Source organism: Rosa rugosa, chromosome 3 (assembly GCF_958449725.1).
Source record: "Rosa rugosa chromosome 3, drRosRugo1.1, whole genome shotgun sequence".
NCBI lineage: Eukaryota > Viridiplantae > Streptophyta > Magnoliopsida > Rosales > Rosaceae > Rosa > Rosa rugosa.
In genome coordinates this window covers 38,820,018-38,889,721 of record NC_084822.1, presented here as the reverse complement: position 1 = coordinate 38,889,721, position 69,704 = coordinate 38,820,018, and the positions used below count along the sequence as shown (strand labels likewise).

At 42.8% G+C, this 69,704-nt stretch overlaps 3 protein-coding genes, 1 long non-coding RNA gene and 1 pseudogene across 5 annotated transcripts; 1 reads left to right on the top strand and 4 right to left on the bottom strand.

The window, feature by feature from the left end:
* Nucleotides 1-24,376: 24,376 nt before the first annotated feature.
* Nucleotides 24,377-27,510, bottom strand: LOC133740453 (uncharacterized). 2 transcript variants are annotated; one of them, XM_062168410.1, is made up of 4 exons: nucleotides 27,372-27,510; nucleotides 26,403-26,459; nucleotides 26,046-26,173; nucleotides 24,377-25,714 (listed from the first exon to the last, which is right to left on the bottom strand). In XM_062168410.1, the coding sequence occupies exons 2-4, from the start codon at nucleotides 26,443-26,445 to the stop codon at nucleotides 24,710-24,712; spliced, it is 1,176 nt and encodes a 391-aa protein (XP_062024394.1). In that variant the 5' UTR covers nucleotides 26,446-26,459; nucleotides 27,372-27,510; the 3' UTR covers nucleotides 24,377-24,709. The 2 variants fall into 2 exon arrangements, with proteins under 2 accessions (XP_062024394.1, XP_062024395.1); XM_062168411.1 differs by having other exon boundaries at nucleotides 26,046-26,164.
* A 9,550-nt stretch (nucleotides 27,511-37,060) lies between these two features.
* On the bottom strand, nucleotides 37,061-37,521 carry LOC133736162 (protein RALF-like 10). Its single transcript, XM_062163602.1, has one exon. The coding sequence runs from the start codon at nucleotides 37,506-37,508 to the stop codon at nucleotides 37,266-37,268; it is 243 nt and encodes an 80-aa protein (XP_062019586.1). The 5' UTR covers nucleotides 37,509-37,521; the 3' UTR covers nucleotides 37,061-37,265.
* A 16,261-nt stretch (nucleotides 37,522-53,782) lies between these two features.
* Nucleotides 53,783-55,500, top strand: LOC133735446 (cysteine-rich receptor-like protein kinase 44; annotated as a pseudogene).
* A 202-nt stretch (nucleotides 55,501-55,702) lies between these two features.
* On the bottom strand, nucleotides 55,703-66,481 carry LOC133735445 (uncharacterized). The gene is made up of 5 exons (XM_062162851.1): nucleotides 66,428-66,481; nucleotides 58,549-58,655; nucleotides 58,172-58,299; nucleotides 56,914-57,054; nucleotides 55,703-56,824 (listed from the first exon to the last, which is right to left on the bottom strand). Exons 2-5 carry the CDS (start codon nucleotides 58,607-58,609, stop codon nucleotides 55,904-55,906), a joined length of 1,251 nt encoding a protein of 416 aa, XP_062018835.1. The 5' UTR covers nucleotides 58,610-58,655; nucleotides 66,428-66,481; the 3' UTR covers nucleotides 55,703-55,903.
* LOC133740771 (uncharacterized) lies at nucleotides 62,991-64,350 on the bottom strand. Its single transcript, XR_009861399.1, has 2 exons — nucleotides 64,215-64,350; nucleotides 62,991-63,671 (listed from the first exon to the last, which is right to left on the bottom strand). It is a non-coding gene; the product is annotated as an uncharacterized LOC133740771 (long non-coding RNA).
* Nucleotides 66,482-69,704: the final 3,223 nt, after the last annotated feature.

The window sequence follows — 69,704 nt, the reverse complement described above, 5'->3', positions numbered from 1 at the left end:
CGTCCATAGCATGACCGCCAGCCATGTTACCGCCGCCGGCGCCGTCCAAGGTGTCCGACATCCTCCTCATTCCCTCCATCAAAATGACAATGATGTTTTGATGGGTTTTGCTGATGCAGGGTCTCTCTGACCCTCACAAAGGTTGCTCCCAAATGGGTTATGTCTTTACCATGGGAAGCACTGCGATATCTTGGAGGTCTACAAAACAGACCCTTGTTGCTACTTCCTCAAATCATGCAGAGATTATTCCCCTACATGAAGCCGTGCGTGAATGTATATGGCTAAGGTCTGTAATTAGACATATTCGAGGAAACTGTGGTTTGAAGTCTACCACGGATGAACCTACATGTATTTATGAGGATAATGCAGCTTGTATTGAGCAAATGAAGTTAGGTTTCATCAAGGGCGACAACACCAATCATATATCTCCTAAATTCTTTTATAATCAGCAACAACAATCACTTCTAAAGATTGAAGTGAATCAAATCCAATCAGAGGACAATGTAGCAGACTTATTCACTAAGTCGTTACCTAAATCCACCTTCGAGAAACATGTGAAAAGTATAGGATTGAGAAAGTTATCCAAACTCCCATGATTGTAGTAATCAGGGGGAAATATCGACATCAGGGGGAGGTATGATGTCTACATGTTCGATCTCGAAGAGTGAAGGACGTGTTGTACTCTTTTTCTCATCCTCGAGCTTGTTTTTGTCCCACAGGGTTTTTCACTCGAGCAAGGTTTTTAATGAGACAACGGATGAAGCGTCACCACCAAGTTTGAGCGGCACAAGGAGGAGTGTTGAAGGAAATCGTCTTTGTGTGCCTTATCAAACTAGGATTAGTTCTATGATTGTAATAGGAGAGAAGTTTCTAGAATTCCTAGTCCTATTCGGAATAGTTTTCCTTGTATCATTAGAGTATGTACTTTGTAATCCCTATATATAGGGCTCCTATTATCAATAGTGGAATATATAATTCTCTCATCAATCTCTCTCGAATCCTTTATTCGTAAACATCCCATACCTCGTTGCTACCATTAGAACTATGCCCTGCTTCACAACCACGCTGCCTAACTTGTAAATCTCTAGCAACCCTATATCCGAACTTCACACTATAGATCCCATTTTTGGTAAAATGCCATACAAGCTTTTCAGCACACTTCTAAGGCCAAGAGGCATACCCAAGATCAACTCCGCTTCATGGGATAGAAATATGGATTTAGTCAAGGGTACATTCCATGCTCCAGATTCTGTAAATAGAGATTCAACCTTCTGGTGCACATTAAGATTTACAGGACTCACCACTAGAGGTGGCAAACGGGCCAGCCCGGCCCATTTTAAGCGGGCCTAGTCGTACTTCGTGTCGTGCTTGGGCCGGCCCATTTATTATCGTGCCGGGCTCGTGCCGACCCATTTACTTAAACATTAAGCCCCGTCCGGCCCATGGCTCAAGCTCATATCGTGCCGGGCCGTGCTCGTGCCGGGCCAATAAACGGGCCGTGCTCGTGCCTACCCACTATAAGACACGATTTTAAAATCTTAATTTAAATAAATAAAAAATAATTTTATTTAACTATTTAGAAAATTCAAATAAATTAAGTTCTACAATATTTTTCTCAATCTTAGCTTTTTAAGATTAGTTTTCTAATAATTTTTTATATTTCACTACAAGAAAGAAAAAATAACTCAAAATATATTGCTTTTTTAGTATATTATTGTGAGATTAATCTTTATTAATATAATTAAGATTTATATAATGAAGATTTAGTATCATATTATTCTTTCCTTCATTCTATAGTTGTATTATTATGAGATTAGTCTTTATTCATAAACATATATTTAATATTTAGAAAAAATACTTTATGTCAAAACAAGGATATAATGTTTTTTTTTTCACTATTTTGACAACATAAAAGAAATAGCATTGGTGGAATTGTCATGAGATTTTAAATAAGGAGGTCTAATATTCAAATCTCATCATTGTGGTTTTTTAATATTTTTAAAAACAAAATGAAATTTTGTGTTTGAAATGGGCCGGCCCAAATATGTCGTGCTCGGGCCGTGCCGGGCCCATTACGGGCTTGGACCGGGCCGGGCCAATGGGCTAATATTCCTAGGCCCAACCCGGCCCGTTATTCTAACGTGCTCGGGTCGTAACGGGCCACTAACGGGCTTGGGCCGTGCCGGGTCGCTTTTAAGCGTGCCGGGCCCGTGCCGTGCTCGTGCTTAGCGGCCCGTTTGCCACCTCTACTCACCACTTTAAAACTTACCGGACAAGTTAACCAACGATCTGTCAAGACACTCACCCTTCTTCCATCACCAATCCTCCATCTTGTCCCCATGTCAATCACCTGTTTGCCCCACATCAGCCCTCTCCAAATTGCAGAAGGGGTGCGCCCTAGGCTTGCATTTAGAAAGCACGTATCAGGGAAATACTTGGCCTGAAGTAATGCACTTAATTACAAGAGTGTGTTTGCCCCAGAAGATTCTCCACACTGTCTTTGCCAACATAGCTTGGTTAAAAGCTCTTAAATACCGAAATCCAAGACCTCCCTATTCTTTTCTCTTACATAGTTTATTCCAATTACACCTGTACCTACATGTGCATTTGCAAGCATAATTAGCTATAATGAGCCACACTCATAGTACCGCCAGCGGTACCGACTCCCGCCAAAGGAGTGACCTACGGAAACACAGCCAGGCGGGCTACCGCTGGAGCCTCGGATTGCCCCCAGATCACAGCTGACGCGCCGCCACGCGCCACGCCAAGATAGCATCAGAAGCTCCAGACGCTGGGAATTGAAGCACATCAATCCCACATCGAAAACAAGGAGAAGATCAGCTCTCTCCTCACCTATAAAAGGTTCTCTCATCTCTCCTCATTAATTACACATTTACTACTCATTTATTGTTATGCTGTCTATATGCATTGACTGACTTAGACATCGGAGAAGAAGACCGCCCAACGCGGTCTCCCTCTGTTAACGTTAGTGACCGAGGGGTCGCTAGTTAGCTTCAGTGAGAGAGAGAGAGAGAGAGAATGACACAAGCGAAGTATAGTGGTTCACCTCCCGCCTTAGCGGGAGACTACGTCCATTTGAAAGCTTATACTAGTGTGTTGAGCCTTGCGGCCCAAGAGGGATTACAAAGCATGTAATGGAATGAATGGTGTTTAAGTGGGAGGAGAGTTCCTTTTATAGGTGAAGGAGTGCTCTTCCTTTACATTGTTTTCGATGTGGGACAAGTAACAACTATTCTAGTATAGAAATGCCTAGTTGTGAGGGCATGTTGGCAAGGCCGGAAAGGTGGCTTCCCGGCGGCAGATTTGCGACTTCCGGATACCGTAGCGTAGCTTGAACATAGGGCTACAAGATGCAAGTAGCGGTTGGGCCTCACCATGGCTTGTAGGTGTCCCAAAGAGGGTGTTATTTATGCTTGGTGAGATAGCAAGTACTCCATATTGTTGGAGGTATGTACAAGTCCCCGAAGTCCCAAAGTAAGAGGAGCTTCTTGGTTGGGGAGTTATACACATGATGTCACCAAGCATAAGTAACCGGGCGGTACGGAGCCCCTACAAGTCCCCGAACTCCGTAAGCAAGGAGGGACTCGTTAACCTCCACAACAAAGACACAAAACAGGCATACGTAGAATGCTCGTTGCATTGGACAACAAATGTGAGTTGTATGGATATGCGTTGGCATATATAAACGTATGAGGTACGTGATACATGTTGATGCATATACGCGAATGGTGCTGAGTACGATCGATTATGGCGTACAAACTCGAGAACGCGTATGGTCGTGTGAGCGTATGGATTGCATATGATAAATGTAAGTTGCATGAGCGGTGCGAAGGTAAGCGCTTGTGACTCATGAACGATGACCGCGCGTACGGTTGTGTCTGTTTGGTTTTCGCTCGTATTAATGGAACGCGAAAAGAATTTGATTTGTCGCGGTCGCTAAACGACAAATGGTAGAAAAATTCAATGTTCCATTAACGTGTGGTGTGTCGAGTAGACATGAGCGTAAAGCTCGAGGATTGCCGGGAAGGCATGAGCGGAAAGCTCGTGATCGGGAAACTCGGGGTTGCCGGGAAGGCATGAGCGGGGAGCTCGTGGGTTGCCGGGAAGGCATGAGCGGGAAGCTCAAGGGTTGCCGGGAAGGCATGAGCGGAAGCTCGGGGTGCCGGGAAGGCATGAGCGGGAAGCTCAAGGGTTGCCGGGAAGGCATGAGCGGGAAGCTCGTGGGTTGCCGGGAAGGCATGAGCGGAAGCTCGGGGTGCCGGGGAGGCATGAGCGGGGAGCTCGTGGGTTGCCAGGGAGGCATGAGCGGAAGCTCGGGGTGCCGCGAAGGCATGAGCGGTAAGCTTATGAGCGGAAGCTCGTGGTGCCGGGAAGGCATGAGCGGAAGCTCGGGGTGCCGCTGAGGTACGAGCCCGAAAGCTCGGCGGAGCGCGAAAAGATTGCGGTGCCGCTGAGGCACGAGCGCGAAAAGTTCGGCGGTGCTAAAAGCTCGGCGGTTGCTGCTGAGGCGAGAGCGAAAAGTTCGGCGGTGCCGCTGAGGCACGAGCGTGAAGAGGACGACGTTATCAAGCATACTTGCGAACGCTCTTGCCCTTTCGGGTGGGCCCCTGCTAGGCCCTGCGAGGAGTCCCCCACTCCTGGCTATAGACCTCCGGATGGTCAGAAAATTGTTTGATGAGGGGAGCTGCGCGGAGCAGAGGGTGTTGGGTAGCGAGCCCAATCTTTGGTACCCAAGCGTCGGGGTTAACTGCCGGATCAATGGCTGCCGTGGGCTATGTTAACTAGTCCCTTTGCTATTTCTCAGAGGAGAAACTTGACTGCAACGCCGCGTAGCGGTCATTGTCATTATGAGGCGTTGCCTTACCGCTTGGCGGTTGAATGAAAAATGAAGAACACATAGAGCAAGTAATAATATTTTGTATGAGCGTCCCATGTTTATTTAATTTGGTTGCAATTAAATAGAAACATGGCATATGTGTATAGCATGTACTTGTAATGGGGATGCTAATATCATTTTTGCATTATTGTAAACATGCCTAGAGATCGTTTGAGATCGGTATGTGAAGCATGGCATATCTAGTATGTGAGACCTAGAAAGTGTTGCCAAATCTACGAAATGTTTTAGGCATGCTCAAAAGTTTATGGAAGCATGTAAAAGCATATCAAGTGTGATATATTGTAGTCATGCTTAGAAGTAGTAAAAGCATGTGATTGGCATGGCATTAGCTCAATTTGAAAGAGCGTAAAAGATAAGATATAGTTACTTATCTTATGCTGATTTGGAGGCTAGCGGAGTTGGCCGAGCGTGACGGTCCATTGCTTGTGGCGGATAAAGTACTCCGATAATGTCCGTCAACTCGTAGTTGAGGTTGAATGCTCGATAGAAATAATTGAATTTCCTTAGAACAAAATAGGTGATTAATTAGTACATGAGTATGTAGAATCACTAGTAATAGTTTGCATATGTACTTTGAAAAAAATTATAAGCAAAGTGTATCGGTTGACATGTTTGATTGCCTCATATAAATTTTAAATTTTGGCAATAAAATTTGAAGAAGAATTTTTGATGAAGTTATCATGTAATTCGTTTGCTAATTAACATGTCAAATGTGTATGTCTAATAGATATTAAGATATGTCCGTAGGAGCATATATATATGTGAGATACAATGGACATGAATTAAACATTCTCAATTTTAATCAATTGGAGCCCATGGATATATACATATCACGCATGTCAAATGACAAGATAGTGGCAGCGGTGCCTTGTGTCTTTTTTGAAAACTATAGACGTGTGCACAAATGAGCTGTCTAGCTAAGACTTTATGCATGTGGCGTGAAATGAGCATATATCTGCAGTGTAATTATGAAGGTGTGCATGAGTATTTGATGTTCAGCATGGGAGACTAAGTCTCTGTCCCTGCAGCATGTATATGTGTATGAGAATGCCTATACGTGGCACTTGAACGTAGGAGTAGAGCATAGCATGCATTCGAGGGAAATATGACGTAGTTTTTGCAGGTGCTGCCTGTGCTAGTAAGGAGAGAAGTATATATCGGAGGAAACTTAGCTTTGCCATAAAGACTCGAAGGTTGTTTCTTGGCACACATCGCTTGGTGCTGCAGTTTTTTATGCAGGCGTTTAGCGCTCCGGCGATCGCTGCTGGTGTTGGGGGGTGTGTCTTCAAGAATTTGCAGCGGAGGATTGCAAGGCCCAGCGGAGGAGATTGGCGGTTGCCCGGAGAAAGGTTTGGCTAGCGGAGATGCTCGGCAGAGCAGTGGGCAGCTAGCGGACGGGGACGTGCAGCGGGGCAGTGCAGCGGAACCTGCAGCGGGGCAGCGCAGCGGAGAAGTGTGGCTGGCCTGGGGCTCTGACTCTGCTGTGCTCGCAGCTTGCCTTTGACGCTCCGCCAGCCTTGATTGGCTTTGGACCTTGGCAGATGGGTGTCCAGAGCGGTTGCAAGGTCGCTGAAGGTGACGAAGCATGCTGGAAAATCAACCATGGAGGCTGGGTGTACTTAGTAGAACTCTGGGTGTCCAGAGAGTTGGAATTTGCTTTGCCAGCGTTGACTTTTGCTTGTCTGGCGGTGCGACAAGGAGAAGTAGAACTGCAGTTCTTGTTGGCGGTGCGTAGAATGGTGCACAATCCATGTGAATCCATATCTTGGCGGTGTGACAAGACAAGAAGCAAAGCTGGACAAATTGTTGGAGTTCGGCGGAGCTTTGCACGATGGCACAAAGGTGCGGGCTTGGATCGAGTTCAGCGGAGTTTTGGAACTCAGCGGAGGTCGTTGCCCAGCTAAGGGTCGGCCTGCTAGCGGTTGGCAGTTGGTGCTCCGGCGGAGGTAGGCTATCAGAAGAGTTCAGCGGAGGAGAAAACTCGGCGCTGATGCCCAGCAGAGGAGGTTTTGCTCAGCGGAGGAGATTGGCCGAGCGGAGCTCAGCGGTGGAGGCTAGCGGTGCACAGTGTGGCGGAAGATTTTCAGTCGGAGGTTAGCTAGCGATCCGTTTCCGGAGGATGGCCTACTGGCGGTAGTGGTCAAGCGTGCCGGCGGTGCCTAGCGGAGCGGAGGTGAAGCTTTGGCTAGCGAAGCTCGCTCGGCGGTAGGCCTGGTAGCGGTCAAGCTTGCTGGCGGAGCAGAGCTGGCATCGAGCCCGGTGAAGGGTTGCTGCAGTTCTCTAGGCTGAGCAGTGGAGCACCGGGCGGAGAAGAAGAGCTGGCGGAGGTGGCTGGGTGCCCAGAGCAAATCTCTGGGTGTCCAGAGAAGTTTGCCGCCAATTTTTCAATTTTTTTTTTTTTTTTTGAAGTTCAGCGTTGACTAACCATGGTCAGCGTTGACCAAGCCAGCCCGGCGTTGACCAGCCCTAATGGGTGTTGACCGACCCCGCCGGGCGTTGACCAAGCTAGCCTGGCGTTGACCGACCTCGCCGGGCATTGACCGAGCTCTAATTTGATGTTTACCGAAGTTCATGGTACGTGACGAAGCCATTGTGTTGGCTTCCCACAGACGACGCCAATGTTAACGTTAGTGACCGAGGGGTCGCTAGTTAGCTTCAGTGAGAGAGAGAGAGAGAGAGAGAATGACACAAGCGAAGTATAGTGGTTCACCTCCCGCCTTAGCTGGAGACTACGTCCACTTGAAAGCTTATACTAGTGTGTTGAGCCATGCGGCCCAAGAGGGATTACAAAGCATGTAATGGGATGAATGGTGTTTAAGTGGGAGGAGAGTTCCTTTTATAGGTGAAGGAGTGCTCTTCCTTTACATTGTTTTCGATGTGGGACAAGTAACAACTATTCTAGTATAGAAATGCCTAGTTCTGAGGGCATGTTGGCAAGGCCGGAAAGGTGGCTTCCCGGCGGCGGATTTGCTACTTCCGGATACCGTAGCGTAGCTTGAACATAGGGCTACAAGATGCAAGTAGCGGTTGGGCCTCACCATGGCTTGTAGGTGTCCCAAAAAGGGTGTTATTTATGCTTGGTGAGATAGCAAATACTCCATATTGTTGGAGGTATGTACACCCTCTGACGCCCTGTCTTTCGTTTGATAGCTAGCGAAGATTACCAAGCCCTCAGAGTAGCGGTCCGCCCACCGGACCCGCGTTAAACGAAGGTTCGGCTACCGCCGAACTTTGAGAATTAACATTGGCGCCGTCTGTGGGAAACCTTGAATAAAAGGTCATCCCACCACAATTACCATGACTAACGGTAGTGGGGGAAACGCTGAAGAGCAGGCGGACCAGTCCGCCATTCCCCAACCCACCAACCCAGCGGTAGGCATTAACCGCGCACTATTCAACACCCCGGCCAACCCCGGCGGTGAGGTAAATCCAAGTAGCAGCCGCCCACCGGGCCAAGATCTCACCGCTCTGTATGAGCTGGCACTGGCGGACCTTCACAAGGCAAACAAAGAGCGCGAACAAGAGCGCAAAGAAAAGGTCGAGGCCCAAAAGCAGGTGGCCACATTGATGTCACGGTTCGATGAACTAAAAAGGACGCTGGAGGCAAACGCCAACCCAGCGCAGAGCGAACAATCAAGGAGCACCAGGCACAGCCGGCCTAATACCGGCACCAATCGTGCAGATGCAGGTCCCGCTGAACCCACCAGAGCTATTGGGAATGGGGCCGCCCCCCGTGCCCCAGCTAGTGATGGAGCAGGAGGCAGAATCATTGCCGCACACCTACCGCTCGGGGACTAGGGCTAGGACTGAGGGAAATCCACCTGCCCCTAGGCGAGGACCAGTCCAGCGGAATATCTGGCCAGACCTCGCTAGCGACGCAACCGCCCAAATACTGGAAAGGATGCAACAGTTGGAGCAAAGGTTAATCCGGGCGGAGTCGGGCGCCCCAGCGCCAATTTCAAATCCGCTTTTCGAGTCCAGGCCAGGACCATTCACCGCTACGATCTTGCAGGCTGTCAGGCCGGCGCATGCAAAGACTCCAAAAATGTCACATTATAGCGGTAGGTCTGATCCCTTCGTCCATATGGACACCTTCAAGAAGGTCACCAACAACAAGGGATTTGATGACGCCACTCTGTGCCACTTATTCAGCGAAACGCTGGACAGTGAGGCAATGAGCTAGTTCTTTGAATGTCCGCCTGGATCCATCGACTCATTCCACGCATTATCACACGCCTTCCTTTCTCGGTTCATCCTACTGTCCGCCGGACACCACAACACAAGTCAGTTGTTCAACGTCAAGCAGGGTACGGAAGAGAAACTGAAGGCATTTGTCACAAGGTGGCGGGCGGCAGCATCTCATTGCCGCGATCTTGATAAAACAATGGCTTCGGCGGCCTTCAAGCAGGGACTCCTCAAAGGGCCATTCCTCTATCACCTCAATTACAATCATCCAAATGCCGTGAACGACCACGTCATGAGTAAGGCGGTCATTCATGCCCAGGCAGAATTCATCACATATGGAGAAACCCCACCGCCACCACCAACACAAGCAAAGCCAACACAGCCCTCCTCCAGTCATCAGGAAACCGCTAGCAAGACCCCTGTTGTGCTGCCAACTGATAAGAAGAGAGAGTGGCAACAGGGCCACTGCTAGAACAAGCGGCAGAAGGACCAACATTATGATAAGGGCAACCGCCCACCACACGGGGATAACCGTAATAAACAGACGGAGTCCTCTCAGCAGTATGCAGTGTTTACAGTTCTCACGGCCTCGTATGAGGAAATATACGATCAGTGCAAGGATCAGATCCCACCGCCACCCCCAGGAAGGTACCCAAAGACGGGAAAACCTAGAAACACCGGAAGGTGGTGCAAATACCACGAGGACAGCAGTCACAACACCAACAACTGCAATGCTCTCAAAACGGCCATTGAGACCTTGTACCGTGACGGCAAGATGGAGCAATTCAAGGTGCGCCAACCGCCACCTGTGATCGCCAACATTGAGCCCTTGGGCCGTATCAACACCATCGACGGCGGTGCTCCAATCACCAACATGTCTCATAGGGCAAGAAAGCTCTATACCCGCGCTAACCACCCCAAGGAAATCTGCAACATCTGCTATGAGAGATCTGCTAAACTCCCAAAATCTGGCTGGGAGCCTATTACCTTCTCGGAGGAGGAGGGTCGCGGAGTGCATCTACCCTACGACGATCCATTCTTGATCGACGCAATTCTCGATAAATGGTCAGTGGGAAGAATCCTGGTGGATAGTGGATCCGCTGTCAACGTCATATTCAACGGTTGCTACAACCACCTCAAGCGGAACAGAAAACTGCTCCAAGATCATGAGCCACTGCTCAACTTCTCCGGTGACGTCACGCAACCGCTGGGTTCTGACTACATGCGGCTAGCTATCGGCGCTAGTCCATGTATGGCGGAAATACATACAGAGTTCATAGTTGTTGATTGTTTCAGCTCGTATAACGCCATCATTGGCCGACCGACACTCAACAAACTCAAATGCATCATCGCCGGGTACATGCTTCTCATGAAGTTCCCCACACCCAACGGCATGGGCTGTGTGAAGGGAAGTCAACAATTGGCACGAGAATGTTATTCAACGACTATAGCACGCTCAACGCGCCGCCATGAAATCCTCACGGTGGGAAACCATGCACCGCCACCAAATATCTTCGAGGATCCTAGGGATGACGAGAAGAAGTATGTAAAGAAGGAGCCAATCAACCCAGAAACGTCGTTGAAGGTTGTCTGCATCTCGAACGAGCACCCTGAGCGGACAGTCCGCATAGGCGCTCAATTAGACCCAGAGGTGGCGGCGGAACTCACTCAGTTCCTACGTGACAACGCTGCCGTCTTTGCATGGTCATACGCAGACATGCCGGGTATCTCCCCTGAAATCATCACACACAAATTGAGCATCAAACCATCCTTCTATCCTATCAAGCAGAAGCGAAGGGCCTTTGATGAAGAAAAGTACCGTGCAATAGGGGAAGAGGTTACCAAGCTCCAGGGCATTGGGTTCATCCGCCAAATCATCTATCCCCAGTGGATTTCCAACCTGGTTATGGTCAAAAAGCCCAGCGGAAAGTGGCGGATGTGTGTCGACTTCAAAAATCTTAACAAGGCATGCCCAAAGGACAATTTCCCACTACCCTGTTGTTAATGCTCAAAGTCTGGCTGTAGCCAAACCTCCGTTTAACGCAGGTCCGGTGGGCGGACCACTATTCTATATACTTGGTGATCTTCGCTGGCTGTCAAATGAGAGACAGGGCGTCAGAGGGAGACCGCGTTGGGCGGTCTTCACTTCTCCGATGCCTAAGTCAGTTCATGCATATAGGCAACATAACAATAAATGAGTAGTAGAATGCGTAATTAATGAAGAGAGAAGACAGGACCTATTTATAGGTGAGGAGAGGTCTGATCTTCTCTCTGTTTTCGATGTGGGACTGATGTGCTTCAGTTCTTAGTTTCAGTAGCTTCTGACACCGTCTTGGAGCAGCGCGTGGCGGTGCGTCGGCGGTGATATGGGGACAACCCTGCGCTCAGGCCGTAGCCCGCCTGGCGGTCTATCAGTAGGACATTACTTTGGTGGGAGTTGATACTTCTGGCTGTATAATGAGCGTAGCTCATTATAGCTAATTATGCTTGCAAATGTACATGTAGGTACACCCGCATTGATCAACTGGTTGATGCAACCGCCGGACATTAGCTCCTCAGCATGATGGACGCTTTCTCCGGCTATAATCAGATCAAGATGCATCCCGGCGACCAGGAGTGCACCACTTTCACCACCGATAAGGGCCTATAGTGCTATAATGTTATGCCTTTCGGTCTGAAGAACGTCGGTGCAACTTATCAGCGACTGATGAATGCCATGTTCGCAGAACATCTCGGCAAGATAATCGAGGTCTACGTGGACGACATGTTGGTCAAAAGCGTAAGGGCCAGCGGGCATGTGGCAAACCTCAAAATCATAGTAATCATTCTCTTGGCCTATAGTATGCGCCTCAACCCAGAAAAATGTTTCTTTGGCGTCACCGCCAGCAAGTTTCTGGGTTATATCGTCAGCGAGCGAGGCATAGAGGCTAACCCGGACAAGGTATAAGCCATCCTCAACTTGAAGGACCCTGAGTGGAAGGTGCATGTCCAGAGCCTCCAGGGCAAGCTAACCGCCCTTTCTCGATTCAACTCCAGACTCACTGAAAAATGTGCCCCATTCTTCAAAGTCCTAAAAACGACTCATAAGAAAGTCATCAACTGGAACCCAAAGTGCCAAGTAGCGTTCCAGAGCCTGAAAGAGTACCTGGCAGCAGTCCCACTTCTTTCCATTCCTGTGCAAGGAGAAACACTGTACATATACCTAGCGGTATCAGAGTCAGCGGTAAGCTGCGCCATTGTCCGGCGGGAAAGCCAGGAGGAGCTGCCAGTGTTCTACGCCGGCAGAGGCATGAACGGAGCAGAAACAAGATATCATCCCTTAGAGCAACTCGCTCTCGCACTCATCGTTGCCGCCAGACGCCTCGGCCAGTATTTTCAGGCCCACACAATCCATGTGTTAACCAATCAACCACTGAGACAAGTAATGCAGAACCCTGAGCATTCGGGGTGCCTCAGCAAGTGGGCCATTGAGCTCAGCGAGTTCGACATCGATTACAAACCAAGAACCGCCATGAAGGGCCAGGCGGTGGCAGACTTCATTGCTGAACTCACCGAGCGTCAACCCAGCACAGGGACAGAACCTGGAACGGAAATGGTTACCGCTGAGGAGCCAGTTCCCCAGCAGTCAGACTGGAACCTGCACGTGGACGGCTCCGCTAGCGCCAAGGCCAGCGGCGCCGGAGTCATCTTAACAGGACCTGGGGGGATGAACATGGAATACGCGTTGAAGTTCAATTTCAAAGCCTCTAACAACATGGCGGAGTATGAAGCACTCATTGTCGGCCTACTCCTCGCCATCGACTCAGGGGCTGACAGTGTCAACATCTTCAGCGACTCTTAGTTAGTCGTTAACCAGGTCAACGACAGTTTCCAGGCCAAGGACTAACAGTTAGCGGCATACTTGGGGTACGTCAAGACATTGCTCAAAAAATTCAAATTTCACACCATCACACAAATCCCTAGGGAAAAGAACACCAAGGCTGATTCTCTGGCGAGACTGGCAACCGCTCAGCCACACCAGAGCCCAGCGGACACAAGGGTGGAATGTCTTGACAAGCCAAGTATCACAAAAACCCTAGCAGAGATCTTCAACATTGAGGTCAACCCCAGTTGGATGGACGAGATCATCGAATACAAGCGCAATGGCACATTGCCAGAGGACAAAGTCAAGGCGCGACAGCTCAAGCGGAGAGCAACCCGCTACAACATCCAGAATGGCATGATTTACCGCCAGGGATTCACCCACCCCAACCTCTGTTGTCTAACCCCAGAGGAGGGAAAGGTCGTGCTGGAGATGGTACACAGCGGAGAATGTGGAAACCACTTGGGCGCCAGATCCTTGGCCAATCGCACAATGTGACAAGGTTACTTTTGGCCTACACTCGGCGATGACGCCAGGAGAGTTTCGAGATCTTGCCACAAATGTCAACAATATGCTGATCTCCCACATGCCCCGGCGGAACCACTGTCGATCATCATCGGTCCATGGATTCACTCAACGTGGGGCCTGGACTTGATGGGAAAATTCCAAACCGCCAAAGGCCAGTTCAAATACATCATTGTCGCTATCGACTACAACAACAAGTGGATAGAGGCAGAGCCACTGACAGCAATAACTACCGCCAAAGTAATTCACTTCCTATGGAAGAACATCTACTGCCGCTATGGTGTCCCACATGCAATCATCACAGACAACGGCACACAGTTCAATAACAATGAGCTCATCTCTTTCACCGCTAACCTGGGTACCAAGATGAGTTTTGCATCTGTCGCTTACCCCCAAACCAACGGCCAGGTCGAAGCAGCAAACAAGATAATCAAGAAGCTGCTAAAAAAGAAACTCGACAACGCCAAGGGTTTATGGGTGGAGAAGCTTCCAGAAGTTCTATGGGCCATCAGGACGACCACAACTTCTGCCACTGGTGAAACACCATTTTGTATGATGTTCGGAACTGAAGCCGTCCTACCTATTGAGGTAACTCAACCTACCGCTAGGGTCGAAGGCTACTGCCGAGAGACCAACGGCGACGGCGTCAACCTTGACAAGGACCTCCTAAAGGAAAAACGACACAAGGCCCATTTGCACAATCTGCAAAACAAGCAGCGGGTATCGCGTTTCTACAACGCTAGGGTCAAGGCCCGGAACCTCTAACTGGGGGACTGGGTAATGAAGGAAGTCATTCCACCGCCAACAAAACTCCACCCAACTTGGGAAGGTCCATAAAAAATTGTGGAAGTCGTTAGCCCCGGCACCTTCTACTAAATGGACAAGGATGGCGTCACAACGACCCACCCTTGGAATACCGAGCACCTTCGGTACTGCTACAAATAGTCATGCTGCTACCCAAGAGCATCTTGACTTAGCTAAATTTTTGTTCAATATTTAGCTAAGGGAAGCTACCCAACGGGTACTACCCCGCTTTTGTAAACGCTGATCAGTCAGCTATCAATGAAACGAGGAATTATTCAAACCATTGTTACCAAGTCTAGCACAGAGGGCAACTGGCAACGCCAGCAAAAGTCAGCGGACAACGTCCACTACACTGTGCACTTGGACCAATTTTAATTCCTTTAATGTTTCATTGATTGGCAAAAGAAAACTCTAAGTCAAAACTCTAGCGGTATAGACATATCATGACAAACACAAAACAAATTTCGAAATTCCACTTCATATATTCAGGGCTGGGACTCCCCACCCAAAAGTATTCAATACACAATTTTTTACGCCTCAGTGGCTACAAAAAAAAAAAGGGTTCAGCACCATCAACTTCAGGGATTGGCACGACTGCCATCAGCATCCTCTCCTTCAGCATGCGGCGGCGGATGTAGGTGACTTGTCTGGTCAGACCCTCGAGCAGTGGGACTTGGGGTCTCTACAGTACCATCCGCCCGGGTATGTGCTGCCAGAAATCCAGCACGAGACACCTCTGACTGAGTAGGAGGTGGTGTCCGCTGAGAGTCATCCGCCGGACGCGCGCCGCTTTCTCCGCTACCCGAGCGAGCACTTTCAGCCTGAGCGGGAGCCACACCCTTCGCTGGCGGGGCGTTCTTAGCTGGCGGTACGGCGGGCTGGGACGCCTTCACCCAGTTGATGGCGCCCTTTTGCTTCAGCATCTCCACGTTGGCAACGGCACCGGCCTTCTTATATTCCGCCTACTGCTTGAATGCCTCCACAGCGGCGGTCGCAGCACGGCTTCCCTCAGCTCCCAGGTGAGCGGCCTCACCCTCCAGCCTCTTCACCTCGGCTAATCCAGCGGCAGACTCCCGCTGAAGGATCTCAACTTTCTTATCCTTAGCAGCCACCCGATCCTGCAGCAGAGATATATCTTGCTCCAGCTTGGAGACATGATTATTCCACTCCAGGTCCCGCTCAACTGTGACGGCCAACTTGCCGCGAGCATCCGCGACATCACAGTCTGCCTTGGTCAGGCGCCGCTCCACGTCCGCCAGCCTGTCCTTGGCCTCCCCCAGCTCCCTCTGAAGACCTTTCACCTCCTCCTTGAGCTGCCGCTCGACCCGAGGCTTTTTCGACGCCGCTAGGAACATCTCGTGCAGACCAACCGAGAGATGTCCAAAGGCCGTACTGAAGGGCGATTGGTCAACGACAGTTGAGCGCACAATCCTCTCTAGGCCGCCAAACCCGAGCCTCTCGCAGAGAGGGTAAAGAAATTCCCGCTCATCGGCATTCAGGAACTCTGCGTATGCAGCGAACGAGTCCAGGTCGCTCGCGGGCACCTCTCTCCCGGGCATCTCTCTCTCTCAGCGACCACAGGCACCTTGAGCGGAGCCTGTCTTGCCCTCTTCTGTTGGCGGGCCCCAATGGTCTCCACATCATCCCCTTCCTCTTCCCCGCCGGAGTCATTTTGGCGGCGCCTTCGCTGAAGCACCCGTGTGCTTCCAGCGGGAGCAGGCCTCGATCCCTTCAGCGGCGGCTCCAACCCCGCAATGGTGACAGTCTCCGTCGACGACACCACTCTCTCCTTATGTACCCCACGCCGAGTGGCAGGCACTCTCTCTTTCTGTGGCACGGTTACAGAAGGGCCCTTGCTCCCGCCGACAGCCCCACTACCCATGCCAGTCCCCGCCTGAACGACGGGTGAGCCGTCGCTACCAAGATGAGAGTGGTGCGGCATAGGTAGCACCACGGGAATCTCGGATTGGCTTAGCGCCAGTGTTTCCGGATTAACAACCGTCTGCTGAGCCGCCAGCCCGGAGGCGTACATGCTCTCCAAAAAATTATCGATCTCAGCACGATCCATATCCTTAGCAAAAGCGTCGCAGCTCGCTTTGTTACCTGGCGGAGATTCTAAAAAAAAAAAAAAAAAACTACTTAGCCTGAAACAAACTTAACTAAGGCACCAGATAGCGGAGGTTCCTTACCAACGGCACGAGTCAATTGTTGATCGACCAACAACTCCCAACCAGTACGGAGACGAAGGTCCAGTAGGTTGTGATTATGCCAGCAGCCTCTGATACGTGCCACGCGACACTCTTCTTCACTAGTCAGGTTATAGCGCAGGCCCGCTACAAAAAAGAAGTAACCGTTAGTACAAACTACAAGGATTATCACAAGAAAAATCGCAAACTTTGGTCAGCGGAGACCGACAAACAACCTCGAATAGGCTGAAACTCCGACTTAATCCTAAACGTCGGCTCCCCCTCATTGGACCCCGCTTGGTATTCCCACCCCGCCGTGGCAATACAGAAGGTACCCCGCCAGTAGGACATGGAATCCTTCAGGTTCTCAACCAGCTTGGGTGCCCCCTGGCGGCGACTCAAGTTCACCTGCCCTCGGCAACCTTGACGCTTCATGTACACCAACTCGTAGAAGTGTAGCACCTTCGCCACAGTTGGCCCCTCACAACTGGACAAGCGCCATAACGAGTTCAGGGCCATCATCAACCGCCACATGTTGGGACAAATCTGCCCAAAGGCAAGGCCAAACTCGCACACCAGGATTTGGAGATTTGGCAGTAGCGGGAACGACACTCCTTGGCGGAAGATCGCCTCGTGCACGGCGGCATACCCCGCTGGCAGGATCGAAGCCTTTTCATCCGTCGTCGGCGGGCACAACTTCAGTACGCCTGGCAACCGAAACATCCGCTTCAACCGGTTGACGACAGCAATGGTCATCGGCCCTCCCACTTCGTCAACAGGGGTGCCGTCACGGAGGACCCACGCTGACTAAGTATCCTCCCCATCCACCTCTCCCCCATCAGCGGAGCCGCTAGCAGCACTATTACTTGCCAACCGCTCCTCACGCCTATGTCGGGCAGCGGCAGCCTCCCCCGCCCTAGAACTCTCTGGACGCGAAGCACGACCCATAGCTACTTCCCAGGGTATGGTTTGTAGCGGCTCGATCTCTAGCGGTTCTGGCAGTGAGGTTCCTGCACGGGCAGACGGACGCAACGAGTCAATAAAAATTCTATCCGCCACGCTGAACGACACGTCAGACTCGGAGTCCTCTCTGCTTGAAATTTCTACGACGTTAGCCATCCCAAACGCTAAAACCCAAATCAGTCAGTTCACACAATATCTAACCTATCCCTATATCAGTTGCATCAAAGAACATCAAGAACAATTACCCATAAAATGCCAAAACAAGAACAAAACGCACACTTAACCCAGATTCGACCATCTAGCAAATCCCTAAACACCAACTCTCTGCTAAGCACCAGAACCCACCCCCAAAGTTCACTCTGCACCCTCAGAACACACTGGGGGAGAACAGATCATACCCCAAAACAAAAACAACAAAACCCAGAAACTGGCAGTAGACAACACAAATCCAATGAAACAGGAATGGGATTCGAGATACCAACCTCAAAGCAAACTCTGGTGTGATCGAGAGCACTTGTCTTCACCACTGAAGATTTCGTCCCCCCAGGTTCAATAACTCCACAGAATCGTAGTAGTATTCTTCACAAATCGCAGACGAACAGAGCTTGAAGATGACGACTCAGGTTTGAAGTTTTCGCAGAAGTGTCAAATCTCGCTAGGTTCCCCTCCTCTTATGTCAACGTCAAAGAATTCTAAGCCATCCGCTGAAAAACGACATCACGCACCAGCCGTACACGTGTCCCACGTCTGCACTTACTCTCCAGATTAACCGAGGCGTCGCCTCGGTTACAAAATCCATAATTACTCGCATTAATGGCGAGAAGAAGGGCAGGCTGAGGAGGCACGCCTCCACACGCTAACCCTTTAGAAGTCGGCCACGTGTCGACCACCATCAGACGAAGCGTCTAATGGAAGTAACCACTTAGGAAGAGACCACTAATCATCGGAAGTCTCCGCTAAGTGAAACTTCGCTAGCGGAACTTCTCCCTTGTCACATTTCAAGTGACGAAGTCTCCGCTAAGCGAAACTTCTCCCTTGTCACCTTCCAAGTGACGAAGTCTCCGCTAAGCGAAACTCCGCTAGCGGAACTTCTCCCTTGTCACATTTCAAGTGACGAAGTCTCCGCTAAGCGAAACTCCGCTAGCGGAACTTCTCCGTTGTCACATTCCAAGTGGCGAAGTCTCCGCTAAGCGAATCTCCACTAGCGGAACTTCTCCCTTGTCACCTTCCAAGTGACGAAGTCTCCGCTAAGCGAAACTCCGCTAGCGAAACTTCTCCCTTGTCACATTCCTGCTTACTACCAGCGGATGGACTTCCGCCAGCGGCGGCTCCCGAGGCAACGCCTCATTCTCACGACGACCGCCACGCGGCATTGGGGTCAGATTACGTCCCTCCGGGACACGGGGACTAGTCAACAGTACGACGGCCCTGATCAGGCACGTTGATCCCCGTCACTTGGGTACCAAAGATTGGGCTCGATACCCAACACCCTCTGCTCCGCGCAGCTCCCCTCAACAAACAATATGCCGACCATCCGGAGGTCTATCTTAGCCGGGGAGTGGGGGACTCCCTGGGGGGCCTAGCAGGGGCCCACTCGAAAGGGTACAAAGCGTTCGCTCAGTAAATCCATGGTTGTCAACACACTGATGCTAATTATGCTGTTGCAAGTCTAGCGGAGGCAACGCTTCAAACCGCTGAGCAACTCCCCAACCAAGATTGCCCTCCTTGACTGGGGACTTGGGGGACTTGTACCTACATGTGCATTTGCAAGCATAATTAGCTATAATGAACCACACTCATAGTACCGCTAGCGGTACCGACTCCCGCCAAAGGAGTGACCTACGGAAACACAGCCAGGCGGGCTACCGCCTGAGCCTCGGATTGCCCCCAGATCACCGTTGACGCTCCGCGCCAAGATAGCATCAGAAGCTCCAGACGCTAGGAATTGAAGCACATCAATCCCACATCGAAAACAAGGAGAAGATCAGCTCTCTCCTCACCTATAAAAGGTTCTCTCATCTCTCCTCATTAATTACACATTTACTACTCATTTATTGTTATGCTGTCTATATGCATTGACTGACTTAGGCATCGGAGAAGAGAAGACCGCCCAATGCGGTCTCCCTCTGACGCCCTGACTTTCGTTTGACAGCTAGCAAAGATTACCAAGCCCTCAGAGTAGCGGTCCGCCCACCGGACCCGGGTTAAACGAAGGTTCGGCTACCGCCGAACTTTGAGCATTAACAACACCAATGAATGCCTCTTATGTCACCACCCTTGCCCCACCAAAATCTGCTTACTTTAGACTGGAAATTTTTACACACCCCAACAGGTAGTTGGAAAACACTCATAGAATAAGTGGGAATCGCTTGGGCTACCGCTTTGATAAGCACCAGCTTTCCCGCTTTTGAGAGGAACTTTCCTTGCCACCCTTGTAAATGCACATCCAATCTTTCATTTAACTTCTTGAAGACATCCTTCTTATTTCTCTCAATTGTTTTCGGTAATCCACGGTATTTTTCATGGAAATCCACTACCGGTACATCCAAAATAGCCTTAACATCATTCTTTACCTGTTCAGGGACATTCGGACCAAAAGACAAGGCTGATTTCTGAAAATTTATTCGTTGTCCAGTCGCACACTCATACAGAAGGAGGCACTGCTTCAACGAGACACATTCCTGTACAGTGGCATTAACAAATAAAAGGCTATCATCCGCGAACAATAAATGTGAAATTGAAGGTGCTGTGGGAGCAACACGAACTCCATGAATCATCTCCGTAGAGTCAGCGTGGTGGAGTAGCCCGGTCAATCCCTCAGTAACAAAAAGAAATAGATACGGAGAAAATGGGTCTCCTTGCCTTATACCCCTAGTTGGCCTGAAATGTCCAACTGGTCTCCCTTTCCACAAAACCGAAAAGGATATAGAATGACACACCTCATAAGTAAGGCTACCCAATCCTCCATGAATCCTAATTTCAGCATGACTTTTTCCAGAAAACCCCACTCCACCCTATCATACGCTTTGCTGACGTCTAACTTGAGCACCATCTTCGGTTGGGCCGTGTTCTTTTGTACTCTAATAGTATGAATCGTTTCAAAAGCTGCAATCACATTATCCTAGATGTTCCTACCAAGTACAAAAGCACTTTGAGTACACGAAATAATCTCAGGTAGGTATTTCTTGAGCCGGTTTGCCACTGTTTTCGAAATCAGCTTGTAAACTATAGAGCATAAGCTAATTGGTCTAAATTCTGTCACATTCTTGGGACTTAAACACTTCGGAATCAGGGATATGAGAGTATGATTAAAATCGTCAATGTTTCTCCCTTCATTTAACACCCCAAGACAAAAATCACACACCGAATCCCCCACAATAGGCCAATAAGTTTTGAAAAAGAGTGCAGGCATACCGCCAAAGCCAGGTGATTTTTGTGCTGCCATATGCTTCAAAGAAACCTCAATCTCCCATCTTTCAAACTTCTTCAAAAGCTTAACATTCACATCATCAGAAACTCGACGGGGTATTTTATCCAAGATGAGATCTGTTTAAGTAAAATAGATTCGAGAGAGATTGATGAGAGAGATGTGTATTATTATTGAGAATAGGAGCCCTATATATAGGGATTACAAAGTACTAGTTCTAATGTTACAAGGAATACCAATCCGTGTAGGATTGGGAAATCTAGAACCTTCTCTCCTATTGCTACTCCTAGTTTGATAAGGCACACTAAATCGATATTCCTTCAACACTCCCCCTTGTGCCGCTTCAAACTTGGTAGTGACGCTTCATCCGTTGCCTCGTTAAAAACCTTGCCAGGTAACAAAAACCCTGTGGGATAAAAATAACCCTGGTCGAAGGACAAAAAGAGCACAACACGTCCTTCACTCTTCGAGATTGAACATGTAGACATCATAACTCCCCCTGATGTCGATATCTCCCCCTGATTGCTACAATTGTGGGAGTTCGGATAACTTTCTCAATCCGATGCTCTTCACATGTTTCTCGAAGGTGGATTTAGGTAACGACTTAGTGAATAAGTCCGCTACATTATCCTCTGATCGGATTTGATTCACTTCAATCTTTAGAAGTGATTGTTGTTACTGATTATAAAAGAACTTAGGCGATATATGCTTGGTGTTGTCACCCTTGATGAAACCTAACTTCATTTGTTCAATACAAGCTGCATTATCCTCATAAATGCATGTAGGTTCATCTGTGGTAGACTTCAAACCACAACTTCCTTGAATATGTCGAATCACAGACCTTAGCCATATACATTCACGAACGGCTTCATGTAGAGCAATAATCTCTGCATGATTCGAGGAAGTAGCAACAAGGGTCTGTTTCGTAGACCTCCAAGATATCACAGTGCTTCCCATGGTAAAGACATAACCTGTTTGGGAGCGACCTTTGTGAGGGTCAGAGAGGTACCCTGCATCAGCAAATCCCATCAAAACATCATTGTCATTTTGATGGAGGGAGATAGGAGGACGCCGGCCACCAAGAGCGCCGGCGGCGGCAACATGGCCGGCGGCCATTCTATGGACGGGGGCGTTTTGCCTTTTGGGGTCCGATCCCAACTTTCCGTCATTCCTTTTCTCTCTGTAGGGATAAAATAGGCCCATATCAATCGTACCTCCTAGGTATCGAAAGATTGTCTTTACACCATTCCAATGGCGGCGTGTTGGCGCAGAGCTATGTCGAGCTAACAAGTTCACTGCGAATGAGATATCCGGTCTTGTGCATTGAGCTAAGTATAATAATGCGCCTATTGCACTCAAATAGGGCACTTCGGCCTCTAACGGTTCTTCGTCCTCATCCTTAATTTGGACGAAACAGATCTTTTCCGGGCTCAAGACTACGACCAATCATGGGAGTACTCACAGGCTTTGCTTTATCTTCATTAAAGCGCCTTAGGATTTTCTGAGTATATGCAGACTGATGGATCAAAATCCCATCACTACGGTGCTCGAGTTCTAAACCGAGACAAAACCGTGTTTTCCCAAGATCTTTCATCTCAAATTCGGATTTCAAGTATTTAGCAGTTTCCTTCAACTCATCTAGAGTTCCAATTAGGTTCATGTCATCGACATAAACTGCTACGATTGCAAATCCGGAACTTGTTCCTTTAATGAACACGCATGGGCATATTTCATTGTTAATATATCCCTTCCCAATCAAGTAGTCACTTAGACGGTTATACCACATCCGTCCGGATTGTTTTAATCCATATAGTGAGCGTTTTAATCTTATTGAAAACGCGCTCCGTGGTTTAGAGCCACTTGATTTGGGTAATTGAAGTCCATCTGGAACCTTCATATATATCTCTGAATCTAGATCCCCATAGAGATATGTTGTAACCACATCCATAAGCTGCATGTCAAGTTTTTCGGAAACTACCAAACTGACAAGGTAGCGGAACGTTATAACGTCCATTAAGGGAGAATATGTCTCCTCGTAGTCGATTCCAGGGTGTTGTGAGAAACCTTGCGCCACAAGGCGGGCTTTCTATCTTACCACCTCATTTTTCTCATTACGCTTTCTAACAAAGACCCATTTATGGCCAACAGGCTTTACACTTGGGGGTGTCTGCGTTACAAGCCCAAATACCTGTCTCTTTGTTAGTGAATCCAATTCAACCTGGATCGCATCTTTCCATTTAGGCCAATCTGCTATTCGTTGACATTCTTCAACAAAGCGAGGTTCGATATCATCATATTCTATAATTCCTTTTGCAATATGATATGCAAATGCATCATCAATCGCCATAGAATTTCTATCCATCATCTCATGTACACTAGTGTAATTTATGGAGATCTCTCTATTCTCTGGAGTTGGTTCTGACATTGGAGCGTCCCCCAATGATGTCTCTTGGACATAACCATAATCCGGAATATTCTCATGAGATGGATTATTCACATCGATGATTAATGGATTATTTTGTGCCAAACTCGCTTTCTTTCTTGGGCGAGAATCCATCGAACCTATGGGCCTCCCGCGCTTCCTGGCAGGAGCCATGGGCCTAGCCAAAACGTCACCATCACTGTGAGAGGGGACGTTGGCGCCATGCTCATATCCTCTTGAGTTGGCGTCATGTCCTCTAGTTTTTAGGGACATCAATCCTTTCAGGCACGTTTGCAGCAGGTATATGTGATCTCGTCACTTTAGCGATATCAGAAAACGCATCAGGCATCGATTCTGCTACGTTCTGAAGATCGAGAATTCTCCGCACTTCAATTTCGGACTGTGCGGTTCGGGGATCAAGATAAGACAGAGTGGGGACAGACCACGACAATTCCTGTCGTTCCTGTTGAACATTGATGTTCTTATCTCCCCCTAACGACGGGAAGACTGTCTTCATCGAAGTGACAATCCGCAAATCTAGCGGTAAAGAGATCGCCTGTCAAGGGTTCTATGTAGCGGATAATCGTTGGAGAATCATATCCAACATAAATGCCTAATCGTCGTAGAATACAAGTTGGAGAAAAAAGCGATAAACTTGAGTTTGTTGTTTTTATTGAAATATCATTCATGTCAACTTGGTGTTTCCTTCAATAGCTTCCCTGCCAACCTAGGTCACCGTCCTTGCACATTCAAACTGGATCTGATTAATTATGTTCAAAATGACTTGGTTTGAAGTTCAAGGGTTAAGCGTTTAGGCTTTTCGATATAGCACTTCAGATTGAGACTTAAGGACAAGAAGAACATAAAAGAATCAGATTGTTGGTCAATTCATCATCTTGTTAATTGCAGCAGATTTTCAGAATGAAGAATCTCCATACAATTTCCTTTTAAAGTGTCACTATCACCAAAATGTTTATAGAAACAAACTCTTGCTATTGCTGGAAGGAGTGCTATCATCATTAACGTAATTAGCAATATTTTATGAACAAAGTAAATTATTTGGCACTTCATTGTTGTTGTACCTAATATCATTTCTCGATCTCTACTGTAATAAACCTTCATATGGATCCAATTTGGAGGAAGCACAATGCATCCGGTTTACAAAATTCTCTCCAAGTAATGTTGTCACAGATTAATAGACAAGTAGATCCCACTATTATAAACAAAAAGGGCTTTACTTGGATAGGACTATAGGAGGGTTAAATAGGACAAGAAAAGAAAGTTTCCCAAAGTTTTCTGTCCTCTCTTCTTTTGATTAATCTAATAATACCTTCTATTATCTATGCTTAATCTCTTACTCCTTTTAGCCTTTTGGAGCTCAATCAGGAACAGTCCCCAGGAACCTCCCTTTGCTTCTTCAAGAGCTCATCTTCGGATCTGTCAGGAAGGAGTAGCAACTTTTCAGCTCAGAGATCAGAGAAGCAATATATTTCCTCTTTTTCCTCATCTCGATTTCATTTTGCTCTTCAAGCTTGTCCTTCTCAGCTTTGAGGGTAGAAGTTTCAGCTTTGGCCATGTCCACAGCCACCCTGCTAAGCTCTACATCTCTGCATAGCTTCTCACAAGCCACCATTGCAGCTTCAGTCTCAGACTTTTGCAGTATCTTCTTGTCCTTTAGTTTTTCCACCATGGTTTTCAAGATGTCAATCTTGTTCTTCATTTCTTCATTTTTCTCTTCAACCTCATCCTTCTCAGCTTTGATGGCAGCAGCTTGAGCTTTGGCCATGTCCACAGCCACCCTGTCGAGCTCAACAACATATCTGCGCAGCTTCTCTGTTTCCACCTTTGCAGCGTCCAGCTCAGCCTTTTGCAGTCCCTTCTTCTCCTTTAGCTTATTCACCCAATCTTCCGAGATGTCAATCTTATTCTTCGCTTCTTCATTCCCCAATGTATCAGTGCCCTCGTCATCCACATTCTGGTCTTCACCTTCTAGCCAAATATTTTCCAAAGACTGGACATAGGACTTATCCAGGAGACAGTAATCCCACGAGAAGGCATGATTATTGTCTTCAGCCTCTTTCAACTCTTTTTGGCAGGTCTTGTTCAGCTCGGTCGTTAGCTTGCTCTCATTTTCCTTCTTCTTGTGGAGCAGATCCAGTTCCTCCAGGTAGAAGTCAGAGTTTGTCCTTGGTTTCTTCACTATCTTCTCAAGTTCATCTTTGGTAACCTCTGACACCTTCGGGGACTTCTTTTCCAGCACTTTTTTCCATCGACGCACCGGTTTTTTCAAGTCAACCTGATAATTTTTAGGTGACTCGATGACCTCAGTTTCAGTAATCTTCATCAACTCATCAATCTTCCTCATTTTCCTCTTGGCACTGTTTAGTACTGAAACTGTCTCGGTCTCTTTGGGTAAGTTCAGCTGCAAACCATACGTGCATCCTGTCTTTAGCTCGAGAACAAATTCTTTTAAAATAAAGAAAGTTTTGCCATTTCCTTTTCTATTTCTTATTGGGATGTTGGTGAATATAGGACCAGCTACTTCCAAGTCACCCTTCTTCATGCTTTTTCAGGTATTTATCATATAACTGCTCTAAAAAAATACAAATCTTAAACTGTTTTGGACAAAATCAGGAGGTGTCCTCACAAGTGAATTCAACAAATTGATAAAACATTCATGGAACTATGGAAGCAGTAGTACATCTGACACATGATGCATGCGATACAATATTATGCACTGAATCATTTCTTACCTCCTCTGGTTCATCTTCATCGTTCAAAGGCATGGGATGCACACAATCAAGTTTTGCATGAGTGTCAATTTCGCTGTCAGTGAACCCAGGAAGTGGAGCTAGAACATAACTACTTCCAGCTGCAAGGACTACAATTTGGTAAACAATATTTTACAAACAAGGAAACATGTATTGAACTCAGATTCTTGGTCACTAAAACTAAAAGTTTATTTCAAAGGGCATGCAGGAGGAAACTACTTGACCATACAATTTTAAACTCATATGGACAGGCAAGCTAAATACTAAGAGCAGCACAACAATAAAGGGATATGCACATTTTTTTTGACAGAAGGTGTATGCACTTTCAATTAACATTACCAGGGGATAGGCTTGAGCGTTTGTGTCTTCTTAAGCTCACCATTGTTCATTCCAAACCTGATACAGATAGCTCAGGTTACTCGTTTGATACAAGCAGACATAATGAAGTAAAAATAAAAAATAAATTTGACTTCAAGTGGGAAACACATGTTTATTAGAACAGTTGAGAGTGGAGACTATTATACAATGCTGGACTTCAAGAACAGTTTGTGTTTACCGTTCATTAACTGAATTTGTAAGTAGTATGCTGAAGGTTAAAGGATCATCTGATGAAAGTAGCCACCAGGAGAAAAGACCACCAACTAGTCATTTAATGTAAAAGTGTATTTCTATTTCATTTCATACCCCATAAGATTATCTAAGTGAGAGCTGAAAAATGAGCTATTAGGAACTCTAAATTAGAAGAATATGCGGTTATGAGAAGCCATACTGACAATATAAGTGACTCAGAACTCTCACATCAGTAGGAAGAAAACTATAGGAAAAAAAATAAAATAAAAATAAAGGAAGCTTACCAACTTCCCCATATAGTTGGTTACTGAAAAGCTTTGTGAGCAATTTTTCATTGCATGACTTCAATGCTCTCAGTTGAAAAGTTCAAGAGTTTATGGAATTGAAGCACAGTGACGATTTGCAAATGCTAAATGCGACTACAGTTGAAACTATCAAAGAAAATAACCTAACTTCATAAGAATCCCCTATTTCTGTTCCCCTAGGAAGGGATGTCAGAACAACCAAAACCCATACCCAGAGTACGAAAAAAAAAAAAAAAATTCATACAAGCCAGATGACAGAAATCAAGAGCAACCCAAAAAGCCAGTATTCAAAAGATGATACCTTTTGTGCCTCAAAGTTAATCAAGGAAAAACACACATGACCAGAAACTCAGTAAACAAGCCAACAATGGAGCACCCACTAAGCAAAATAGCAGAACAAGCAATTGAGAAGACAAAGTATTGTTCTTTTTACCTGAGGAAGGAAATAGAGAGAGCCAAAGGAAAGAGCTTGGGATGGTTTGTGGTGAGAGAGGAGATTGGTCTAATAAACGAGCCAGTTTTCATTTCTCCATTTGTCTCTTGAGTGTGCGTCGTTACTCTGGCAGTTTCTTTGTTTAGGGATCTGGACATATATGGTCCATCACTAGGCATTCAGGTTCGATTTGGACCCCCTCATTTTTTTTTTTTTTCAAATTTCAAACATGACCTTGATCCCCGCCACTTTTACTTTTTTTTTTTTTTAAACTCAAACTTTTCCCTCCTAATTTGAAAAATGAGACACAATGAATTGTTCATTGACCTATTCCTGGATCCGAACAAAGGCCATGGATAAAAAAATATAAAAATGGATACAGACGAATTGTTCGTTGACAAAGCCTCCTATAAAAATATAAAAATAAAGATCGATGCACTGAAAATTTGTCATCAAAAGTCTCCCATGAAAAATAATTAAAAAGGTTTAACTCTTATTATCTAGGGTGCAACACTCCAGAGCTAAGCATAGTAGCACAACGTTTTCCCGGTTTACGCTGCTTTGCTCACTACTAAAATGTGAAATTTTATAAATAGAAGAGAGGTTAGAACTTAGAAGCAGCCCTAGTTTCCTTTTTATGTTGCTGGCCAGCACAATGAATTTACGTCATCTTGAGCATTGAATTCTCAAAGCTGGCCCTGTGTGTTCTTGTACCCATTTGCAGGGACGTAGCTAAGTGAAAGGCTGGTTGGGCTATAGCCCAAACCCAAATTTAGGCAGAAAATCTCTCAAGTATACTTATACTCAGCCCTATACCTAGCCAAATTAGATTACTTCAAGAAAAAAAAAATATTCAGCGTGAATCAGCCTTCGTTTTTCGTCTTCGTCCTTCAGACTTTCAATCACTATAACACAGGACAGTGAGAATCGCATGCCTCCTAACGTCCCAAGTACTTGAGTTATTTTATATTTTCATCTTGAAAGATTAAAATCTATCTATTCTGATTTTTGAGTCTGATTAAAGTCCGAAGTCCTAATCATCTGATGACTTCTGCGCTAATTTTGCTCCAAATTTCTCTTGTTATCATATGGAGGCATTGATTTTATGCAAGTTAGGCTATGGAGACAAAAAAAAAAAAAAATTGGTCTTCGCCTAAAAAAAGAGCACCAATAAACTTAACCCACCCCATTTTCAAATCCTAGCTACATCCCTGCCTATTTGGATTCTCAGCCTGATCGATATGCGTGCTTAGCTAGGCTGTTGGCGGTATGGTTAGTGCTCTCATAGCAAATAATGAGCTCTCGGGTAAAATTGATGAGTATATAGATTATTAATGGTGATATATATATGAGAATATGTACGTCTGTGGTACCATTTAAATCATCATAAGCAACCACTTGAAAGCATATATAGAATAATATTCATTCAACATCTTCAAAGCATATAAATCATGATGACTTCAAAAACTTACATAATCCGTTAAACAACTAGATAAATTCATGTATCTGTGAACTAGGAAAAGGAAAACACAGCAAACCGTATACATATATCTATTACTATACAACTCTTGTATTCATGCATGGAGCAGTACTTGAAGCTTCGGTTCTAAGTCGACTTGGGCGTTAACGGTGACATCTATCTCCATGCTTCTCTGCAGAGGCGATACTAGATCAGCTGCAAGGAGGACTTGAAGGGAAGAAACTTTTTCTTTGAGTTGAGCATTGTCATGAAGAATCTCCTGAATTAACGTACCGTATAATTTTTCATATTAATTAACCACTCTAATCTATCAACTCACTTCTCCAGTCTAGTATCCAAAATTCCAAATGATGTACCTATAAAAAGTTTCCTCAGAGGATTCCATCCTTTTAGGAGTTTTAGATTTTTAGCCATCTCTATGGATCACGATGATGCGATCAAAAGAATATTTCATTTGCCTGTCTCAATTTCCTAATACATATCCCTTAAGTTTTTTTGCCACTTTTTTTCCCAAATTTATCCTCCTCTACCTCTCTCTCTCTCTCTCTCTCTCTCTCTCTCTCTCTCTCTCTCTCTCTCTCTCTCTCTCTCTCTCTCTCTCTCTCTCTCTCTCTCTCTCAGACAGCAACTGCCGCAATACCCCATCTCCTCCCTTCTTCTCCTTTCTTGTCTGCAACTTCCTTCTTTCTCTGGCGCTCTCACTTCTCTCTCCATCCCATTTTTCTCTGCCTCTGTCCATCTCTCTGATTAATCACTCTGTAATTAAATACCAATCCAACTACAACCGAATTGCAGATAAATAAAATTAAATCCCCTTTTATTCTAACAAGGAAGACAATCTTTGCCTTAGCAATTGGTTTTTCTTTTTATGAGAGAAATCTCAACTCATTGCATTGATCCGTGAAATTACATATAACGACTCACTCTTATGGGGCTGTCAAAATAGTCACTACCTAAGTAATTCAACCATTTTAAAGATTATAAAGCTCAGTCAAAATCTACCCTAAAATGTCCTAGAAAATCAAGAGGCCAAAACATCCCGAGTATTTTTTGGCGACAAATCTCAGAAATAAACTACAGATCCCTCTCACAAAACAGGAAGAATCCCTATAAACTAAACCCAAAAAAAGAAAACAATAGCCCAAGCCCAAGTTAATAGACTCGAACCCAAGCCCAAATACATTGACCCCCAGCCCATGAACCTAGAGAAAACCCTAGGCCACAAACTAGCCGTCAACAGCTCCACACCATCTACACCACCGCTGATGACCATTCCCCCGCCGCCAACATTGACAGAGCCAGACCCAATCGTCGTCGGTTCATGACCCATCATGCCCCTACAACGCCACATCAAATGGTGGCCAAGCCCATCCAACTCGCTCCGCCAGCCTTCCATCCCGACAGCCCTACGATCAACAGCCCCCCGTTCGGTAACGTCAACGTCGGACGTCCACCCAACCCTGATATTGTCAAATCGGTACCAAACGCCATTATCCTCACCTTGAAAGTTTTTAAGAAGACGATGAGGAAAGGAAAACCCCATCCATGTGAGCCAATATCAGGCCGTCGCCTGATGCCACCACCTCACCTCTCCAGAGAGAGTAACATATTCCTAAATTTAGTAGGTAACGCCTTAGCAATTGGGTTACTTGCTTGCAAATATGTTATCAACAAACAAGCTGAAAATTCATGGAAGTATAATATAGATGCCATAATAAATAACTAAATATATACATTGAACTTCTCAGTTACAACATATGAACGAATGATTAATAAATCATAATATAGTGCAATGAATTGTATTTTGCTCATAGACTTTTTTTTTTTAGTAAGAGATCATCTCATTTAATCATTCAAACTCAGGCCAGAATGATACATTACATATGCTTTTATTGCTAGAGACAATGTAAAGCAGGATAGTACCACTTATTTGAAATGAAAGCACACTTACAAATAAAATAGGTTGTGACCAATAAAATAAAATATCTTGAATCATCCGTCGTCAATACTATTCTAGAAGATTCGTTAGTACCACATGTGTTAAATATAAGTAAAGTTTGTTGGATATATCCTCTGGGATCCCAAGTATGAAACCCCAAGTACCAATCATTTGTCAACCTGATCCACACTTGGGCCCAAATCTAAATCCCAAAATTTTGGGGCATCCATTCAGTTCTGGGCACCCTAACACACCACCTGTGTTATCGGCGGTCATTTCCAAATAAACCGAGCTCCGCCACTGCCCCAGCAAATCAGTGCTCACATGCATTAGCCACCACACCTCGAAGTGCATAGCCTCGCACTGTCCCCTTGCCAAATGGAGTTGGACATCCCTCGCCACCTTGTTCTGGGAATATGAAAGGTGCCACCCGCATCCAGCATGGTCCAATCGTCGCCTGCAAATTGATTCCTGTTGGCCAATCTTCATAGTCCTTAAGCCTTCCTCTTTGTGGTCGGACCCGACTTGAATCGTCAAATTCAATCTTCCTTGCTAGTATGTGCCACGTCGCCTCCTCCACAGCAGCCCAAACAATTCTGCCTAAACCTCCACACCAGGACCACTGAGATTCTGGGAGTTCCTAATCCATCAGTCCTTTGAGTCGTCCCTTACGTGGTTGAATCTGCAAAGTAAGACACCACGCCTGCCTAGCCCCAATTCCACAAGATCTGCCCAGCGATAACAAGTATCTTCACCAAAATCACTATGATGAGGAGGTTAGCTTGATTGGGTGTTCTCTCCAAAAAGTATGTGCTAGAGGGCTGATGATAGACCGCAAAGCATAGAGAAAAAATTCCACTTAAAAGAAAGGCCGGTGTCGGCTGCCATGAAAGAAAACTGAAGCCAGGGCGACTAGGTTTTGGAGAGAGCCAAAGTATCTCGTCTACCATGAAGTATAAGAAAATAACTAATAATTTTCTTTTTCTAATAGACTCTTTTTTTTTTTTTGAAATAAACTTCCAAAAATTTTATTGATCAACCACTAGGGATAGTGGGGTGGTAGAAGGTCCTAATCTGGAACCCCCAGGTCTGGCTTTCGAATCCCCATAAGGCCTTGGTGGCCAGCTAATGGGTGCTTTTTGCCCCGTGGCGTTCAGAAGGGATTAGTCCGGCTCTGCTGGGATACCCCCGGAAGGGTGTGTGTGTTGCTAATTTTCTAACGCTAACCTCCCCCAATCAAAAAAAAAAAAAAAATTATTGATCAATTATGATGATTACAATCGTACATGATGGCATCTAAGATTAAATCTGGAGCATGAACGAACCAATCAAAGTTACCTTCATTTTCAAAGGCATGACTAGCTAGCCTATAAGCAACACAATTTGCAGAACAAGAAGCATGAACAAAAGAGATGGTCCGAAAACCTCTTGTACCAGCCTTGATATCCTCAATAATAGCACTATAAGCAGACATATCAGGCGCCTCTGATGTTATAGCTTGAATGGCAACTAAGCAATCACTTTCAATAATCACTTCCTTAATCATCATAGCTTGACACAAATCCATACCAGCTCGTATAGCTAACAACTCAACTTGTAAAGCTACTGTAACATAACTAACCTTATGCACTATAGCAACAACAAAGTCACCTTGATCATTCCGGATAACACCACCGACTGCACCATACCCTACTGATGGTCAGTGTTCAACTTGAGAATGCCTTCCCTTGGTGCTTTCCAAAACCGATGAACACAAGCTTTCTTCTGCTTAGCATTGGGATACCGATTTATCAAGAAACTTTCATACCAGGTCCTAGTACTCAAAGAAATAGCCATTGCACTTTGAGATTTATCTGACCATAGCTTGTCATTTCAATTCTTCCACAATGCCCAAATAGTCATACGAAGCTTGGCAAAAATATCAGCAGACATTTGAATAGCTTGTTCCAAAATCCACTCTTTGAAAGAAAAAGAATGCGACATGTAAAGCAGCAAATTAAAAGGAGCGACACTCAATATTTCTTTGGCCACCGGACAAGCACAAAAACCATGTCTGCTATCTTCATAAGGGTGACTACACAGCAAACAACCCAATTCCTCTGTGTATCCATTAGTACTTAATCTATCCCTTGTAGGCAATAGATTATTACACGCCCTCCAGAGGCAAATTTGAACCTTCCCTGGAACTTTAGCATTCCATTAAGCCTTCCAAAGAAGTGCAAACGGATCACCCACAGATGTTGAAGCCCTCAAATTAGCTAACACCATATCTGGAGCCACCCATTAATAAGCATTCTTTACAAAATAAAAGCCTTTTTTTTTTTCCAATTTCCATGTTACTCTATCTCTTCTACCATTTCGACTCGAAGGAATACACATGATTTTTTCCACGATATTAGGAGGAAAGAGAGTATGAAGTACCTGTATGGACCACCTCCTTGAATCTCCATCTATCAAATCTGCCACCTTATCGAACTCACAATGTACCGGTCTGGTCAGAGTTCCAGAAGGCACATCCGGTATCCAATTCTCCTTCCATATATCAATTTGCTGCCCTGTACCAATTTGCCACTGAGTCCCAGCCTTTAAAACCGGTCTACTTGTTAGAATAGACTGCCAAGAAAAAGATGGAGACCCCCCACATCTGCCTTCTAAAAAGAACAATTAGGGTAGTATCTAGCTTTAAACAATCTAGCAATCAAAGAAGACGGATTCGAAATCAATCTCCACCCCTGTTTTGCAAGCATAGCCAAATTGTAAGCATACAAATTTTTAAAACCCATTCCACACTCTGCTTTAGTAAGGCACATTCTATCCCATGATCGCCAATGAATCTTCTTTTTATCATCTATAGCACCCCAAAAAAATTGAGCACATAATTGTTGTTCATTGTGTACAAAGGCATGGTTTGTGCTACCACCTTTATCATAATCTCTTTTCTTGCCAAACTCAACATTTTTGTTTTCCAACTAGTCAGCTTCTTTGTAATACTCTCTCTGATATACTCAATATTTTTGTTTTCCAACTAGTCAGCTTTTTTGTAATACTCTCTCTTTCTAATAGACTCTTAAATAAAGTTGATAGGGTGTAATTAATAAACTATATTGACCTAATTCTCTCGAATTATTGTTAAAGAAATTAAATATTAATTGGAATATGAAATCAAGTTTTGCATCAAATCAGGCTCTTCAATTAAACCACAATCAATGTTCTAGGGAGAGAACCACTGCAACTGACCTAGTGGTTCTTGCCTAGTTGGGTGTGCTCCCCAACCTAGGTTCGAACCCCGAAGCTGTCAAAGTGGCTAGGCACTGTGCTGCAATGCACAGTTGGAGCATTTCACATGCGCCGAAGGGGTTTATCTTAGGCCTAGAAAGCCTTTGGGTTCCCCTTGACAAAGTCAAAAAAAAATGTTCTCGGGAGAGAGAGACAGAGACTCCTCGATCTTTCGCTCTATAATTTCATCTCGCTCTGAGTGGCCACTATTGAGAGTCGACAACGGCAAGTCTCAGTCTCTTGTGGCTCCGTCCATCGCTTTAGTGGCTCTATCTATAGTTTTGAGGATTCCGCCTACCTTGGTAGCCCTTGTTTCATTTTGTTTTCGATCTTCTTGTTTTTTGCTCCATTATGGTTTGGATTTGTTTCTATCAAGCCTCGGAATCTTGCATGGCAAGCCTTCTCAGAGCTTAAACTCCTCTTTCATCAACATTCTTAGGTGGCTTCCTAGGATGGATTCTCGAAACCACACATCTACACATTCTTATGCTTGCAGTAATATGGAGGTTCTTACACCTTTCTCTGGTCCCATGGTAGGTTTCCAATGATTGTAGCTTTGTTTACCGATTTGCGGGGGTGAGAGTCTGCGTTGATTTGTGTATAGGAGGTTTGCAATCGGTGTTTGAATTTGCTTGTTGTAGGTAATATAGGGGCTTTTTGTCGTGATCACTATTAGATATGGGTCGAATTTTACCATCGGAGTAAGCTTTACATGCTGTTTCGATGATGAGATAACAGTGGCAATAGTCTTCTTTTCTAAATTGTTGTTTGGTCAACAATAAGGTTTGTTCTTATATGGGCTTGTTTTTTGGTTGAATAGATTAGGTTGTTGGGCTTGCTAGGTTATTTCTTTTGTATTTTGGGTCATGTACCTTTTTTTGTTTTTTTTTTGAATAAATGATGATTTCATTGATACTAGTCTACAATCACATGCTCTGCATGTGTATGAAAAATTTTCGTTGTTAAAAAAAAAAAGTGGGTAGTTATTGCAAAAGAAATAGATTCAGTGGTAGTTATTGCAAAGAGAAAATAGTGGGGGTTGTGGAAGCATTTCTTTTTAATTTTCTTAATAAAAATCTATTTTATAATTGTCTTATTTATCCTTGTGATTTAATTTATTCTCAAAGTTTTTTAATCTTTTAGGGTTAAATCTGTCAAAATTTTCAGTTTTGGCTAACAAAGTATTTTCTCTTAATAATAGTATAGATAAACTCATGCCAAGAAGGCCATTACATACCCTCCTGATGCCTTGCTATGGACAGATCAAAGAATCATGGTGAAGACCATAGTGGTACATAGGGATAGACCAACTATATTCGAACTGAGCGCTCACTTATTTAAAGCAAGTCTGTAACTATGAAAATTTAATACATAGTTTATAGGCGTACCAAAAAAAAAAAAAAAAAACTTCTCCTTGCCCTTAGAACTAGGGCCAGGAGGTTTACAAGGATAAGTTAAAGTGTTAGACTGAATATATTGTCAGCAGCAGTCCTCTTGATTTTAGGCAATCTCTAACAGAATACTTATTTTAAAAAAAATTGAAATTTAACTAATTTTATGCTAAGTTTGATCTCCAGCAGACTAGTTAAACAAAAGGTAAATTAACTTTAGCTAAAAGACCTAGCTATATTTAGATAGAGAGGAGAGAGAATTTAACTAGAAGTTAAATTTAACTTGGGATTTAGGTATTTTGCTGGAGCATAACTCAATATTTAACTAACTATATTTCAGTTTTAGCTACTTTTAGCTATGAAGATAGCTATCACTGTTGGAGATGCTTTAAAGGGTATGGTAAAGAATTTATCAAAAAAAAAAAAGGGTATGGTAAAGAAAGCTCTCCCTAGCTTCCCCTTCTTTAATTGCCGCATAGCAGTCTGCGTTAACCCAAATTCAAGAGCCCAACGCATAAAGGGCTCCTCCAAAATTTGATCTCCACAAGTTGAATCGTTGTAAACCACCTTGGGGAAAAGCATCTACGTCCTCTGGGCTCCAAAAGCCCTCAAGAATCACAGGCTATGGTGGCCGGAATCTCCAGTTCCGACGAAGGCGATTTGCAGCTCCGCCGCGGCCTCTTTCAGTCGATGTAGCTCCTTCCACAGCTCGAATCTTGCTTCAATTCTTCCACAGACTTCTAGAGGAGGATGAGGCGAAGAGAATCCACTTGGAATCATGTCCTATGGTGGCCGGACGGCGGAGAACTCAGCCGGCGAAGGGAGAGGGGCGACGCGGCTTGGGGAGAGAAGAGAGAGAAACTATTTCCAAAAAGGAAAATTCTGATATTTTCCGGAAATTTTCCTATTTAACCAAAATGAAAACTTTTTCCAATGGCCACAGGCCCAAATAGTAGCCACACAATAGACGTATGGGGCCCTAAACATCTAATCCCAAAAACAGTTTTCAACCCAGCTAGAGATCCAAGAGGCAACCCTAGTTACACTGTTGGTAGCCACCGCCCAATCATCAGCCACGATGACGACGATGTTGATGCCTTTGAAGTCACAAAGAAGAGAGGAGGTTTGGAGGTCCAAAAGCTACCTCCACCCTCGCTTTCTTCTCCATATCTAGCTTGTCCCTACCTTTGTGGGATTTAATGAATTCTCATTATTTTGTAAAAAAAAAAATAAAGAAAAAAAAATAAAACCATAATCATAGTTTCCTCTGTAGCTCTCTCTAAGAGCTCTGTTTAGGTATGTACATTTCAACTGAATGTGTGTATTTTATGTGTTAAATTCCTTCATATAAACATTGTTTAATATTTTACATTTTGGTTGATATCCAACACGTACATCTTCCGAAAACGTAATAGATCACAAAACTAGTATTAGATCAATCTGATAATCTTTAAATGGCAAAGTGGCAGCTTTTATGTACTTGGCGAAGTCTAACAAATTTTCAACCCAGAGAATGCAAAGCTAATAGCAAGAATTCAATCAGACAAAGAAAGAATCAAACATACCAACAAATACTTGTAAGATCACATACTACAATCAGCACCAACTGTACATATATATATAGGAAACAAACAAAGAAGTATATAGATTAAGGACATTCCCTTACTCACAAGACTCAAAACTATTACTTATTCATAACTTCTTTCCATCCCTCAAATACCTACAGCACTGAGGTCAGTTTATTGAAATGCGTCGACCTTAATCAATATAACTTAGCACACTCTTAGATAAAAAATTTATAGTCACCATCACTGTGGATCTGATCGACAACGGGTAACTTTTGAGCAACCGCGGCTATAAGGATTAGCAGGCTTTGGCTCACCGTTGTTGTTATTAGGATGACAACCCGGGTGCGGTCCACCTGGTCTTTGGCAAGGATCAAGAACTCCAGGGTCAATAAATTTGTTATTTGCTGTGACTCCATGGTTCAACGCCACCATGTGAATGATGAGCACACAGAGGATCAAGGATTTCATGTTTGATAGCCCCATGATCTTGGCTATAACGTACACAAGTCTATCGTATTCACTTAATGCTATTAGAGACTACGAGCCATTGGTTATTTATATAGAGTTTTGGCTACGGTTTCAAGTTTGAATTGTGGTTAGAAATTTGGGTTTGTTTTGCGGTTAATTTGTTATCTCTTCATGGTTCATTAATTTGGAAATTTATGACTAGATCTAGTCATAAATAATAGATCTAGAATATTTTCTTAATTTAGCAAAAGTACACTATTAAATAATAGAAATTTTGGGATTTACTAAATTCATATAGTAAAAAGCCTGTAATAAACTAACTGCATAAAACATTACTTTGTAATGTTATGCTTGCAACAGTTACGCAATTTAAAAAAAAATATAAAATAAAAATAATTACAGACTGGAAATTTGCATAAAGAAATTGTATACAAATTAACAAGAGTAACCATGAGTCGTTACATGAGAAACAAATTGCAAAATAGTAAAAGGTCATAGGTTTTACTAGGCAATGAGTATTTTCTAGAGGGTTGTTTAGTTTGCATACTCCTTTAATTTTGAATAGTAAACTGTTTAGTACCCTGTGGTATGGACCCAACATCGATTCAGTCCCTCGACTTTCAATTTCATCAAAAACACCCCCGCAATATCATCTTCTCGTCCAATAGGTCTCTCCGTCAGGCAACCGTCAATTTCAGACGTTAACTCGCTGACGTGGCGTTCCAACTCAACAAAAGTAGGGCCTACATGGAAGTCAAATTCCCAAAATGACCCTGGCTCTTTAATATCTTATTCTGATTCCCTTCCCCGAGATCTACTCTCCCTTCTTTTCTTCTCTTCTTCTTCGTTTCTGTTGAAGCTCGGAGACGGCCGCTCAGCCCACCTCCGCCGCTCCCCATCGACAGTCCGCAACGCTACCTCGTCTGCAAAGCCACCCAAATCATCCTCGTCTGCTCTGCCTCCAATCCTCAAATCCCTAAACGCCGAACGCCAACCTCGCCCTCCCGATCATCCTCTAGCCGCCACTCCCCTTCCCTCCCCGCCACGTCACCCCTCTCCGACACCCACTACCGCGACCTCATCTTCCCTACCTTTCGCAAAACCCCCTCAGCTTTCTGCACCCGTGACTCTTCCTCCCACCGCTTCCACCCTGTGATTTCTGACCCGGACCTCTTCGTCAGCGTCCTCGCGCAGATTCTGGTCGAGGCCCAGCTGGAGGTTAAAAGGTCCGATTTTGTCTTTTGTGTCATTCTCGAGATTTTGGCCCACAATGATATGATTAGGTCTGCGTATTGGGTGATGGAGAGAGTGATTAGTGTAGATATGCATCATGGGATTGTGGATGTTTTGATTCATGAGTATGTTTACGCAAAGGTCTCGATTAAACTGCTTGATCTCTTGTTGTAGGTGTGTGCGAAGAAATTTTTAGTGGAGGAATACTTGTCAAATTTTCGATAAGATGATAAGGAATGGGTTGTTGCCGGATGTGAATAACTGTAATAGGCTTCTAAGGCTGCTTAGGGATAGGAACCTTGCAAGTAGAGCTAAAGAGGGGAAGTGAAGCAGGCACTTAACCTTGTGTCAGAGATGCAGAAGGTGGGGTGCTTTCCAAATGATGTGACCTACAATGTGTTGATCAATGGGTTGTCGAAGGAAGGGAAACTGGAGTAGGCCGAGGGACTATTGCAAGATATGTTGAAGTTGGGATTAAGGGTATTGCAAGAGAGGACTGCTTGCGGAGGCATTGAATCTCGGGGAAGGGAGTCAGAATAAGATACTAAATAGCCAGGGTCATTTTGGGAATTTGACTTCCATGTGGGCCCCACTTTTGCTGAGTTGGGACGTCACGTCAGCAAGTTAACGTCTGAAATTGACGGTTGCCTAACGGAGGGACCTATTGGATGTGAAGATGATATTGCAGGGGTGTTTTTGATGAAATTGAAAGTCGAGGGACTGAATCGATGTTGGATCCATACCACATGGTACTAAACAGTATTTAGCCCAAATTGATATCATTAAGATCAATAGCCGGCATTCAGCCAATGGCTAGAGTTCTAGCTGCACTTACAAAAAGATAGCAGGCAATAAAATCCAGAAACCCAAATCTACGCTAAGCAAACTCATTACAAGTCAATGATAAGCTCGCTATAATTAGCGAACTTATAAACAAACAACCTCTATGTATTCTAGGGCAAAATCATTCACTAGCCTCCCATTAGAAAATCACGCAATTGTGGTACCAAAAGAAAGCCACTTCCTAGCCAACAAATAGGAGCAGCTCCTTATCTATAAGTCGCTTGAAATACACCAATCATATCCAAGATAATTACCAACTCTCCAAGAAGTCATGATCTGAATAGATTGGCACTTGAAGAACATAGGTATGCCCCAACATGCCCACGTAGGTCTAAAACTCTTGAGCCGGGTCTGCCCAAGTCACTAAGTAACAAGTGAGGGTGGCAAGGCACCCTCCTTGATAGCCCATGAACTAGGCCCAAGTAGCCCAAGCTCATAATCAGACTCAGAACCCCAGGCCTAACTCTAAGCCCAAGAAACCCCTTTGAGTAACATCACTGCCGCTGCAATTCTGGCGGCTGTCTTCTTCAGAGGATCATAGCTGCCCTTCTGTATCCAAGTAAACTGGACGTCCACATCAAAAGCAACGTCGCCATTAGAAGCCGCACCGCTATCAGAAGCCACGCTGCCTTCACAAAACACCATCAGTTCGTTACTTGCATCCAGATCCCGTCTGTCTCCCCACAAAACCACCGACCTAGCTTGTGATACTAGGGGTGGGTTCGCGAAACCGAAAACCGAAAAAAACCGCACCGATACCCGAAAAAAACCGCACCTAACAAAACCGCACCAAAAAGCGAAAAACCGCACCGCACCGAATCTGGTCGGTTCGGTTTTCGGTTTCAGCCCGGCCGAAACCGAACCGAATCGAAAACCGAGTAGCCTAAAAACGACGTCGTTTTGTATATGCATTATGCGGAAACCCTAAAAACCTAATAGCCTCAATCCGCCTCTCTCAGTCTCAGTATCGACCCTCTCTCTCAGTCTCTCAGTCCCGAAGACCCGAACGCGTTTCGAACTCAGCCCCGACCCCTGACCTAATAGCCTCAATCCGCCTCTCTCAGTCCCAGTATCGACCCTCTCCCTCTCTCTCTGACCCCTGTTAGGCTAACAGCCTCTCTCTCTCGTCACTCGCTGAGTTGCTGCCCGACATTTCCCTTCTCTGCACTTTGGGGCACAATCTCTGCACTTTGGGGCTCGCCGCTACCTCCTGCCAGAACCACTGTCCGCCGTCGCTACTCAGTTTCGAAGATGTGAAGCCTCACGTACTCATCCGCTTTCCTTCTTCAGTCTCTGAAAGGTAAGATCAGATCCAGAGTTCTAGGTTCCAGCTCCGTCTGCAATTTGATTTACAACGATCTGAGATGATGTTAAAAATCTTTGTGTGTGTGTAGCTGCTGGAGCTCCAACCGTCTGCCGCCAATCAATTTCGAAGCAAAGCTCTGGTCGTCGTCTCCCTCGCACCTTCGCCGGAACCGAAGCTTGGAATTGAGTATTTTAGTTTCAGGTACACCTCTTTGATAACCGAAGCTTGCTCTCTGTCTCTTATGGATTCTTGTTTGTTGATTCTTTTTTATTGAATTTGTTTCTTGAAGTTGTGGTGGTTTGTTTCAACATGCAAGTCATTATGCTTATACCTTTGACAAATTTGGGATATGGGTTTCAGGTACTCTGCATTTGTTTTGGCCGAGTAGTTCTAGACTTGAGATTGCTGAAAATGAAGAGGCAAATGGAGAAATCTAAGTCATGTGGTACAAGTTCTGCCTCAGCCCCGAAGAATAAATCATCTTCATCATCTCAGGTAGCATTTTTTTGTTTAAAATCTGTAATCTGTTTGCTGATGTGGTGTGCTTTGAAGTTGTACCTTAAATTATTTGAGATATAGAATATCATGATTTCGTCCTTGCTTACATGTCCAACTTGGAACTGATTGTATAATTCTGTATGCTTCGGTTGTATGATTAATTCAACTTTCTTCCAAGTTTTTTTCTGTTACTTTAAATTGAAATGCTCTTGGATATTCTACTTTTACTAATTGGACAAGAGACTAATTGGACCACTGTTACCGACTTACCGACACGAATAGTTCTTGATTTGTTTCTATATTTGTACATTAATTTCCAAATTCTGTGGGTGGCACTTAAAAACTGCAGTTTCTGTTTTGCTCTTAAAAACTGCAGTTTCTGTTTTTTGTTAATTATTCCAGTTTCCTGTATTTTGTTTTTGTTTGCAGTATGAGTTTTGTGCTTAAAAACTGCAGTTTCTGTTTTTTGTCTCTTATTACAGTTTCTGTATTTTGTTTATGTTTGCAGTTTCTGTTTTTTTTTTTGTTATTGCAGTTTCTGTTTTTTGTTTCTTATTGCTGTTTCTGTTCTGTTTTGCATATCAACACTAGTGTTGGTGAATCTACAACACCAATACCTCCCCACGAAGGAACTTCTACTGCAACTCCGGAAGTTCAAGGAACTCAAGGAAGTCAAGCAACCGAGCTTGAAGATGATGGAAGTGTGGAAAGCATCCTTGAGGAATTGAAACGGAAAGAAAGGTCAGATATTTGGAATCATTTTGAGAGGGATGTGGTGGATGGTAGAATTAAGGGTAAATGTAATTATTGTGGAAAAGATTACTATGCCGATCCTAGGAAGAATGGTACAACCTCCCTTAATAATCATACGGACAAGTGTCTAAAGTATCCCCCTAATATTGAGATGATGAAAGCTAAAAGGCAAAAGATTTTCTCTTTTAAAAAACAAACTACTGAGTTGTGTACTGTAGAATGCACTCAAGAAGAGCTATCTATGTTATGTGTGGAGTACATTATATTAGATGAGCTACCATTTTCTCATGTGGAAGGAGAGGGGTTTAGACGTTTTATGGGTAGAGCTCTTCCTTATTGGAGAATTCCTCCCCGTAAGACAATAGCAAAGGATATCCTTAAGCTTTATTTGGGGGAAAAGAAAAAATTGATGGATCAATTGAGTAGATATAGGTTGTCTCTTACAACCAATACTTGGACTTCTATTCAAAACATTAATTATATGGTCCTCACTGCACATTTTATTGATGATAATTGGGTGTTGCATAAGAGAATTTAAAATTTTTGTGTGATTCCAAGTCATAAGGGAGAGGCTATAGCTAAGCTATTAGAGGATTGTTTGTTGGAATGGGGTATAGAGAAGATTCTCACAGTCACCGTTAATAATGCTTCGTCAAATGATGTTGCATTGAAGGAGTTGAGTAGGAGGATAGGTGATTGGGGTGTCCCTAATGCACTTTTGCATGGAGGGAAGAATTTGCAAATGAGGTGTGTCGCCCATATTCTTAACTTGATTGTCAATGATGGGTTGAGTGTGATGAAGATATTCATTGGTGCCATTCGCAATGCGGTGAGGTATGTTAGATCCTCCCCACAAAGGCTTGATTTTTTTAAGGGATGTGTTGAAAGGGTGAAACTAGAGTGCAAAAGGCTTGTGATTTTGGATGTCCCTACTAGGTGGAATTCCACATTCTTGATGTTGGAACGGGCTTTGACCTTCCAAAAAGCTTTTGATAGAATGGTGGAAGAAGATGCGGGTAATTTTTGGGCATGGCTCCAAGGTGACAAGGGTGAAAAGCCAAAAGAATGGCCACCTATGAGTGTTGATTGGCAATATGGGGAGCAATTTGTGGATTTCTTGAGACCATTTTATGAAATCACTTTGAATGTATGTTGTTCTAATTCTCCTATCGTTCATAGTACTTTTGGTGATATACTCTCTATTTATGGTCTCTTGCAAGAACAAAAGAATCCATGTTTGTCTGAGATTGCATCACCCATGCAAGACAAGTTTCTCAAGTATTGGGGTAGCTTTGATAAGTTGAATCACTATTTATTCATTGCTATTGTTCTTGATCCACGTCATAAACTTGAGAAAGTTATTGACTATTTTGAGATTCTTGATGATGGGGATATGGATGAAAAGGTGGAAGCTAACACAAAGAGTGTGAAGGTGGAAGCTATCACAGTGATACACCACATGAACCTCGCCGCCCTCGCCTTGGGCTCGGCACAGCAATCTCAGTGCCGTGCACGACCCTCAATCTCGGTGTCAATCACCGCTACTCACCTCCAATGACAGCGCTGCTAAAACGCGACTAGGGAGTAAAGTAAGAAAACCCTAGCAGAGTGTTTTCTTTTTTGCTTTAGAGTGCATATGTACTCCTTTAATTTGAATAAACTACTTAATGAATATGGTCATTTCATCCGTTGTGAATATATTTTTCTAAGAACCTCACCATTTATAGTTAGTACTATTCACTTGGGTGACTAAGAAATTCATTGTCACCTAATATTTGATTTAATTTCAATCATTGACATTAATGAGTGTTTAATTAATCTCAATTTCTAAACCCTCAATGGTGAGGAGAGATTCCAACTTGGAAACTTCTATATCAACAATTTATTAGAGAAATATCTTATGTACTAGACCAAATAATGCTAAATAAAATGACATAGGTGATCATAAACTACTCAGGCACACCAGGTGAACAAATATTTAATCATAATTTACTGTAATGAACTGTATTTTGCTAATAGACTCTTAAATTATGTTTATAATATATAATAAACCATTTAACTGATACTCTTAAATATTAATTGGAAATCTAGTTTTGTTGAATAAACCTATATCCAATCAGGCTTTTTAGGCCTCTTCATTTAGCCCGTAGGGCCGAAGCCCGACCCGGCCCTACCCTTTCTCAAATAGGGTAGGGTAAGGGTTATGCAGATGAAGCCCGGCCCGTTTGAGCCCGTTAGGACCAAACCCAGCCCAGCCCTTTAAGCTCGCCCAATTAGGCCCTAATAATTTTCTATTTTTTCTATTTTTTAAATATGTTTCTCTTTAGTCTATAACATACAACTTATCTGTTTTTTGTAATTGATTTCCTAAGCTTTATTTTCTTTAATTTTTGTTTCCTTTGTTAAACAACAATTAATTTTGAGAGATTTAGAGAGATAGTTAATTGAATATAACCATCTTAACTAATATTTATAAATGTTGTAACTTATAGTTAATTCCAATATATATTAAATATGATCAACAAAAAACAATGAATCTTGTATTACCTATATAACCATTGAGCCACATTTTGAGATAAAATATAAAAATAACATATTTCTTTTTGTTAAACAAATTAAGGCCCTTTTAGGCCCATTTCGGAACGCCGGCCCGACCCGGCCCTAGTGGCTCGGGCCTTTCGGGCGGGTAAGGGTTATCATATTTAAGCCCTGACCCGACCCTATCCGGCCCTAAATTTTGTTGACTTTGACTAGGCCTGGCCCGGCCGGACCCTAAGCCCTAAAATTTAGGGTAGGGCCAGGCTAGGATGACCCCTAAGGCTTTTAAGTGCTTCAGCTAGTCAAACTAGACATGTACAGAAGATTAGAGGGACCTCCACTACCTATTGCCAAGATCCTAAGTAAAGAATGAGGATTTCAAAGCACCCTCTGTATAGGCCCAGCTGACAAACTGGTCAAGCCAAAAGAGCCCACAATCTCCTTGTAGTACGTTCCTAGAGCAAAGCCCAAAAGCCCAAGCCCATAGATAGGAAAGGGAGACGCAGCCCATTACCACCACTACCACATCAGGAGGTCTTCCTCCCCAGCAAAGTATCGCTGGCGACGAAAACCTAGAAACCAAGACATCCCAAGTCCAAAAAAGTATATGCCTAGTCATTGAAATCAAACAGAGAATCCAAAAGTTTTAATATACCTCTGGAATATTTCCAATCAGCATCACCAAAACAATTGATCCTGCAACCAAAACCGACTTTGTGAAAATGAAACCTACAAAGCAGAAACACAAAGCTTTAATATGCTTTAAAGGCCAGAAAATGCATGACAAGCCACAGCCCTAAGAATACTGCATTCAGTATAAAACAAAACAAAATAAAATAAAATAAACAATGCAATGCAATTACAGGCTCCTTCAACAGATGCTTTGCATCTAGTTCTGATCAGTAAAGTATTCTCCTACCAATTATGTTACTGACTTAGAAATCCTTGAGAATTACTGCTTAAACTTGTTTCATCATATTTGACATAATATTTTTATATGATTTAAGAAGGAAATGATGAAAGTTATAATAAGTTTAACCATAAAAAAAGGGTCTTTCTAAATAGACCCAACAAAAATCTAAACACACCCAACATTCACTTTTTATCCGTACCTTTTCAAGTCTACCCCTATATTTCAACGCACCCAGCATCCCAGCACCCAACATTCTCTAACTCCGCATCAGATTTCGCCGTCGACCTTATCGTACGACAGTCCCATATGAAGGAAAATAGGGGACTTTTCAAAAGACGCTCTTCGCTGCTTTGTCCTCAGGCCTGTACTTCAATAGCATCTGGAACAGGCTTGTAGCAAGGTTTTTGTCAAGGGTCTTGGTGAACTGATTCAAAGCTGGAGGAAACTTCAACCTCTGCTTGAGGATCATTTTCTTCCTCTGAATCTGAACAGCCTTGGAATTTAATGAATTGGGTCAAATCTCTCTTGGGAGGTAACTCCTTTCCGATCCCAAATTGATTCAGCCGCTTCTTGAACAGTGGGTTCACTGATTAACTATGCTATTGTTTGAATCCTAGCCTCCATATATGTATATTATTGCTTTATCCTTTCTTCTGAACTAGTTGTAAAGGTTTCATTTGGAGTTTGCCCGCTAACTAAAATGTATGATTGGAACTATTAAATGAACTGAAAACATGAATCACAGACCTGCGAGGTATGATTGCATCATTTGCATGCATAAGACAAGAAAGTTGATTAGTTCCCGTGCAGCCTTGCTACCTAACATGGGTTTGCTATCTATATTTATCGCTAATGTTGAAGATTGCAAACGGGGTAGAAGTGGAAGCAGAAAGCCACATCAATGCTGAGTGTGTTTAGAAGAGTCTTTTAAATCAGGAACTTGGGCTCCAGGGTTGGGTTGTTTCTGGGCCCAAAGCAATTGGGTGTCCAGATCAAAAGTGGGTTGTCTTTGGGCCCCAAGCAGAACTCAGTTATTGGGCTTCTCTTCTCCATGGATTTGGATTTGGGACCCAGGAGGTTTGCTAGATGATCTGATTCTTGTTACGGTTGTTACTCCTTTGGGCGTGCGACTTTTAATTTCGGGTAGATTGATCCTCTCTACATTCTATAATGAGTTTCAGTATAATCACTTTGTGAGTACCACAATTGCGTGTCTTGGCGAGCAGTGTGTTGAAAGCGGGGACGAGTTTAGAGTTGATTGGTCTGCCGATTTCTTGCATCCCAAATTACAAATTCTGATGGTTTGATTTACAAATCTCAAGGTGGTGACAATAGTTCTATTGTTGATAATTATCTTGAGGTGACTGAAGATTTACCTTCAGCTTTTGCTAGTTTCTCTATAAGTGTTTTAGAGCAGTGTTTTATCGTATAAGGACAAATTGTTGGTGTAGTACATCATCTGTGTTGTTCTAGCTTAGCTCTAAGGTTTATCACAGCTCCTAAAATTATAGGGGATGTCATTTGGAACGATTGTAATCGTTAACTGATTCAATGAACTCAATTTTATTTTTTTTCAAAAAGAAGGAAATGATGAAACTGTTATTGCTTATACATTAAGTAAGACATTGTATATATATCACCAGCAGATAGAAAATTTGGGCAGAACGTACAGCCCTATTTTCATCTTCAGTACCCTCTAGGCCTCATCCATCAGTAGGATATGGAGAGTATACTAACCCAAATAAAACAAGAATTAAAGTATAAATGTAACTCAATCAAATTGCAAATGATCAGTACAATAACAAATAATTATGAAAAATGAAAGAGAAGACTTAGGCCCCGTTTGGGATTGCTTCGCTTTTAAAAAAAATCAGCTTTTGTTCAAAATTTTAAATTTTATTGTGTTTGGTAAATAAATAAAAAGCAGCTTTAATTGAAAGTTATAGGTCACTGGCAGCAGATTTTAGAAGCAGCCCAGAGGTTGCTTTTAGAAGCTGCTGTGGATCAAAACACACTCTGCAGTTATTTTATGTACTGACAGCACTTTTAAAAATATTATTTACCAAACACGAAACTGTTTTAATTCACAGCTGATTATTCTCACAACACAGCAGCAACAGTTTTTTTTAAAAGTCACAGCAATCCCAAACTAGCCTTAGACTAGACTCACTTGTGAGTCATATAGTTGACTCTTGAAAGCAACACTCGAATCGCTTGTCTTAATTTAACTAGTTAAATAATATTTCCACTCCCAGAAAAAGTTTTCTTTCATCAACTAAACTCTTCCACTCATGGCAGTTAGAAAGAATCTATCTATCCATGCGCTCATAGCAACCCTTGTTCTTCTAATACTACTGTTCAGAACCCAAGCATCAATTACCTGCAACCAGTCATGCCCTAGCTTCAAAAGCCACCTCTCGGTCCCGTTCCCATTTGGATTCTCAACCGGCTGAAAATCAGCCTCAACTGCACCGAAGCTGCCAGAATCTCTATCGGCGAGTTCCCAGTTCACTCCATAGATTCAGAGAGCCTAAATATCATCCTTGTAAGCAGATGTGATCGTCCCTTCCACACCCTTCAGCAACTCTACAGCAACAACAACGGCCCCCCCCCCCCTCCCGGGGTCCCGAAACGCAGTTCTGTTACGAAGCTGCACAGACGATCAGGCCTCAAGCAGTTGCGTGATTCCCAACATTCAGGTCGACGCCAGGTTTCAGGCCCGGTCCGATTGCAGCAAGGATACTAGCCTCAGTTGCTATACATAGAGCAGTGAGAACGCTACGTTTTTGGATTACGAGAGCATAAAGAAGAAGGGCTGTAACTACTAATTGTCATCAATGTCTTTGACGCCATTGGCGGTGCCGATTTTGAAAGACTGGTGCCGCCGACAGTAACGTTGGAGGATGGAGCTAGGGTGGTGGCTGGATGGACCCTGCCAGTGCCATAAGAATGCAAATTATATGCGAGTTACGTCACCAAATGGGAGTGAAGGATGCATGGAAGGCTCCATTGGAGATGGGTTTGCGTTTGGGTCTGGCTGCCGGAATGGTTAGTCATCTATCTCCTAATTGACTAGTAATTATTTCTTATGGTCTAACAATTGACTAGCAATTTTTTTCCAAAGACAAGACTTCAGGAACATGTATATATTAATGGTGAAAAGGATTGGTCTAGCATTATTACGCAACTATATATATATATATACATTGAATATGCAACTATATATTAATACATATTCTAATCCCAAAAAAAAAAAAACTATATATTGATACATAACGTGTTATGTATCGGCACTTACAATTAGGGCTGTTAATCGGTCGTGTTGGGTTGGGTTCGTGTCGAGTCAAAGTATTTGTAGTGTCGCAAGAGACAAACTCAAACTCAACCCATTTAATAATCCTGTCAAAAATTTAAACCCAAACTCAACCTATTTATTAAACCGGTTACCCGTTTCCAACCTGCTTAACTCATTTAATAAAGGGGTTTTGTCCATTTACCCCATTTCTAGGGATTTTTTTCCCACTTACCCCATTAAGTTTTTTTAATTCTCTCTTACCCAATACACTCTAAGGGAGTCTTCCCTAATACCCCATTAAGATTTTTTTTTGTTTTTAATTTTTTTTTAATACCATTTTACCCCTCACCCCTTTGTTACTTAGAGAGAGAGAGAGAGAACATGGAAGAGAGAGAAACCATAGGAGACTTCGCCGGAGCCCGTCACCGGCCGCCGGAATCCAGTCAACTTTCGCCGGAATCCGGCCAACTTTCGCCGGAATCCGGTCACCGGTCACCGGCTGCCGCCCACCGGAATTTGCTGAAAATCTCACCGGAAAGTTTTTTTGCCCCCAATAGACGTCTATTGCCCCCCAATAGACGACTATCAGCCATGTATTGCCCCCCAATAGACGACTATCAGCCATGTATTGCCCCCCAGTAGACGTCTATTGCCCCCCAATAGACGTTTAGATTACCGAAATGGTAATTAACCTTCCTAAAAACTACACAAATAAAACTTTGATTAAAGAAAAAAAACGAGGAGATTACATCAATTCAAAACGTCTATTGCCCCCCAATAGATGTCTATTACCCCCCAATAGACGCTTTAACAGATGTCTATTGCCTCAATTTAAAACGTCTATTGCCTCTCAATAGACGTCTATTGGGGGGATAGCCGTCCATATCAACAACAATGTCCGCACTATAGTCATATTGAGAATCAAGCAACAGCCTCTCAAATGCTCTGTACTTTGAGAATTGGCCGAGGCAGATACATAGTTACCACTTGATCCATTCGATAGATAAGAAGACGCAAAGCTCAAAGATGATGAAAGGTCATTCAAATGATCCATGGCTCGAAACATATGCAGTTCGTTTAGAAGAAGATACACAAGAAAATGAAACTTCAATAAAGACAATATAACTCCATGCTCATAATCCATTCTGGGCAATTGGCACCAAATATACCACATTTGTCTCCCTGCATTTAGCAATAAATTCATTAATTTGAAATTTACACATATTCCTCTGGAACAAGACTTTTGACTACGACACTAGCCAATCAAAGCAGATGATGACATACTTCTGCCAAACCAAAGAGTGCACATGGAATTGCCAACTTTTACTACCACGTCATATACTTGCTTGTAAGTTAACCACACATATTTACCAGCCTGCAAACAGCGCCAAAAATTCCTATTAGCTACAAACTTAAAGAGCAAGCCAGATAGCTAGCCATGCACAGGAAAGTCATAGATAGTCTGCAACTATGATATACCTTCCCATTCACAGTCTCACGACGACCAAGCATTCGGTTTCCGGGATTTTTCTCCACCGACATGCTGCAAAATAAGTAAAGGACAGATCAATAAAAATTCATATCCAAAGTAACTTCAGTTTTCAGTTTCCAATTCCCTCACAATACAGAGTGTCGTGCCAAACATGAGAACTGAGCCAACCCATATCCAGAGCTAAACTTAGCTCGAGGACAAACATGACCAGAATTCGGCCGAACAAAAATAACTCATCACGACGGCGGTTGGACGCGGCCGAGCTCACTGGCGAGCTGCAGCGGAATCTGGGCTAGAGGTCAAACCACGCAGGAGTTGGAGATCGGGGAGTGAATCGACGCCGGCCGGAGGTGGAGAGAGAGAGAGAGGATCGGCGCCTGCCGGAGGTGGAGATTGGAGCGAATGGACGCCGGCTGGAGGTGGAGAGAGAGAGAGAGAGATCTAGAGAAAGTGTGTTTCAGATCGGAGGAGAGAGGGGGGTAGAGAGAGAGATCGCAGGCATATGTGGAGTTAATAAATTTGATTAAGGGTAAAATTGTCTTTCTATGTTAAATTGGGTAAGGAGGAATAAAAATCTGTTACTGGGGTAAGTGAGATAACTTTTACTCATTTTGGGGCTTTGGGTCAAGGACCCTTTAATAAATAGGTCGTGTCGTGTTAGACAAAATGACCAATCTCTTAATTCAAAATTTTTACCTCAAAGGCAGTGGTGGAATCATTACAGGGTCCTTAGTTTTGGAATTGTTGTACCAAAGTACTTGATCTGGAATTTGTATCTGTCTGTGTTCTCTCATATGGATAGTATTTTTTTGTCTTGTAGCTTTGATAAATATCATCCACGTACCTAGCTTGTCATCTTCTAGCTATATCGTCTAGCTTTAGTTTCCTTCCCTTGTTAATGTTTTGAGATGGCTCTTGTGACCTGCAACTCCATTTGTTGCATGTTGGCTTCGATGGACCTTCAAAGATGGAATAATATTATAAAGACTCAAGTGCTTGAGGGGAACGCAGAGCATGCAATTCGGTCGTATGAAAACATGCAAAGACTTGGTCTCTTTGCTGATATTTATACATTTCCTGTTTCGCTGAAAGCAGCAGGTAATGCTTCTTACTTGGGTATAGGGTTAGCAATCCACAAATAGCTAGACACTAAAATCTGGGTTTTCTAACCATCTTTTCATCCAAACTACTCTGCTGAAAATGTATTCTTCTATTAGAATTGTAGTGGATGCCCGCAAAGCGTTTGATAAAATGCCTGTCAAAGATGTGGTAGCCTACAACTTCATGTTATATATTTATGCTTCTAGTTGGCAGATGGGGAATGCAGTACACGCAAATTAAACCATCTATTGGAAAATGGTATTTTAGCCTTTTAGGTACTGTAAATGGGTGAACAAAGTAAACTTAAAATTAAAAAAAATATATGTATGGTGAGAAGAGAATGTAGGGTAAACAAAGTAGTTAGTAGGGTGGCAATTACCGCACAAAAAAAAAAACAGATTTTTTTTTTTCAAATTAAAATTCATATCTTTTTAAAATTTCTTTTTTATTTGAAATTATCTTAAAACTATAAAAAAACAAAAATTATGTGAGTGAGTTAAGCGATATTTTTGAAAAATCAGTGAGTTAAATGTCGAACGGGTTATAACTTAATGATCGTTTGTGATTTTTTCCCGTTGAATTAGAAATATATGAGGCCTCCCGGAGCCTGAGGTCTAAAGTGAATGCCATGGTTACCTTGGCTAAGGGATAAATCCATTCGGGAATGGAATGAACCATTTTCCCCACATTTTCTCTTCCTTTATGAAAGTGTTTTGTTTCCTTTTGGATTCAAAAGCAAAAAATAGTTGAGCTTCCTTTCCTAATACTCCAATTTCGCGAACCAAATGAGACCTAAGTATTCAAGCGGAATAGTTCTCTGTGTTCTATTGAGAGTATTATATATCACCCGGGGAAAAAGATATGCATAACATTAGTACCTCATCTTCTGCAGTAGGTATTTTCGTCTATTTATGTTTTCCCACCAAAAATTCCATGGGAGGGGATCTAAAATTCCTTTCCTTTTGCTAAAAATAAAATCTGTCATCAAGGAAAATAAGGAAAATATTATATTTTGGTTTATGGAAAATCAATTTAAGTTATTGTACTGGAAATTTTGACTTATTATTATGATCCCAGTAAACAGAATAATTAAAATGAGAAGAGGTGAGAGATTTATCATTTTTTAGCCTTCTAATCCACAATTATTGCTATGATCCTAGTAATCAGAATGATTAAAATGAGAAGAGGTGAGAGATTTATCATTTTTCAGCCTGCTAATCCACAAATAAAGAGTGGCCTGGATGAGATCAGATTGTCTGCTAGCTTTATTAATTGTTGATTTTATATCATCTTATCTTATCTTATCTTTTCAAGTGTAATTTGTTGGGTAGATACTGGTTTTCTTTCAAGTCTTGGGCTTTGAGCCTTTCCCCTTTTAATTGAAGAACTCTTCAGACAAAAAAGGAAAAATACTTCTTCAATTCATTATGCATAATCAATTTCAATACCAATCATAGCATATCGTCTAGTAAAGTTGTAGAAGTTGCTAGAAACTTTTAGGATCTATGGTTGTTATAGTTATTTGCTTACTCTTTAAATATAGATCCATGGTTAGCTGTGACCTGTTGATAAATTATAATTTCAATATTATAAAGGTCATGAGTTCTATTCTCACTGACATATGTAAGGGTGGGTTGGGCTAAGGGGTTATATATATATATATATCGATGGTTGTTTGGTTTCCTCAGCAATGAAAAATGATGCAGCAAATGTTTTTGTTGTTTTTTTTTTTATAAAAATAAATATGAATTCCTTTCAAAAAAAAATATGTGAATTAACAGAGTGAGTTTTTGTTCAATGGCAAATACCATGAGATTTTTTATGGGAAAACATAAATAGATAAAACTACAAAAATACCCATGACAGAAAGCTACATGACACTTGAGTTAACTGTATTATTAACGACGTATATGAATGCTGTGCATAAGTAATAAGTTGAGGTACCAAAGTGATATACTTAGAAGATGAGGTACCAAAGTGTAGAATGATTTTAAATTGGGCTACTGTTTGTGACTTTTTCCCTATCACCTTTAATGCTTTGATTGGGAAGAGATTTCTTATCTTTTGCAGATGAAAAGAGTAACACGTATCTTACTACTATCATAGTATCGATGTGCCAATCTTTGCTTCTCTCGTACTCGTATCATTTTGCATCTATAGGAGAGCAAGGAAGACAAAGCATACACTCATTCAAGGTATACGTTGAGTATGATTGGTTTTTAGTTACCTTATTGATCAACCAAAAGGAGAGCCTCTTGTGATCAAACTTATTTAGTTTTTGTAAACGTGTTTCTCATTATACCAAGAAGCAGATCTGCAGATATGAGAAGTGCAGATGCCCTGCAATTCGACTTTGACTCCATTAAAGCTGCCACTAATAACTTCTCTGAAGAAAATAAGCTTGGACGAGGAGGATTTGGTGCTGTTTACAAGGTAATGAAATATCGATCATTATATAGAGTAACATGCAATATGATTTATGTGCCTAATGAGCAATAAGATAACTTCGAATCTTGGTGAAGTAATGCAGGGTAGGCTATTCAATCACGAAGATGTAGCCGTGAAAAGGCTTTCCAAGGATTCTGCACAAGGAGATTTAGAATTCAAAAATGAGGTCTTGTTTGTAGTCAAGTTGCAACACCGAAATTTAGTTAGGATCCTTGGTTTCTGCTTGAAAGGAGCTGAAAGACTTCTTGTTTACGAGTTTGCATGTCCCAAACGCAAGTCTCAACCAATTCATATTCGGTAAACATAATAATCTCATATTGTGCTTTTATTTGATTTATGTATCAGAAAAGTCTTTCTCACACACACACACACACACACTTCCAAAAGAGAGCACTCCAACAGGATAACATTACAAAAATTTTGTTTTTTTAATGTAGATGCAATCAAGCGTACACATTTGGATTGGGATAGTCGCTACAAAATCATATTTGGCATTGGACGAGGGCTGCTTTACCTTCGTGAAGCTTCTCATCTTAGAATTATCCATCGTGACCTCAAAGCTAGCAATATTTTGTTAGATGCAGAACTAATTAAACCCCAAAATTGCAGATTTTGGAATGGCAAGATTGTTCCTGCTTGATCAAGCGCGAAGTGAAACAAATCGAATTGTAGGAACCTAGTAAGTACTAGACCAGGCTATAGATATCTATAGCTCCTATACAATGGCATATGAATAACTTACAAGTTCATGTTTACAACTACAATATCCATCTAACTTCAAAAAGGTTAACATTCTTCTTGCTGATTTTCCTGTAGCAGATATATATATATATATATATATATATATATATATATATATATATATATATATATATATATATGGCTCCACAGTATGTCATGCGTGGACTGTTTTCTGTCAAGTCTGATGTCTATAGCTTCGGTGTGTTAGTTCTGGAGATAGTGAGTGGACAGAAAAACAGTTCTTTCCGTCATGAAGAGAATGTGGAAGATCTAAGCTATGCAAGTAAAAAGTATAAACTCACTCTAATTAATATATACCACAATTGAAATATTGAATGCAATTAATGAAAAGAAAAATGTCTGATTTTGTTTCTGCAGGCATGGAGAAGCTGGAGGGAACGGTCAGCAGCTTCAAATCTAATAGATAACAGCTTGATGACTGGTTCAAGAACTGAAATAATGAAATGCATCCATATCGGATTACTATGTGTACAACAAAATATAGATGATAGGCCAACCATGGCTTCGGTTATTCACATGCTTACTAGCAACTCCCTCACTCTTCCAGTACCCTCACAACCATCATTTCTTATGATTGGATCCAGCATGCCAGGAATAATGGGTTCAAGTCGATCTAAGAGCAACTCTGTCCCAAACTCAGTAAGTGAGGCTTCGATCACAGAACTATCTCCTCGCTAGAGCTTGATCATCAGTTTTGCGTCAACATAAAAGTAGTCATACAATAACGATTTTTAGATTCAGGGGTTCAGAGTTTTTACCCTTCACAAATGGCAAGAGTACTTGCTCTTCGCACCTGTATAATTTACTTTACAAGTCTACAAGAGGAAAGCTTAGAAGGATTCACTGTCAAGCATTTGAAAGATTGCATCTGCCTTTCTGCCAACATATAATTTCCAGATTGGGTTAGCTTTTAATAAATTTAATCTTTCATGTGTTTGATAATATGAACTGAGCACTGACTTAATAAACTATGCTAATGAGTAGTTTTTCTTTGATAATACTGTTATTGTACCATGCAGATCCCACTACTAAAGTAATCAAACAGGGATTTGCTTGGAGAGGTTTAGTCAGTCATATAAGACAAGAAAATAGGTTGCTAAAACATGGCTTTTGTTTCCAATTTTGATTAATCTAAACTAGCTCATATAGCATCATGGAGGTCCACTTCTCTATCCACCTATGCAGCAGCAGAACCCTTCCCCTTCGATGAAGAATGGGCTGTTGAATTTTAATGTTGCTGGAGAGAAGACCTACTGGATGACCTGGAAACCTGTGGCGGTGGAGCAACTTCTAAAGCATTAAAAAGATTGTGACAGTTTTGGCAAAGGAGCAAGTTACTTTGATAAATCCTATGATACTCAAAGTACATTTTGCAGTGATTGCAAATCGTCCAGAAAGACAGAGCATCCCTGCCCTCCACTTGTTCCCTTGATGCATTAGAGCCCTCTCCATCCATGTCCCGGTCTTCACCTTCCTCCTGAAACTTTTCTTGGGCCCACCTCATCACCTTCTTTTTGAGTTCTTTGATCATCTCCCTGGTTAGCATGTTACCATCTTTGTTCTGCTTATGGTTTTCATTCCTCTGGAGATCCTCCTTGAGCTCAGCACTTGGAGCAGTCCTTTCTTTGGTATGCTTTTCCTTCTCCATGTCACGAAGCACCCTATACATTTCACAGCTCTTCTGGAGCTGCTTCACTTTAACCTCAGCCTGAGTAAAGGTACCTGTGAACTTCTCAATACCTTCCCTAGCCACATGAAGGCCCTGAGTGACCTCAGAAAGGTCAGCATTGGCTTCCCCAAGCTGCTTCAAGACCTCTTCCAGGTGACAAGAAAACTCCTCCAGACGAGTAGCCTTAACCTGATGCAAGGCCTCCTGCTCCTTCCACTTACTCTCCCACATTTCAGCCTTCTGCCTCTGCTGACTAACATCATTTAACAAACCATCAAGCTTGGACTCATACTCCCTCTTCATGCTAGAGTATTCCAGGACCTGTTGCCTCAGAAACTCGATTACTGCCTCCTGTTTGGTAGTGGTTTCTACAAAGTTTCCAACTCTTTTCTCCAGCTCTGCAACATGAGCTATTGCTTCATCTCGCTCCTTAGAGGCATCCCCAGTAACCCTTAGCCACATAGCAATATGGAGGCAGGACTGAATAATAATCAGCAGTATCAGTTGCAAAACTATTCAAACCACACAGAAATAGTAATATGATGACACTCTGGAGGACAATCACTTACGGCAAGGGCATGGTGAGCTAAGTTCTTCTTCAGACCGCAGTCAGCATACGCCTGCATAATCCTGGTATAAGCAGGGCCAAGTAGGTCCAGCAAAACCCTCTCAGCAGCTGCTGGGTCTCTCAATGATTCATTTTGGGAAGCCTTATGTTACACATTAACTAATTAGAAAAAGCCAGAAACGACTGACTGGGATTCTAGGATCTCAATTCTCAAGTTGATTATTCCAGACAGGAGTTATATATTTTTAGTTGTCTTTTCTAGTTCAGTCATAGTAAAGAATATATGGTAGGAACATGCTCCTGTATAAACTTAAAAAGCATAGTTGACCAGAAAGCAGGTCCGGGGAACCAACATCTCAAACTATTTTCCAACTTCCAAATCACCTAGTTAGTGATTTCGGCTTATTAAAGCTATGATATCCAAATGAACTTCTGTCCAGATCCTATTTGTTAATAAAAGAAAGTTTTGTATAAAAGGAAGTTTGTGTTTCACACCTAGCTCAGTTTCCCCTCTCAGCTTAATTCAAGAATGCACGATATCAAAACATGGTATATAACTAACTATACTATTTCTGCCGAATGGTTCACATAGAGGCTAGATATGACCTTTATGCAAAAGCAAATTTAGATATCAAACAAGACCTACATTCAATGATGGCTTTCCAAAATGATATATATCAAGCTTAGAATACAGCAAGAATTACAATATTTTCCTATCAACAGATGTAACTACCTCAAGTACTAGTTTAGACTAATTATGCATTTAGAGACAAGCTAGATGCTAATGCATATAGAGAAGCGTGATCTACATTCAGCAGTCACTTTCTAAATTGATTCCTTAAGCTTAGATTGAGAAATTATTATCTACTATGCTTGCTTAAAAGTTCCTACTTCATAACAGAAGAAAGCGACAAACACACAGAATATGATCAGCGGGAAAGCATATGCACCAGATAGCCCAGTTGCTTTCAGAACCAATCGCAATAAGTATTAATTTCTATTATAACCAGAGCACCAGTGTATAAATCATATCAATACTTTTCCTAAATTGTTAAGTTTTTTCAGTTATTTTCATAGAAGCTCATAATTATTAGTTACTAAACTAGAAATATCAACATGTCTTCAAACAAAATCAGGATGAAAGTATCATTCCACAGACTTTTTCTCTCAACCTAGGAATTCTGACATTTGTCAACATGGTGATAAACAAAAGTTTGGTACATCTGATGCATGTAGACTTATTAGTAATGCATTCTTACCTCCTCTGATTGATTTACATTGTTTGAAGGTGTGAGATGCACATTATCAGGTTTTTCCTGGGTAGAAGCTTGAAGAGAAGTTCCATTGTCACAAAAACCAGGAAGTGAAGCTACACCCGAACTACTTCCTGCACAGACGGACAGATCTATTTGGTAAATTGCCTAATAATTTATTAAGAAAGTAAACATACACCAAAAACCTGTTGAATCAGATTCATAGTCACCAAAACTAGAAAATTATCTTGAAGCACCGACAAGTCAGAATTACACAACGGAAAACTTGTATGACTAAGATATCAAAAGCAGCAGAACAAAACACGTGTATCCACAAAAGCAATTACTCATATCTTGTACTGCTCATTTGAGCTGTAATTTACCAGAGCATGGCCTCAAGCGTTTCTGTCTTCTTAAGCTCACCATGGTTGATTCCAAATCCATTACCAGAGAGCTCACTCGTTCGCCATTGTTGTGTGGCACATTACTCCTAGAAAAAAGAAGCAGACTAATTATAATGATGTACACAACACGGACAGCTTAGCAACTAAACTGTTCTTAATGGAGTTTGTTTCATTATACTGAACTAATAAATAGGAACTATCATTATAAAACAAAATTGCAAGTAACAAGAGAGAAACAGCATCAAAGGGCAACAAATTTCAAAGTGTTTAAGGATAATCAAAATTGACAGAGAGAGAGAGAGAGTTTCGATTCAGAGAGAATGAGAATTCATGTGTATTATTCTTCTCACAAAGGAATGTATTTATAGGAATACATAGCTAGTGTGAAAGCTCTAAGAGAAACTCAATTTGGTAACAATCTTCTCTTGTTGATTGAGGGCTGCAGCTCCACATACTTGCATTCAATGATGAAATCTGCCATGCTTGTTGCCTCTTGGTATAAAGCATGTCACACAAGTCTTCATACACTCAAGTACCTATGTTTATACACTCAAGTACCTATCTATACACTCAAGTACTTATTACATGATATAGACATTTATACTATGACTCATACATACTACAACATGAGTCATATATACTACAACACTCCCCCTTGGATATTTCATGTCAATAGTATTGTCTATGCCGTGCGCTTCGAAGTTGCCTCGTTAAAAACCTTGTCAAGTAATAAAACCCTGTGGGAAAAACAACCTTGGTCGAAGGAGAAAAAGAGCACAACGCGCGTTGAGTGTGGAGTATGCAATATCATAGCTTCAGAGATAAGTGGAGTCTTCTTATCAGCATCATAAGTAGGTAATATGTCTATGAGAGGGATGCAAATAGAGTTGCTGCAACAAAACCTTGCCCGGAAAACCCAGTGGGAAAAACCCGTGGTCGAAGGTAAAAGATGAGCAAAAGCATATATGTTGAATCAAAACATCTTCAGGATGTAGTATAAGTGGGGCGACCATGCTAAAGATGTGCCTCGTTAAAACCTTGCCAGGTAACAAAACCCAGTGGGACAAAATAACCCTGGACGAAGGACAAAAAGAGTACACGATGGTCAAGTGGGTATACTTCTGGATACTCCCCCTGATTTCAACATCTCCTTTGTGTCTCTCAAACGTGGTGCTTCTCTCGTTGCCTCATTAAAAACCTTGCCGAGTAACAAAAACCCTGTGGGACAAAAAATAATCTCGGTCGAAAGGGAAAAAGAGCACAACACACTCTTCACGTTTTGAGACCATATATGTAGACATCCCCCCCTCTTATTGATCTTTGAGGAGAGTCTGTTATTGCTGATTTTATGCTTGATGTTGTCGCTTTTCATGCAGCCTTGCTTCATTTGTTTCAAAATAAGCAGCATTATCTTAAATGCTTGTAGGCTCATCTTGTGGTAGACTTCAAACCACAACTATTCGAACATGCGTAACTATGGATCCAATCCATATACATTCACGAACCACTTCGTGAAGAGCAATAATCTCTGCATCGTTCGAAGATATAGCGACTAAGGTCTATTCTATAGACCTTCAAGATATCACGGTCATACCCATGGTGAACACTTCACCAGTCTGGGAAGACCTTTGTATGGGTCAAGAGATACCCAATATCAGCAAAAACCTTCCAAAACACTTATGTCGTTTTGGGGTAGGGATAGAATACGCAGGCCAGCGTTTGGCGGCGTTTCTGGTGTGTGATGGATCTGAATCCATCATCTCTCTATAGGGATAGAATAAGCCCATATCGATCGTATATCTCAAGTACCGAAAGATATATTTTTACACCAATCTAATGGCGTTGCGTTGGCGCAGAGCTATACCTTTAGCTAACAAGTTTATGGCAAAGTGAGATGTCCAGTCTTGTGCATTGAGCTAAGTACAATAATGCGCTTTATTGTACTTGAGTAAGGCACTTCAGCCTCTCTAGCACATCTTCGTCTGATCATCCATTCAGACGAAGAGGATCCTTTTCAGGATCAAGACTACGATTGATCATGGGGTGCTTGAAGGCTTGACCTTGTCAAAATGCCTAAGCATCTATCAACACGGTGCTCAAGTTCAAAAACCGAGGCTTAATTGTGTTTCCCCAAAAATCCTTCATCTCAAACTCGGATTTCAAGTGTTCAACGGTTTCCCTTAACTCATTAAGGGCTTCTAATGAAGATCATGTCCAACATGAAAACCGTGATAGAATCCGAAACTTGTTATGGAAACGCACGGGCATATCCCTTCCCAATCAAGTAGTCACTTTAGTGAGCGTTTCAATTCTATTGCAAACGCGCTCCGTGGTCTAGAGCCACTTGATTTGGGTAAATAAAGTTTCACTATGAACTTTCATGTATATTCCGTATCTAGATCCCCATAGAGATACGTAGTGACCACTTTTATAAGCTGCATGTTCAGTTATTTGGAAACTACCAAACTGACAGGGTAGTGGATGTAATGTCATCCATTACGTGAGAATATGTCTCATCGTAGTCAATTCCAGGGCGTTTTGTGAGAAGCCTTGCGCCATAAGGCGAGATTGCCATCTCGTTTTCTCAACACGCTTTCTAACGAAGACCCATTAATCAATAGGTTTTATGTAAGGAGGTGTTGGCATCACTGGCTCAAAGACCTTCCTCTTCGTTTAATCTGGATCGCATCTTTCCATTTAGGCTAAATTTCTCTACGTTGGTATTCATGCTTCAACGGAGCGTGGTTCGATATCATCGGTCTCAACAAACTCATGCGCAACAGAATGCGCAACTACATCATCAATTATGATGGAGTTTCTATTCCACGTCTTATGTACACTAGTGTAATTTTCATAGAGCTCTATATTCTCAGGAATAGGTTCTGACGTTGAGGCGTCCCCCAACGATAACCATAATCCAGAAGATACTCATGAGACGGATGTTGAGTGTCGATGATCTAAGGATGCCAAAATATCCTTCGAATCCACGGGCTTCCCACGCATCCTAGCTGGGGCCATGGCCTGTAACGCCAGAGTGCCACTTTCTATGACGTTGGCGCCTTGCCTACCTCTGTGTAGGGTGGCGCTACGTCCTCTTATAGGGACGTCCTTCCTTGCAGGCATTTGTGCAGCAAATGTGTGTGATCTCGTCACTTTAATAGGGATCGAGATGAGACATAGTGGGGACAGATCACGACAATTCCTGTCGTTCCTGCTGAACATTCGTGTTCTTATCTCCCCCTAACGACGGGAAGACTGTCTCATCAAAGTGACATCCGTAAATCAGACGGTAAGGAGATCGCCTTGCAATGGCATTAAGTGGCTAACGATTGTTGGAGTCTCAATTCCAACTAAGTTGCTCACTTGTTTTTAAGGACCTACCATAGGCGCTGTGGCGGCGCAATTGGCACATAAATGGCTCACATTGGCACATAAATGACTCACTCGAATGTGCGTAAGTACAAAATATTTGTACCCAGTCACTAGCTGTAACGCAGGGATACATTGAGTGGCGGTAGGTCATAGAGGAATTAGCATAGTTGTATGCGATATTTGCATCACCCCAAGCGGATATAAAGAGATTGGTGCGCATCGCCAATGTCTGAACTACCATCGTAGTTATTTCCACGAGACCATTTAGGTGTGTATATGGGAATGTGATGTCCAACATCACTCCCTTTGCAATAACCATCGAAAATCTTCGATGTATACTCACTAGCATAGTCAAAATCCAATTGACTAAATAGGATGATCCGGGGAGTGAGCCCGTTGTCATATTATATGTGCTATGAGTATAGCATAAGAAGCTTTTATAGATGGACAATGGCACAACACGTGATTAGTGTGTTTGCGTGTCAACCAACATCATGAGATATTTAAACGTCCGCAAGTTGGTTGAATAGGTCCACAAATATCACCTTGGATTAATTGTAAGAATGGTATATTTTCTTTAGTGTCCTTTGCATAGGATGGTCTCGATCCTATCTTTGCTAAAGAGCAAGCTTTGCAAAACGAAGTAACTCTTTGGACCAATCTTTGGTTCATACTTCTTTTCGTTTTGAGGAATGGATGTCCGTGAAGTCTTTAATATATGGAACATCATATCACGACCTGGATATCCCAAACGGTCTTGCCAAAGCCTATATGTGTCAGAATCCCATAAGTCATCTCTTATGACATGGTTTGATTCAATGACTCGAATAGTGGTTGCATGCAACCCACTAGAGCGACACATAAGTTTCTCTAATACTCGTTTATGTCCGTAGTCATTAGAGGCGATGCAAAGGAACTCTTGTCCATTCTTACAATGTGTTTTCACATGAAAATCATTGGCTCTTATATCTTTCAAGTAATAAAGTTCGGAAATTAACACATGTCCATGATATTGAATAATAATGCGACACTTTATTAATAGCCAATGATTACATCAAAGTTTCCAAAATCTATTCCAAAATAAAATCAAACTTATACAAATTGTAATTGCCAATCCGTTTGGTAATTCCAATGAAATATGACCAGGGAAGTAGAGAGATGTTGGTGGAGCGAGGCTCGCTTAAATACCCCGATCTCAATTACTTTCCTAGACATCATACTTCATTGGGTACGCCACATGAGAAAGAGTCAATACAATTGTCATTTGTTGACTAAGGCACATTTGCCGTTTTATTGGAAAATAGAAAAGGACTATTCTAATCAAAGTCTGCGGCATCCTCGTGCTCTTTACAACTTTGAAGTCCTCAGTGGTGAGAGTGATATCTTCACCATCTTCATCTTCAGCAAGATTGATATCTTCATCTTCAGCAAGATTGATTTCTTGCTCTCTCAATTGCCTATACTCCTTGTAGCTTGCAGCTAGTTGGGTACTTGCATGGCATTGCTTGAACCAATGCTTCAATTGATCCATATGGTATCACATCAAGATAATTACTTGAGCAGCATGCTTTGTGGGTGTTCGTTGGAACACAAGGCCCTGGTTAGGTGCCTGTATTATGGGCAATATCCCTCTCGTAGTGAGATGGTTCTCAACGTTGGTTACCCAGCCATGGTATTCCGAGCCTGTTGAGTCAAGCATTGGAAAATCGAGTCTAGGTTCATTCGACATCCTGAACAATAGGAAGATAAGATATATTAGTTTCGGAGTTTAAACTTCCACGAAAACTAAAATAATAAGATTTCTGAGCTATGCTACCAAGAAATCAATTTCCAAGAATATTTGGATTTAGATGAAAACAATGATGTTTGCGGATGCTCTTAGTCCGATTATTATGAACACTCTTAGTTCATTGATTTACGAACACTCTTAGTTCGTTTAGAGTGAATCCCCACGATTCCACTTTTAGTCCATAAATTGATGTTTTGCGGACGCTCTTAGTCCGATTATTATAAACACTCTTAGTTCATTGATTTACGAACACTCTTAGTTCGTTTAGAGTGAATCACCACGATTCCACTTTTAGTCCATAAATTGATGTTTTCCGGACGCTCTTAGTCCGATTATTATGAACACTCTTAGTTCATTGATTTACGAACACTCTTAGTTCGTTTAGAGTGAATCCCACAATTCCTGCTTTTTGATTACAAGTCCCTGAAAAGAAGAGAAAAAGGAATACAAACTCAAAACAGGAACTTTAATCTTTAAAACTTACTTGTTGAAATTCGGAGCAAATTTGCTTCTGAACAGATCGCACTTCAAATGTTATACAGGTCTCAAAACTGCTCCAACAGGGCTGAAATTTGGAGATAAGATATAAGAGACAGAGATTAACAACTTTGATGAAGAAATTATTTTGATTAGATGTCCCGAAAAGGACGTTTATCGGCGTGCAAGCAGGTTGATCTGCACAGGAACGATCATACTGAATAGCTCCCACTTTGAATGGTGTACATGTCTTAAAACGACTTCAACAGGGCTGAAATTTTGAAGTCAGATAGAAAAGACATATATGAAGAACTTTGATGAAGAAAGTATTTTGATTAAAGGTGCTGAACAAGATGTTTCAGGGTGTGCAAACAGGCTGATCTGCACAGGAACGAGCGTGCTGAACAGCTCCCACTTCGAATGGTGTACAGGTCTCAAAACTACTCCAACAGGGCTACAATTTGGAGGTCAGATAGAAGAGACATAGACGAACAACGTTGATGAAGGAAGGATTTTGATCTGAGGTCCCTATCAAGATGTTTCGGGGCGTGCAAACAGGCTGATCTGCACAGGAAAATCACTTAAAAGTGTTTGGCAGGTGACTCGGCAGCTGCTGCGCAGCTTCTCGGCAGCTGCTGCGCAGCTTCTCGGCAGCTGCTGCGCAGGTCGCTCGGCAGCTGCTGCGCAGCTTCTCGGCAGCTGCTGAGCAGGGTCTCGGCAGCTGCTGCGCAGGTCGCTCGGCAGCTGCTGCGCAGCTTCTCGGCAGCTGCTGCGCAGCTTCTCGGCAGCTGCTGCGCAGGGTCTCGGCAGCTGCTACGCAGCTGCTCGGCAGCACTTGGCAGCGGTCTGGTTCTGTTCAAAAATTCCGGTGGCCGGTTCAGGCCTTTTCCGGCCGGTTCCGGCGATTCTGAGGCCGGTTCTGGGCTTCTGGGATCAATGGCTTTGATATGAGCTAGGTTTTGGAGGTTTTTTGTAGGTTTGGAAAAATGACTTCGATTGATGATGAACTCTACTCTTGTCAATTTTCGATTCTAATTCTAGAGCAACTTCGTGCTGATAACGTGTTTAAGGATAATCAAAATTGACAGAGAGAGAGAGAGAGTTTCGATTCAGAGAGAATGAGAATTCATGTGTATTATTCTTCTCACAAAGGAATGTATTTATAGGAATACATAGCTAGTGTGAAAGCTCTAAGAGAAACTCAATTTGGTAACAATCTTCTCTTGTTGATTGAGGGCTGCAGCTCCACATACTTGCATTCAATGATGAAATCTGCCATGCTTGTTGCCTCTTGGTATAAAGCATGTCACACAAGTCTTCATACACTCAAGTACCTATGTTTATACACTCAAGTACCTATCTATACACTCAAGTACTTATTACATGATATAGACATTTATACTATGACTCATACATACTACAACATGAGTCATATATACTACAACACAAAGAACAAGTAGTGTTTACCATTCCTCAACTAAACTCATAAGCAACTGTGATGATCAAAGGCTCATGAGAGGAAACCAATATCTATAAAATACCACCAACTAGTCGATGATCAAATATTTTATTTCACTTTCAATTGGTACCACCAATGATTAACTGAAGAAAAGCTACAAGGAACCGGAAATTTGATGTAGTCATGGTTAATTATTACAAGTTACTCAACAATATTCCTGATAGTTACTCAAACATGCATATTCCCTATTTATCTAGAGAAGCATTGCTCAACAGTCCCATATGGAACTAGAATACGAAGATCTCAGTAGAGCAAATAATTTCTTCAACTACATGACTTCAGCATCTGTCATTTATTTATATCTTTGGGATATAAATATTCTGATATGGCTGGTTCTGTGAGGTACTTAACACATACCCATCCCAAAATAGCTAATAATCCCAACCTGTTAAATAAACCAATCTGCTTAAACATAAGTTAATAAAATACAATGAACAGAGCCAAATCCACGTTTTTATAATACTTTACAGATCCCCACATAGAGGAACCCGCTGGAAACATATGAGAAAGTAGAATACAGAGATCGAGAGCAACCCACAAAAGGTAACAATAAAGGAGAGACCTTTAGTGCTTTTACAATCGTCAACGGAAAATGGTCATGATTAGAATCAGAAAACAAGCCAAAAATGCAAAATTCAGATTCAGTAAGCAAAGGCAAAACAAGCCATTGGATATGTAAAAAGGAAGCATTTTTCATTTACCACAGGAGGCAGAGAAGGTCTGGAAGGCCTAGACAACCAGGAATAGAATTGGTGAACGAAGCTGTGATTTCTGCCGGCAGACTTTGGAAGAGCAAAACCACCGTGGGTCTTGAAGCCCGACCTCAGAGCTAGACGGCGCTGTCACCGTGGCGACGTCGGCCTTTCCCTTCGTCTTTGCCTCGTCTTCCCGTGAGAAGAGTGGTGGAGACGCTACTACTAATGTCTCTGATGGGAAGAAGAGAGCACGACTTGAAACAGTAGGGAGCATGTCTGAGATGGAGATGGCTTCACCGGAACCGGCGCCCATCCCGGTAGCTCTGAACTTCAAAGCCTCACTGATTGGGACTGAGGTTTGTGATCCCTCTGTGAGGGGGTTGGATGCTATCTCTCCAATCACAGCGGCTGATTATACGGTTTGTGAACTGGAGCGAGGTCCATCAATTCAATTTTCTGATAAGGTGGAAGAGGATTTATGCAAGCCTTGGCGTTATACTATTGTGCTCAAACCGCTGGGTAGGCCCATGACCTACAATTTTCTCCTGAATCGCCTCAAATCAAGATGGAATTTGAAAGGTCCTTGGGTTCTCATTGATATCCCCAATGATTTCTTTCTTGTCAAATTTGTGTTGAAGGAAGATATGGAATTTGTGCTAACAGGTGGACCACTGATGATTGCGGGACAATATGTGGCGCTGCAAAAATGGAAGTCTGATTTTGATTCAATGAACCATCGTGTTACCCATCTAGCTGTTTGGGTACGGATTGCTGGACTGGATATCCGTTATTTCAAGCTTGATTCTCTTACTCAGATTGGTAATCTCCTTGGTGAGACTGTTAAAGTGGACCTGCATACTGCTGCTCAAGCAAGAGGTAAGTATGCAAGAATTTGTGTTGAATTGGATTTAGCGAAACCTTTGCGAGCTGAATTACAGGTGAAGAACACTTGGTATAGAATAGAGTATGAATGTATGCCCACTTTCTGTTATAATTGTGGTATTGTTGGGCACACAAAAGCAAACTGTCCAGAAAGCAAAGAGAAGGATAGTGCCACTGTTATATCAACCAAAACTGCTACCGATGAGAATGTTGTGTCCAGGGAACCGACAGCTCCTGTCTCCAATTCTCCGGTGGATCAGAGTATTGCTGAAATGGTAAAAGATGTAGATGGTACCAATGTGGTAGGCCTTGGGCCATGGAATGATGTGAGCTATAAGAAAAAGAAGAATAATTTGAAGAATGAATCCTCTGGTAGCAGGAAGGTAGACAATCAAGGGTCTCGGTTCCAAGTGCTTGCAAATGACATTGAAGGATCATCTGTTCCTTCAGCCGGACTAGTGGCACCGACAAGCAGCCCTGCCATTCCAAAGACATGGAAACCAGTCCAAGGGAAAACTAGTATGAAGAAAAGCTCAGTTGAGATTGAGCAAAGTAATCAGCCAATGCTGAATGTGAAACTATCAGTCAAATCCAGAGGAAAAAATAAAAGCAAAGCTGCTACGGCTGAACAAGCTGCTCAGGTTACCTTTCCCCCTATTACTGAGCGAGCAACAAGTGATGCTGATCCAAGTCAGGTTAAGGGGAGAGTTTTGAAGAAGCCTACCCGACAGAGGAAAGCCCTAAAAGATGTAACCAATGGAATTGCTGTTAGACCCTTTGTTATTCAACCACAAGTTGTTTCACAGGCTCTTAACTCATCTGCTCCTTCTCCCTCAAAGGCCCCTGACCCAAATGATGTTGTGAGTACTCTACTGGGGAAGGATGAGAATGTTTTCATGGGCGGTACAATGTCATTGGTGTGTGCTAGCTCATCTGGGGTAAGTAAAGATATTATTTCTGAAGATGGTAGTTCTAATGCAGATATGGTAGGTGTAGTTTCTTCTTCCATGGAGGAAACTATAACTACGCATGGATAGGGTTATGCCCTTGGCTTTCACTCTCTTAAATCTTTGTTATCATGTCGAGTATCTTATATTGGAATGTAAGAGGTGCTGCAGACTCCAAACTGCCTGATATTATTCAGGATTTGAGAAGAATATATAGATTTAATGTTTTGGCGATTTCTGAGCCTCGAATTAGTGGAGACAAAGCTAAAAATGTTGCAAAATCTTTGGGCTTTTCGTCTTTTGCTATTGAGGATGCTAATGGATTTTCTGGTGGTCTTTGGCTTTTATGGGATGAACGACATGTGAAAATTGAAGTGGTGGATAGTAATTTTCAGTCTATTACCTCTCTTGTCACTGAATCTGCAGATAAGCAATGGTTCTTCACTGCTGTTTATGCGAGTCCTGATCCTGTTTTACGTGAAGAGTTATGGTCCTATTTGGATAATTTTAACTCCCATTGTTCTATCTCTTGGCTTATTGCTGGTGATTTTAATGAGTTAATTTCAGATGCGGATAAACAAGGGGGACGAGCTGTTCTTGGTGGGGGTAGTTTTGCAACTTGGGTTGACAGAAACTTCATGATTGATATGGGCTACATTGGTGCTGATTTTACTTGGAAGGCTACCAGAAATGGGGAAGAGATTTTGGAGAGATTGGATAGAGGCATTTATAATATTTCGTGGAGACATGAGTTCCCAGATGCTTTTGTTCAGCACGTTGCAAGACTTAAATCTGATCATTGTCCTATTTTTCTCAGTTTGAGTAGAGCTCAAACTCCTTCTCTAACTCTCAAACCTTTCCGTTTTGAGGCAATGTGGCTGAATCACTCGGGGTTTGGAGAATTTGCAAAGCAAAATTGGTCTATGGAGGAAGTTTCAATCTCCAACAAAATGGTCTTGTTTACAGATGCAGTGAAGAGATGGAATGTGGAAGTTTTTGGGAATATCTTTAGGAAAAAAAGAAGATTGATTGCTCGCCTTGCGGGTATTCAGAAGGTCCTCTGCCAAAGGAAGTCTCCTTTTCTTGTGAATCTGGAGAAGGAATTGACGAAAGAATATCATGAGATTTTGTCCAGTGAAGAGATTTTCTGGAAACAAAAATCGAGAAATACATGGCTGAGAGAGGGGGATAAGAACACCAAATTCTTTCATCTGTCCACCATTATTCGTAGAAGAAGAAACAGAATTGAAGGGCTTGAAGATGAGTATGGCACTTGGAGGATTGACAAAAATGATCTGCATTCTATTGCTGTTAGCTATTTCAAGGGATTATTCAGAGAAAAGAATACTCTAGGAGTAAGTGAAGCTATTCCTAATCTGTTCCCAAGAATTGATCCAAGCGATCTTGGTGACCTCAGTCGTGATGTTTCTGAATTAGAAATAAAGAGTAGTATG

Bases quoted from the DNA above. Each gene is read 5' to 3' on its own strand.
- LOC133736162 (XM_062163602.1), bottom strand. From the start codon at position 37,508: ATGGGGCTATCAAACATGAAATCCTTGATCCTCTGTGTGCTCATCATT.
- LOC133735445 (XM_062162851.1), bottom strand. From the start codon at position 58,609: ATGGATTTGGAATCAACCATGGTGAGCTTAAGAAGACAGAAACGCTTG. The intron at 57,055-58,171 runs GTAAGAATGCAT...GTGTAACATAAG, and splicing joins ATGTAAATCAATCAGAGGAG to GCTTCCCAAAATGAATCATT. The intron at 56,825-56,913 runs GTAAGTGATTGT...ATTATTATTCAG, and splicing joins TAGCTCACCATGCCCTTGCC to TCCTGCCTCCATATTGCTAT.
- LOC133740453 (XM_062168410.1), bottom strand. From the start codon at position 26,445: ATGGTGAGCTTAAGAAGACACAAACGCTCAAGCCTATCCCCTG. The intron at 26,174-26,402 runs GTAATGTTAATT...ACCAAATTGTAG, and splicing joins ACGCTCAAGCCTATCCCCTG to TCCTTGCAGCTGGAAGTAGT. The intron at 25,715-26,045 runs GTAAGAAATGAT...TATGGTTTGCAG, and splicing joins ATGAAGATGAACCAGAGGAG to CTGAACTTACCCAAAGAGAC.